Here is a 72,089-nt window from a genome sequence, read left to right on the forward strand (position 1 = left end):
TTGTCAGCACCTCATAAGGAACATTCATGTCATGTTTGGTATCATTTCATTCAGTGGTTCTCTAGAAGAAGTCATTTGTATGCATTTCCCGTAGGGTCCTATGTTAAACTAAGTCCCCCCTGGTGGTCATCTTGGATGATGGATCGGCTACAAAGTAACAAAACTTGGTCAGCACCTCATAAGGAACATACATGCCATGTTTGGTTTCATTCCATTCAGTGATTCTCTAGTAGATGTCATTTGTATGCATTTCCTATAGGGTCCTATGTTAAACTAAGTCCCCCGCTGGCGGCCATCTTGGATGATGGATCGGCTACAAAGTAACAACACTTGGTCAGCACCTCATAAGGAACATTCATGCCATGTTTGGTTTCATTCCATTCAGTGGTTCTCTAGAAAAAGTCATTTGTATGCCTTTTCCATAGGGTCTTATGTTAAACTAAGTCCCCCGCTGGCGGCCATCTTTGATGATGGATCGGCTACAAAGTAACAACATTTGATCAGCACTTCATAAGGAACATTCATGCCATGTTTGGTTTCATTCCATTCAGTGGTTCTCTAGAAGAAGTCATTTGTATGCATTTCCCATAGGGTCCTATGTTAAACTAAGTCCCCCGTTGGCGGCCATCTTGGATGATGGATCGGCTACAAAGTAACAACATTTGGTCAGCACCTCATAAGGAACATTCATGCCATGTATGGTTTCATTCCATTAAGTGATTCTCTAGAAGATGTCATTTGTATGCATTTCCGATAGGGTCCTATGTTAAACTAAGTCCCCAGCTGGCGGCCATCTTGGATGATGGATCGGCTACAAAGTAACAACACTTGGTCAGCACCTCATAAGGAACATTCATGCCATGTTTGGTTTCATTCCATTTAGTGGTTCTCTAGAAGAAGTTCAAAATGTAAAAAGTTAACGACGACGACGGACGACGGACGCCAAGTGATGAGAAAAGCTCAACTGGCCCTTCGGGCCACGTGAGCTAAATAAAGGAAAAATAACAATGGGAAATGAAAAATCGTCTCTTTTGTCGTAAATTTTATAAGTATGAAGTTTGCCGTTTGAAATTGAAATGTCTAAATCTAAAAAAGGACAACTGCTGCTATTTATGTTAGATTTAGTTAAAGTAAGTTCTTTTGGGTAAATTTCTGAAGTATATTTAGAGAACTCTGTATTATTCAACAAAAAAATATCATCCAGATAACGGTAGGTATTTTTGAATGTATCAACCAAATATAACAATGATGGGTCTTTACTGAGTTTGGTCATAATGTTCTTTTGTGCATTCAATGGAAAATGGAAAAATAATCTGAAAATACGTATCTTTCTTTCATGAAATGAATATCAGATTCAATGTATATTTGGTTTAGGTTAAATAATATTAATTCAATTTCAGTACCAATATCCAATTTATTTAGAACAAGAAGTACCGTAACTTGTCTAAAGCATAGTTTTATAATAGTACTGCACATACATTTTACTGTAATCACAAGAGTGCTTTCTAAAAACAGCAGTTTTTACCCAGGAGAATTACTATCACATAAAACAAATTGAATACCAATATTATGTTCCATTTAGACAAAACAGAGTCTGTTTATGGACATTTGACATTTAATGAATTGTATGCCGTTTTTACCTAACATCAATTAACTCTAAGGAGAACAGACTAGTGATTATATATCCGTTGACATATTGTTCATTGGTTCAACGTGTGTTTTTAGTTAGCAAATCTAAGGCATGTACCTTAATCTCGGGTATAGTCTTCACAGATTTTGTTTGATTTATAAAACTGCGTCTGATTTAGACTGCAAATACGCTTTATATAATAAAACGTCACATAAGCGGTTGATAGATACATTATCATGATTCTTGGGATGATGATAGAAACTACTCATCAATACCAAAGGGCCTCAAAATTTGTAATGAAATCATCAGACAAGAGGAAAATGCTACCTTTATTTTTTTAAGTGTAAATTAAACTGTTTTAAAGGATGAATGTGAATTGTATGGGTTTTTAAATTCCTTTTCTGATTCACAAATACTACGTTTCCGTACAATCACACTAAACTAAATTGTTCATTTTTAATTCAATGCTCATTTGAAACATTTAATTACAAACATGTTTACTGCAATTGTAGTAAATCCGCTTACTGTAGCTGACAAGATGGCTCTGCCAGTTCTACTTTCTGGAACTGTTATCAGATGATTTAGATCATTTGAACTGTTAATTTTCTCCACGACAGCCTTTGTGCACATTTTGCAATATAGTTTATTAACAGGCTATATGTATTGCTATGCTAATAAATTGTCACACATTAATAGCAGGCTGCAATGCACTATTGAAATGTTTCAAATCACAGTGTCACAGCTCAACCAAGTAATTGTGTAATTATTGTACTGCAATTCATTTTGTAAACAGCGATCGTTGTCCTTCTGAATTGTTTTGTTAATCATGTATCGTATTATACTGCAGACATTTTCCAAACAAAATTGACTCAAAAATTTCATAGAAATTGATCCAATATCCACCCATTTAGGTGCGAATCATATCTCTGGCCTTACATTGATACTGTGCTATGTACGCAATGTTTCGGGTTATTTCGGAAATGTTTTTATTCCAGGGAAACCTTCATCAGAGACCACCCCTATTGTTTTTGTTTTGATTTGTTTTGATTTGTTTATTTTTGATTTTTGATTTATTTCTTTTTTATTACTATTTTACTTTAATTTATTTATTTTTTTTAATTCTAAATATTTTAAACCGTTTCTGAATTGTGTTTTTAATAATTCCACTTTTTGATTTGTTTTTTGTTTTTCTTAACTTTTTCAACCAATGTTGAATTAATTAATTAAGCGTTTCAGAGTACGAATTTGTCCTCAGAAGAATATCATTTTACATGTGTTGTTTACATGATGGTCATTAATTAGTTCCGCACAGTTAAATGTTTAGTAGGAACTGTGAGGTTTAGATAAATTATTTTATAGTTCGTTTAACTAATTCACCAATGTTTCTGTTTCTTTTGAAACCTATTGATAGGTTTTTATGGAATTTAGCACCTATTGTAGAATCCATTTTAATAAGATGCCAGTATTTCCTGAATACTTTTTGAAGTTTTTCTGCTTGAGGATGATAATTTGTAATGAATGATACATTGTTTTTATTTTCAACTTTGTTCTTTTTCTTTAATTTACTTTGCCTGTCTTGGAATTTGATTTTTGATAGAATTTGTTCTACCAATTTCCGTTTATATCCTCTTATTAACAGTTTTTCAATAAAGAGATTTTTTCTGGTTTGAAATTCACTTTCATTGTTGGTGTTTCTAAGTATGCGAATGCCTTCGCCTTTAATAAAAGATTTAAAGTTTGAGATGGGATGGTTTGAGTTTTTATGAAGATATTGGAATTTTTCAGTTTTCTTTGTAAAACATTTCAGGTCTAAAACACCAGTATTTTTGAAGCGTTCGCCCTTGAAGATTTCTAGGTCTAGAAATTTTATGGACTGTTTATTGCATTCGTAAGTGAACTTTAGCAGGTCATGTTGTTTATTTGCATTTTCAAACATAAAGTCAATTTCAGACTCTTTTGCTTTCACCATTAGAAGTCCATCATCTCTCATTCTTTTATGAAAAATTATTTTTTCAGAGATTGGAGAGTTTTTAAGGATTGAGTTTATGTGATTGTAAATAGCAATGTCACATATTTCAGGGGAAGCTGTTGCTCCCATTGATGCTCCAATGATTTGGCGATATGACTTTCCATGAAAGGTAAATTCATTATTGGAAAGGATGAGTTTTGTTATTTCAATCAAAAAATTGTTGGTAGGTTTTGTTATAGAATATTCAATTTTGTCATGTTCATCAAGCGCTTTTTGTAATGCTTCTGTGATTTCTTCAAATCTGAGATTGGTATATAGTGATGTTATATCATATGTAACAAGTAGTACATTATTATCAAATGTACAGTTTTCAATATTTCTGATTAAGTCACCTGTATCAGATATGAATGTTTTTTGTGTTTTCACTAAGGGAAGCAAGAAATAATCTAAGTATCTCCCTAACCTTTCAAGTGGTCCATTACACTGTGATATTATTGGTCTACCAGGGACATTTATAGTTTTTATTTGATTGTTCTCGTTTTCAATGTTTTGTAAAACTTCACGGTCTAGTTTGTGAATTTTAGGGAGGAAGTATGCCAATAATATCACAGTGTAATGGACCACTTGAAAGGTTAGGGAGATACTTAGATTATTTCTTGCTTCCCTTAGTGAAAACACAAAAAACATTCATATCTGATACAGGTGACTTAATCAGAAATATTGAAAACTGTACATTTGATAATAATGTACTACTTGTTACATATGATATAACATCACTATATACCAATCTCAGATTTGAAGAAATCACAGAAGCATTACAAAAAGCGCTTGATGAACATGACAAAATTGAATATTCTATAACAAAACCTACCAACAATTTTTTGATTGAAATAACAAAACTCATCCTTTCCAATAATGAATTTACCTTTCATGGAAAGTCATATCGCCAAATCATTGGAGCATCAATGGGAGCAACAGCTTCCCCTGAAATATGTGACATTGCTATTTACAATCACATAAACTCAATCCTTAAAAACTCTCCAATCTCTGAAAAAATAATTTTTCATAAAAGAATGAGAGATGATGGACTTCTAATGGTGAAAGCAAATGAGTCTGAAATTGACTTTATGTTTGAAAATGCAAATTAACAACATGACCTGCTAAAGTTCACTTACGAATGCAATAAACAGTCCATAAAATTTCTAGACCTAGAAATCTTCAAGGGCGAACGCTTCAAAAATACTGGTGTTTTAGACCTGAAATGTTTTACAAAGAAAACTGAAAAATTCCAATATCTTCATAAAAACTCAAACCATCCCATCTCAAACTTTAAATCTTTTATTAAAGGCGAAGGCATTCGCATACTTAGAAACACCAACAATGAAAGTGAATTTCAAACCAGAAAAAATCTCTTTATTGAAAAACTGTTAATAAGAGGATATAAACGGAAATTGGTAGAACAAATTCTATCAAAAATCAAATTCCAAGACAGGCAAAGTAAATTAAAGAAAAAGAACAAAGTTGAAAATAAATACAATGTATCATTCATTACAAATTATCATCCTCAAGCAGAAAAACTTCAAAAAGTATTCAGGAAATACTGGCATCTTATTAAAATGGATTCTACAATAGGTGCTAAATTCCATAAAAACCTATCAATAGGTTTCAAAAGAAACAGAAACATTGGTGAATTAGTTAAACGAACTATAAAATAATTTATCTAAACCTCACAGTTCCTACTAAACATTTAACTGTGCGGAACTAATTAATGACCATCATGTAAACAACACATGTAAAATGATATTCTTCTGAGGACAAATTCGTACTCTGAAACGCTTAATTAATTAATTCAACATTGGTTGAAAAAGTTAAGAAAAACAAAAAACAAATCAAAAAGTGGAATTATTAAAAACACAATTCAGAAACGGTTTAAAATATTTAGAATTAAAAAAAATAAATAAATTAAAGTAAAATAGTAATAAAAAAGAAATAAATCAAAAATCAAAAATAAACAAATCAAAACAAATCAAAACAAAAACAATAGGGGTGGTCTCTGATGAAGGTTTCCCTGGAATAAAAACATTTCCGAAATAACCCGAAACATTGCGTACATAGCACAGTATCAATGTAAGGCCAGAGATATGATTCGCACCTAAATGGGTGGATATTGGATCAATTTCTATGAAATCTATGAAATCATATATATCAAATCAAAAGAAATATTTCAGTTTCCTAAAACATAGTTTATAATCAAATTACAACTTAAGAAAAACATTTCCCAAAGTTCTCGCTATGTCGGTGTCTGTAAAGACTTTTATTTCAGATTTGTATAACATTACTTTATACATGTAACTAGAAATTATTAAGTCAAGTACTTCCCTACCAGAAATTGATAAATCATTTGAAAGATATAATTTGAATACATTATTTATAAGTTTGATCCTTTGAACTAAGTAAACTTACTCTAAACGTTATCAGTTTAACATTGTATTTAGCAGTAGTGACATTCTTTTTATTTTGATACATTTTAATATATAACAAATCATGCACAATTGCTTTGTAGCTACAATCATACAAATTATACTAAATGCCCTTATTTCATCTTTCATCTTTTTTATACCAAGTTAAGAGGTCGTATTTTTTGGACAACCGTATTTGTAAAACGCAAATGTTCCTGACATTTAATACCACATTTCTATTAGCGGACAAAAAAATCAATATGTGAGAGGTATTTGATTCCATGAAATCCAAGAGCGGTTAGTTTAATTTTCAACACATTTTGGTATCTCATAAAACCTCCATTTTAGAAACAATTTCGTCATTAAAAAAGATCTGAATATGAAGACGAGTGCGATGTGAATCAAAATAGATATTCAAGATGTCTGAGTGGTTAAGCTTTAATTACGACTTATATGCTTTAATAGGTCACAGATGTTAAATCAATGATATAAACAACAAGCTAATTTCACAGAACAAAAACAAACTTTGTATAATTTATAACTTGGGAATGTATTCCAGGATATCTTCTTACATGTAGCTTTAACGTACAATGCTTTCTAACGGTCACAAATAAACACGTTTTGAGACTTTGAGGACACCAATTTAAATTTTTGGTTGAATTTATAAGAAATCAGTAAAGCATGACTGTAGTGCCCCCTTTTTTTTAACAAGTTCAAGTTATTGATTCGCATCTGATCGTGTAAAAAGGATATCATGCTCTGTGCGTGCGGAGAGATAGGTCATACGTGTTTAGGTGGACCGTTGTACTTAAATATTTGCCCAAACCAATATACCCGAAATTTCTGGTGAGTCATAACTTCTCCAAACTGTATCCTGAACGGCCTATAACTTTTACATGTATTGTTCATTTCTTTTTGTCCTGATCATTACCACAAGACGATAAACAAGCCACATACAATCAATTTATTCTTATATTATAGCACACCTTGTTATTCTCTTATCTACACACTATAAAGAACCTTTATGATATAATTCTCTTTATTTCATATTGTAGCACACCATATATTAATCCTAGACAACATTTTTATTCATTTATGAAAATTTTCTGTGTGTGAAAAATCCTTTTAAGAGCGCAATAAACGTGCCAAAATTGTATTTTTCTATTTTTAGTTTACCAGTCCAGACTTTGCTAACTGACAGTTTATTTATCTTTTAATAGTGAAATATGAGGAGCCTAAAATTTCTCTACCTGATTTTTTTATTTATATGAATAAAAAAAATGGTGAAGAAAAAATCATACAGCGGTACACTTATTAAATTTTTGCTACGCTCTTTGAAAGTACCATATTTTGATGATTTTTTCCCATTTTTCATCAATTTTTACCCCTTTTGGGGCAGTTATCCTGAGAAAAAAAATCAAAGTTCCACAATTAAACTTTTTTCATACTTACAATAACGATGAAGTGCACCAATCTGAATAAAAAAGAACATAAAATAATTAGGTGATTATATAGAAAGTTTTATCATATTTTTTAATGACATCAATGTTCCCTATGAAGTGCTGACCATGTGCTGCAATTTTAAAGCCGATCTATCATCCAAGCGGGGAACATAGTTTGACGTAGGATCCTATGGGAAATACATACACATGTGTTTTTTGAGAGAACTTTTGAACATAATGAAAGCAAACATGGCATGGATATTCCTAATCTCGTGTTGACCAGTGTTGTTACTTTAAAGCCGAACCATCATCGAAGATGGCTGCCAACGGGGACTTAGATTAAGATAGTACCATATTGGAAATACATACAAATGTCTTCTTTTAGATAACTACTGAAATGAAGGAAACCAACCATGCCATGAATGTTCCTTATGAAATGCTTGCCAAGTGTTGTTACTATGAAGCACTTTTTGAACTTTTTTCTACAGAACTACTGAATAGAACGAAAGATGACATAAACGTTTATGTATTATGAGGTGTTGAGCAAGTGTTTTTACTTTGAAGCCGGTCCATTATCCAAGATGGTTGCGGTGGACTTTGTTTAACATAGGACCATAACGGAAGTAAATGCAAATGTCTTTTTTAAGAAAACCACTAAATGGAATGAAACCAAACATAACATGAATGTTTCTTATGAGGTGCTGATATAGTGTTACTACTTTGTGACTAAATTATTTTCCAGATAACCAATAGGAGTTTTTATTAAATTTCAGTGCCAGTATTAAACCAAATTTGCCCTTATTTTTTGGGTATCGTTTATGATTTTTATCTATTTTTACATGATTTCGAAAAACGATGTTTAATCAGGTGAGCGGAACAGGCTCTTGAGAGCCTCTTGTTTGTAAACTAAATATAATATTACAATAAAAAATTCTAATGTTATTATGGACCAATGACTTATCGACCGGGCTTCATTTTGTACTATCACTTGTATTCGGTATTACTTGTAAAAGTCCACGTTAACTCGAAACAATTGTGATGTCAATGTCCTTTATGCACGTATGAAATCAGACTTTAACGAGTATGGCAAACGTATCTTGTAAAACAAATCTTTGGATTAGTTGATAACTATACAAGATATATCTCTTTCTTTAATTTGTTTTGGTACTTGATTTTTATTTTACCTTGCCATGGAATTTTTACGTCAGTCAATAAGATTTGATTTGCAGAAAATAATTCTAAATATTTTTCAATAAAAAGTTACGTAATAATATTAACAGTAGATTGACAAAGAATTAATAGATTAAACGGCTGTATGGTATAACATGTTTGATCTTTGTCGAAGGTTGTTGGCCTATAGTATTTTGGTATTCTCGTCATTGGGTTACAGATTGATTGTTGATTTATTTTCAAAGCATTACAAACAAAAACCCACACAAGTTTACATTAATCATGTTAATGTTAGTTCAAAATGTTCTAGGGGGCATGCATATAACATTAAGTTTCTTTTCCCGTTCTGGTATTTGAATCTGGTTTAAATGCACTAAAAAATGATAATTTAGAGGAGCTAACCGCGTAATTTCAACAATTCGAACAAAACATTATCTAGAGCATATCTCGATATAACCAGACACGTTGAAACGAAAGACCTATTGTAAATTTTTCAACATATAGTGAATAGGTGGTCAGTTTTGTTTTCAGCATTGTATTAGACAGTTACTTAAATTGCTTAATTTCTATAACAACTTACACTGACATTTACCTATGATCTTAAGAAATGAAGCGTACTAAATTAGACTGATCGTATATAATAAGAGAACATCATAAAGTCAAATGCGTTCTGCTCAAAGCCATGCACTCGACATAAACAATTAAACTATTCCCAACTTACAAGGAAGTCATAAATATTATAATCACTTGTTTCTTTCAAAATTATCACGCGATATTTTTTTTTATAAATATATGCATTTCTAAATAATTACTTGCACTGAATGGTACTGACTTCTAACAAATATTGTGAATAAACAATTCAACATAATCACATTGCATTATCTGGAATTGTTAGTTTTGTTTGTCTTGAAATTCATGTAAATGACCGAATTCAAAATCCTTCCGAATATAAATGACGTCGTCAGCGATAGATAAGAGAATCATACACCTGGTGAGAATTCTTTTTGACGGCTTATCGTGGTCAAGTAGGATCAAATCATAGGCAACAGCTATTGCAAACACCATCAAAGTGCAATGAAGAAACACAAAGAGAGACGTGAGCACTTTTCTTGATAAAAAGTCTCAGACTTCATATTCCTCTGGTCAGTATGATATCATTATAAGACACGATTAACAAACATATAATTGATATTATGGATAAAAAATTAAAGATTTTAGGGATCATACAATAAAATCATCCCTATTATAATTGAAAGTATTAGTATATAAATATTAAAGATTATTTACTAGTAACTGCATACATTCCTTTCCAAATGCACAGTTAGGATTGCATTAATTCATTAATTCCTGCGTTGATTTTGAAAACAATGACAAAACTGTAATTTGAAAAACAAATCTGATAAAAACCGTCAATATTTGAGTGGCATATGGTATCATTTTAACATCATCAGTTCCATCATTCTCTCAGAAGTACATACCTTCTTTGATAGTATGAAAAATTACTTACACATGCCTTTTTGATTTCTAGTAAAAACATTTACACCAAAATAGCCGAATACCACTTAGTGTATTGAATCGAAAAAGATATTCAAGATGTCTGAGTGGTAAAGCTGTAATTGCTACTTATTTGCTTAAATAGGTCACGGATGTTGTGTTTAATTCAATAAAATGAAAAACGAGCTCATTTGACGGATCCAAAAACTAAGTTTGTAATATGTATTACCCATGAACATGATGAAGTAAGTTACGGTATCTTTTAATCTATAGCTAGCACTCACTGACAAAGCTTACTATGCAGCATCAAATAAACACTTTTGATGACATTAAGAACAATATTAACAATGTTCTTTGTTAGAACATATTTGATAACATCTTATATTATTTGACCACAGTAACACATGTTTGTGTCATCTTCGAACACTGATAGTGCTGTTCTATTTTAGATGATACATCTATGGGTTTTTTTTACATTCATATCAAGAAAAAAAGCAAATCACAAAAATACTGAACTTTGTGGACATTTCAAAATAAAAGTCCTTTATCAAAAACAAAAGCTCAATCAAATCAAATGAATGAAATCATGGTACAACTGTCATATTACTGACTTTGAACAGGTATTTTCTTAAGAAGACAAATTGTGATTTAAACCTGGTTTTGTAATTAACCAAACTTTTCTATTGTATGCAGTCGCAATAAAATTCATTATACTGACAACGATGTGTGAATAAAACAAACAGTCGTTAGAGGTAAAAATGTCACAAAATACAATTCCTTGGTTAAGTTCAACCACAGTGTGTGATATTTTATAACTTTGCAGTTTAAGGCAGACTAGTACTGTCGTTTATAAATCAAACAAACCAGATATTAAGATGCATGGTAGGGCACATTCTTTTAATTCAAAGAAAAGATATGCTTTGGGCTTACCTAACATTAAATACTGGATAAAAAACCTGCAGAATAAGAATAACTCATTTGCAAATAACATTAAATGTGTAACATAATTTGTTTTTGAATGTATCATATTGTATTACAATAAAAATATACTTAATCAAACAGATAAAGTATAAATGCCAAAGTACAGTAGTTTGATGTAAAGCATTTGTAAAAAAAGTACAATTAAAAAAACTAAAATATTTGAAACGCAGTGATGTCCTAAAAAAACTGTTCTTTTCATATTTCATATATTTTTAGGAGTTGTTCTGGTTTTTTTTTAATTATAAATGACAGGCTATGTATATCTTAAGTGCAATTTTACAATAGCTGCATAATTACATAAAACTAGTTACTTTTCCGTAGTACGGTTAAATGATTATAGTGCTAAATAACTTTGCTGATATGTTTAAAAGAGCTCTGACAGTTTCTAATATGTACAAAAAAAAAAAACTCTGAACATTTTGTTGTCTACTTAAGGGCATACGATACGATGAACATTTGCACTTAGGCTATTTTTTTACCAGATTATATCAAATATGTAATAAAAATATACCTCCGTGTGCTACTTTGTGAGTAAAATGAGGTCGAAATTTTATATATTTGTTCAAAATTCAGATTTGTGGATGGGTTTTTTTCTTTCGACAGAAATACATAATTTTTTGGTTTAGAAAATAAACACAAGCTGTTTTTAGTTAAATTATTTGTAAATTCTGTTTTATATAAATGTCCTTAAGCTTTGTGCAATTTTTTTTCAAGTAGCACTTATTTATTAAATGTTCACGAATGTAGAAAAAAAAAAAACATAATTTTTGCAGTATATTTATGAAAATTGACACACATCATTTTTTTACGTAATCGCACCAAATGGCATTTTAAAAAAGAGGGGTCCATGAACTGTTTTCAACTTAAACAAGTTTGAATGATAAAAATCAGACGAAAACGGAAATTTTTCTCGATAAATCACAGCTTGACGTCGCGAAAATAACAATTTACGTAAGCAATGTCACTATCTCCCCTGCTATTGTATCGCATGCCCTCAACCATCATTTAAACACGAGTAGATTTCTTTTTTATGTTATTTTTATTTCTACAGTTTCCAATTTTATTGTGATTGATGATTTTAAAATTGTAAAATAAAAATGTGGTAGACTTAGGCAGCACGACACAATGTGTTATAGAAGTACCATTATTAAAAAGATATAAGGAATTTGAAAAATAAATGTCCAATTTCAAGAATTTATGTTTACTTCATCGTTTAAGACATTTTTGTGATGGGTGACCGAACGAGCAGTATAAAATAAATAAGTTGCATGATTCTGAAAATGCTACTGAATTTGTCAAACGTTAAATAGAAGCTGTTTGGTGTATAGTTGTCTACAATATTTCCTTTTCTTTAGACTGGCATCTTGATATCAATATGTATTAGTTTATTTACAGCATGATGTATACCTTAGTTTGCTTTGTTGAAATTTTGTCCTTCCTTTTGTCTAGCTGTTCGTGTGTCCAAGATTTTTTTTTTCGTCTCACTGTTCTCAAACACTACTATGCAGAATCATGACTTGACATTTGGATAGAAGCTTGAAATCGATAAGTAATGTGAGAGTACTCTTCTAATCTTTAAGATTCCTTCTTCTTGTTTGCATATACTATGTTTTTCTAAAGATGTTTTGTTAACTTCCTAGGACGAGTTCTCAACTTAGTTTAGTAAACCACAATGTGTCTATAATTACTACTACAAGGCTTTGCGCATTGCTGAAGGCCGTACGGTGACCTATATCTGTACTTTTCTGTGTCATTTGGTTTCTTGTGGGGAGTTGTCTCATTGGTAAGTATACCACATTTTCTTTTTTATATGCAAATTGTCGTTTATAAATGTAATCAACAAAATATGAATATTAATGATACGGCACATACTTTTAATTAGAAGAAAAGATATGGTTCGGCCTTACCTTACATCACATACTGCATTAATGCCTATAAAATAAGAATTATTCATTTGCAAAAAATGTCTTTTTTCGAATTCTTTTCGAATATTGTTATGAGCTCTTCTGTTTCTTATTTACAATGTAAAGTTATAAACCAGAATGTGACTTTGAAGTTTAGAAATAACAAAAGTGCAGAAAAATCTTGTCCTCCCGTTCGTCTGTTCATTGCTTCAAGAAATTATTTTGTCACACTGTTTTCAAAAACAACAATACATAATCCTGACTCAACATTTAATAAACAGCTCGACACTGAAAACCCACAATGAATGACATTTTGTCGAATCTATTAGATATCCTTTTTCGTATGCCAATATTGAGATTTTCAATACATGAATTTCGATTTAACTTAAAATGTTTCGTACTAAAATTAATCAAATACTACTGAATAACATGATGTCATATTTGGACAGCAGCATTAAAGTGATTTGTTGTAATTTGTCTATTCTATTCGAATCTGTCATTTTTCTTCTAAATCTAAAACTTTGAATTAAGAGTAGGAGTATGTATGTTTTGCACAACTTATGAATTTCTTACACCGCTAGTCCTATATATAGCACAGTAACTTATATATAAAGGTTTTGGCATGGTAAATTCATTTTATTGTTGGCTTCAAGTGCAATTGCCTATATAACCTGATTGTATTTAAACGTTTTTGTTGCAAATGAAAGTAAACAAACTGACATTGACGTTATGTAAATTATATTACATACGAGTCACGTGTACACAAACTGAACGGTATTTACGTCGTATAAAAACTAAAGCGCTAACCTATATAGCTACATCCATCGACTGCTAATGAAGATATCCTATTGTTGTATTCTGATTCTGGTTAAATTATCTGAGATTTTTCACGAAATACAACTCGAAGGACATAATCTTTAATGGATTGAGGACACCAGTAGAAAGACAAATCTATAAACATGATGAAATAATTATCAATTAATTCTTTCTTGTGAATTGTGTAGGCTGATATTTCAATCCAAATAGACGCCTGTACAGCAAAATGAAAATAATAAATTTTTCTGCAGGTGTAATACCACCAAATCATGATACGGCACATCCGGTTGCATACGAAAGTAGGTCTAAAAAAATATTCCCTTGAATTTGACAGTTGTAGAAAATTAACCCTGCATTTCAATGCACTTAATTTTTTCTGAGTCATAAACATGTATGTTGGGTGTCTGAAAGTATCATTCTTTGTTTATTTGATGGTCTTATAAAATATTTTGGAAAGTTAAGGTTACCTAGTTACCAAAGCAGGTAACCAGTAAATAATAGTGTAAAAATTGGGTTGTTTACTTCCGGTGCTGGTTACTTTCTTATATGCAATGAAATGTAGTGTGAAATTTTCACTGTAGCACTGGACAGGATTAAACTTTATTCATGCAAAGTATTTCTTTGGTTGAAATAAAGGTAAATACTGTACATTTTTTTTAAAAGTGCCAATTTAACAAAGACTAATAGGGGAAAATCAATGGTGGTATTACACCTATTTAGGGAAACTACACGTGCACTGGTGACCTTATTGTACTTTCATTTTTAAAAATTATTACTAAACTAGTTCATACGTTGTAAAAATGGACTATTCGGAATGGATTGAGACACAGAAAGCACGTTTGAGGGAAAATTGCCTTGAAATGGGGGTTTACGGGTGTTTGCTAAGTCAAATGGGTGGACAGACAAGGCTGTATTCAGTGTATAGTGTTAGGTTTCCTTGGGACAGAAAAAAAGAACCTTGTATGGTCACAGATTTGCATACATGTTGCACACTGAGAAATTTGACCTATCAGAGGAATTTGATGTGTCTCATCTGTGTCATCAGAAGAGATGCATTAACCCTGAGCACTTGTCTTTCGATCCACCTAATATTAACCAAGACCACCAAGTTTGTCGTGGTACACACCCAACAAGGTGTCGAAAACACAAACCCTACCAAGACTGTTTGATTTAAAATGGTAAAACAATAATGGTTTTAAAGAGAAGTCTTATTTTTCTTCATATGATATAATTTAATTTATGATATACACTTTTGAATCAACATACATATATTACATTGAGACCTTTCTTATAGCTTGCCATGCTAATCCCCATTTTACGTGAGCCTCTGTGTCAAATTTTAAATCACCTTTACAGTTTTGTTTATACAACATGTGATTTTTCATTTCAGTGTTAACCATGAATCTGACAAGCATTCTGTTGAAAAATCTTATATGTGAATTGGTCTGCAGATGACACTTTAGCATTGAGGTATGTATCAACTAATGTCATGTTTTATTTTTGTTTTGGCCGCAAAAGTTTACAATTTGCCATTGTGACATCTGTATTTTGCACCGACAAAACATCATCTAAACACTTGCCTTGGATTTATACACATCAGAATCCAGTCTCACATACTTAAATTTTATAATTCGTACCATTTTTTTTTACCAGCATTCAAAGGGACATAACCCTTTTTAAAACCATTTTGATGTATTTTTTTATTACTCTTTCTCCTCATTTTTTCATGTAAAATACAAGAAAGTGGACTTTTTAGGTGTAAATCTATTAGAAATATACTGCAATAAATAAATAAAATGATTTTGATATCAGTAACAATTATGATTGACTGAAAGGGAACCGTTATTTGTCATACTCGGGGAACAGACCAAAAACTCAAGTTACACATAAGGGCTTATAGAAACTTCGGTGGAGACTGTTGACATTTATAGAAACAGTTCTTTCAGCTAAAACACTTTAATTGTTGATTTGAAATTACATTTCTTTCATTTTTTCTGGGAAAATAATTACATTTGCTTTATTTTTTAGGCAAAAGATATCAAGTTTTGATGAAAAAAGAAGGAAGAAGGAAAATGGACCAAAACAGACCAAAACAGACCTTCAAATGAACTCTAAAAGGTGCAATAAAATTGTATATCATCTTAAAGTTGTCTTTTGTATCCTATTTAATTGTTTGAATGCTTAGATCATGAGTATATGATCAGATATTAGTCAACACTGCATTTTATAATGATACACTGAAAACAGGATTTTTCGAAGAAATAAGACTGAAATCGCCGTAGGATATGGCCTAACATTATAGTGATTTTCTCTGAAACTATAGATCTGACTGAAACAAAACTTGGCAGTTATGCTTGAAATAACTTGCAATTGGAGGGAAAAAAATTACATTAAGTTTATTTGACATTTATAATTAGGTGTTCTTTAGGTATAATACCACCAAATCATGATACGGCACATCCGGTTGCATACGAAAGTAGATCTAAAAAAATATTCCCTTGAATTTGACAGTTGTAGAAAATTAACCCTGCATTTCAATGCACTTAATTTTTTCTGAGTCATAAACATGTATGTTGGGTGTCTGAAAGCATCATTCTTTGTTTATTTGATGGTCTTATAAAATATTTTGGAAAGTTAAGGTTACCTAGTTACCAAAGCAGGTAACCAGTAAATAATAGTGTAAAAATTGGGTTGTTTACTTCCGGTGCTGGTTACTTTCTTATATGCAATGAAATGTAGTGTGAAATTTTCACTGTAGCACTGGACAGGATTAAACTTTATTCATGCAAAGTATTTCTTTGGTTGAAATAAAGGTAAATACTGTACATTTTTTTTATAAGTGCCAATTTAACAAAGACTAATAGGGGAAAATCAATGGTGGTATTACACCTGCAGTGATTATAGTATAATTCGGAAACATTGTCTTGCACCAACGAAGTTGCGCTGATGAATCGTATATGTGTGCTATGTCGGGCCTCGGTGTCCTAATATTTAGTATTAGTGATGAGATCATTATAGATTGATCTACTTAAAAAACCTTCCATTATGGTCCTTTGGTTTTGAAACTTCTATGTATTTTGTTGAAATGTTTTTCTTTTCTGGCATAACTATTTAGAAATTAAACACGGCGATAAAAACATTAATTCTGTAAAGTAATTTCAAAGATAATTGACTATGCACTTTACACATATTCCAAAACGACGGTTGACATTTAGATTGATATTTTTCAGTCGACGAAATGTCCTCATTTAAATATAAACCATATCATTTTCTATTAAAGAGTTCATCTCATAGATAGTACACTACGCTTGGGATGTTTGTCTCTAATTTTACAGTTTTAGTGTTTACGTTATCCAACATACCTACAATATAAGTATTTTTCCGTGTATGCTTTTGATTTTTTTATTAAAAAGTTTTATTCTATTTTCTGGCAAAACATTGAAACAATGTTTCTTATCGATTCATAATGATTACTTCAAATTAAAAAAGTTAAATATGGTTAAGAACAGTGATAATTGTTGAGTTAAAACTTTTGACTTTCTACTCAAAATTGACATTTAAAACTTGGTCTTTATCTGAAACAGTTAGTTGACTTTTTGTTATTTTTCAAAAACCGAGCAGTCAGTGTCTGTTGCAATATACTGTACTATTTGCGTATTGTTTTCGTATAACAGATAGCTTGATCATGTTGATTGTCAAACTGAAGGATGTCAATGAGGGACAAAACATTATTATCATGAATAATTCATCCATAATTTATATCAATAATATGGTAAACGTGGTACGGTCGCCATGAATACATATGTCATGGTTAACATATTTGATAAAAGGCGTTAGCTTTTCATATTCTTTTTAACTTTTATGACAACGAATCGACTAATTGTTTACTTTAATAAATTGAAATCATAGTTAGTATCACGTGAAATTAAGGTGTGTTAAGAACACTATGATTATATAACTCTGTTGATAGAAAAAACATAATGTAGTAAGATTCAATTGTTGCATTGTATGCCGTTTTATATCTCATTTCATATTTTTTGCATTGCTGTGATTTATTTCTTTTAAGGGAGAAATTTCTTGTTTCTCGTTTCTTTTAAGTAAAAAGAATGAACTCGTATCATGGGCAATAATACCACATCTTCTTACTCTATTATTATATTCTGTACAAAAAAAAACAAGTGAAACTGCGAGCTACTGCTCACTGATGATACCCCCGCCGCAAGTGGATAATATTAATAGTGTAAAAATATGCAAGTGTTCGGTAAACAGGAAGTTGTCGAGTGATGAATCTGAAAATGCATCACACGGTATAGCTGACTTATATAAATCCTGAAACCAAATTTCAGAAATCCTTGTATTGTAGTTCCTGAGAAAAATGTGACGAAAATTTTTTACTTGGTTATCATGTGTAAAATCATACAAGTGTTCGGTAAACAGGAAGTTGTCGAGTGATGAATCTGAAAACGCATCGCACGGTATAGCTGACTTATATAAATCCTGAAACCAAATTTCAGAAATCCTTGTATTGTAGTTCCTGAGAAAAAAGTGACGAAAATTTTCAACTTGGCTATCATGTGTAAAATCATACAAGTGTTCGGTAAACAGGAAGTTGTCGAGTGATGAATCTGAAAACGCATCACACGGTATAGCTGACTTATATAAATCCTGAAACCAAATTTCAGAAATCCTTGTATTGTAGTTCCTGAGAAAAATGTGACGAAAATTTTCAACTTGGCTATCATGTGTAAAATCAGACAGGAAGTTGTCAAGTGATGAATCTGAAAACGCATCACACGGTATGGCTGACATATATAAATGTTGATACCAAATTACAGAAAGGGTGGATGTGTAGTTCCTGAGAAAAATGTGACGAAAGTTTCATGGGACGGACTGACTGACGGACTGACGGACTGATGGACGGACGGACGGACGGACTGACAGACAGAGGTAAAACAGTATACCCCCCCCCTTTTTTAAAGCGGGGGTATAAACATCAGATATTTTATTTGTCAATCAGAATCAATCGAATATGAGCAGTTGTTTTCATATTTTTTTTCTCTTTAAAAAAAATATATAATAATGCAACAAGAACTTCCAAGCTATTATGTACCAAAAGTTTTATTGGACAGGCTTCATTTTGTACTATGAAGTTTATTGGGTGAAACTTCTCAAAGTCCTCGTTATTTATAAACCATGATTATATGTCAAAGTTCTTTATACATGTATGACATATGACTTTTACGAGTATTCCAGTGATTATAGCAAAAGTATCTTGCAAAACGAATCTTTGATTTATTTGATAATAGTACAAGATATTTCATTTTGTTCCTTTAATGTGTCTCTGCATTTGTCATTTACCTTCCTACGGGATTTCTACATCAGTCGATAAGTTTGTGTTCTAATTGCAGAGATAACTCTAAGACATTTCATATAGATTGGAAATAGTAATAGTAATAGATTAAACAGGTTGATGGTATAACTAGGTTCGATCGGTATCGAATGTTGAAAGTGATCCATAGTGATTTAGATTCCCGTCATTTGGTCTCTCATGTGGATAGTTGATTCATGTTCAATAATTCCACAGCTTGTCATTTCAGAGGAAAATCAATTCGGAAAGTCCATAATCACATGGCAAAATCAAATAACAAAACGCAACAAAAACGAATGGACAAGAACTGTCATATTCCTGACTTGGTACAGGCATTTTCAAATGTAGAAAATGGTGGATTGAACCTGTTTTTTTAGCTAGCTAAACCTCTCACTTGTATGACAGTCGTATCACATTCCATTATATTGTCACCGATGCTTGAACAAAACAAACAGACACAATAGTTAAAAATGTCAAAAATAGGGGTACAGCAGTCAACATTGTGTTATCATATTAATCACTATAAAAACAACACAATATATGCATTGGCAAGTGCCTTAATGTTAAGGCACTTAGAATATAATAATTTTATTATATACGTATTTGGCACACCGTTTTGGAATTTTATGTCCAAAATGCTCTTCAACTTTGTACTTGTTTGGCTTTATAAGTATTTTAATCTGAGCGCAATTGATGAGTCTTATGTAGACGAAACGCGCGTCTGGCGTATTAAATTATGATCTTGATACCTTTCATAACTATTTACACAACTGGGTTGATGCCACTGGTGGTGGACGTTCCGTTTCCGAGGGTATCACCAGCCCAGTAGTCAGCACTTCGTAAATGTTTTGTTGACAAAACTTTACATTTTACGAAAAACTAAGGATTTTCTTATCCCAGGAATAGATTACCTTAGCCGTATTTGGCACAATTTTTTAGAAATCAGGATCCTAAATGCTCTTCAAATTTTTACGTCTTTGGGTTTATAACCATTTTGATTTGAGCGTCACTGATGAGTCTGATGTATACGAAACGCGCGTTTGGTGTATTAAATTATGATCCCGGTACCTTTGATAACTAATCATAAGGATAGGACACAATCAGGTCAAATGCACTGTATTTGAAGCCTATTATATAACAATCATAATGTTTTAACGTTTTACAGCAATCGATATCAACAATAAAACTATTTACAGCCAACAAGGAAGTCGTATGTATCACAATAACTTGTATCTTTCCAAATTATCACATGTTAAATTTGTTTCTTTTTATATATGCATTGGTAAATAATTGCTTGCACTGGTTGCTTCTGACTTGTAACAACTCATGTGGATAAAAAAATTAGAATAACCAATATCTGAAACTGCCAGTTTTGTTTATCTTGAAGTTTAAGTAATAACCAAATTCAAAATCGTACAGTATATATACTAGGTCATCAGCGGCAAGTGATAGCAATCATACACATGATGAGAATTGCTTTTGACGGCTTATTGTGGTCAATAAGGACCAAAGCATAAGCAACAACTATTGCAAACACCTTTGGAATGCTACACAAAAACTCTAAAGAGTAATCATAATTTAATAAAAAACTATCAGACTATATATGCCTTTGGTTGGAATAGGATAACATCAAAGAGCATTGTTTAAAAAAACATTATTAATATTAAGGACCAAGAATTGAGGACTAATCGGAGATCATACGATGAACGGATCATCATTGTAAATGAAAATATTAATCTATACAAAACTGTCAATATGAGAATTCGGTATAACTTTAACAGAACCAGTTTTACCACTCTCTCAGTAGTACAGACCTTCTTTGATAATATAACACATGTACTTTACTTAATCATGCCTTTTATTGTCGAATTAATTGTGCTTCAAAAAAGTTTTTTTTAATAAGTTCAAATAAAAGGATGTAGATTGGCGAAGACATTTAGTCCGAAATAACTTAGTCCCTCTACTATACGTGATTTGGTTCGTTAGCAAAATCCATAGGGGGGAGGCCGGAGGCCGAATACCCTGTGGATTTTGTTCACCCCCTCTATGGTCCTTAGGGGGTCAGTAGTCAACCGTATAAGGAATTTATCGCACACTGGACTTTTTCTGCTGCGTTTTGTTGAAAATTAAACAATAAAACACAACAACATTATTAGATGACGTCACCATTTACAGCAGACGTGACGTCATGAATTATTTATGGAATTTACTAACCCTATAAGGATCCATAGGTGGACACCACGTGACGGCGTTCAACCAACCACAACTTTCTACTTTACCCGAGGTGCGATAAGTGTGCATATGTAACAACGTCAGATTTGGTCTCCAAATATTTAGCATTTGTCAAAGAGGATAGTTGAAACATTAAATTTACGGAAAAAATTAACGATTTTAACTATCCCATAATTGGAAATTAAGCAAAGTTCCAGAAGTATCGGTATATGGAATTTTTGCCTCCCAGCTCATACTATTTCAAAGGATGCGTCAGCTGAAGACATCCAATCGAACGTTTTACGGGCGGCATCAAATGATGTTTTGAAATATTTCGATAGCAGTGTTATGAGTGACCACGGTTTTGTTTTATTAGTCTTGTCGTTACCCAAATTGTGGCTATCTCGTTCTGACAATAAATCCGTTAAAGGTGTAATAATTAACAGTTTACACAACTATCCCTTGAAATAAGACGACTGAGCGCTCACAAAAATGGTCAAACCCGTTGCAACTTTAAGTTACAGGACTAACTAGTCCAATGGTGATCATATGTCATAATTTTTTTGGTTTTATGTTGTTATTAGCTGAAAATTATTAATTACTTGTTTATCCCTATGTTATCTGATGGCTTTTCATTGATTATATTACGGTTTAAGGATTTGTTCAAAATTAAAATGGCGTGTTTGGTGTCTGATTTGGTCACTCTGGTATCTTTCATCCCTATTTTGCAATCATACAAATCACATCAAATCTCCTAATTTTGTATTACATCCTTGATATACAAATTTTAAAGTTCTTGTTTTAAACAATAATTGTAAAACGTAAATGTTTCGGACGTTCCCTTCCATATTTTAGTCAGTGGACAAAAAAGATGATATGGGATAGTTTTGATTTGATTTGATCCAAGAGGAGTTAGTTTAATTATTAGCCTATTATTTCAACTAACGTACAATTTCGTCATTTCAGCAGATCCCAATATGAAGAAGAGTGCGATTTGAATCAAAATAGATGTTCAAGATGTCTGAGTGGTAAAGCTGTAATTACAATGTATTTGCTTAAATAGGTCAGATGTTGTATTTCATTTAATGAAATGAGCAAAGAGCTAATTTTGCAGAAGAACACAAACCAATTTTGTAACATGTATAACCCAAGAAGTATTTCATTGTATCTTCTAATATACAGATATCATTTAAAACGGACAAAGCGTACTCACCAGTCACAAATGCAACGAAAACTATAACAATGCTCTTTGTTAAGACATAATTGATAATGTCTTATATTATTTGACCAGAGTAACATAGATCAGTGTAATCTTCGAACACTGATGATTCTGTTATATTTAAGATGATATATTTTTGAACATATTCTTGTTTGCTGTTTTATTACCTTCTTATGAATAATTTCTTTGCTTTGTTACATTCATCACAATGTGTCTTTGGCTACTTTGTAATTCAAGGCAGACTAAAATTGTCGTTGATAAATCAAATAAGCCAGATATGTAGATACATGATAGGGCACATCCTTTTATCCTGGGGAATAAATATGTGTCAGACTTGCCTTTCGCCAAATACTGGATAAATTCCCTGTCGAAAAAAAAAATCATTGTTTTGAAAATAACATCAAATGTGTAAGATGTTTTTTTTGTAATTTTAATAAATTGCAATATAAAACAAAAAATACCCAATAAAACAAGTAAAATATCTTTACCATGTCTAACAAATACAGCAATGTGATTATAGCATTTGCAAACACATTACAATGAAAAAAGCCTTAAATATTTGAAAAGTAACGATGTCTTTAAAAAGAACCCTTCTTTTCAAATATCGCCGGTTGGAGTTTGTCTGTTTCCTATTTATAATGAAATAACAAATCATAAGATGACTTTGAAGTTCAGAAGAAATAAGTGCAGAGATATGAAATGAATTATAAAAGACAAAAAATAGCTTGCATGCTTTTAAGTATAATTTACAATAACTACATATTCATTTTTGATATGTTTTGTTATTTGATTTTGCCATTTGATTATGGACTTTCCGAATTGATTTTCCGCTAAGTTCAGTATTTTTTAGATTTTACTTTTCACATGCTTCTTTAGTTAATTTTTCGTAGTACTGTTTACACTGGTAACGATATTGAATCGATCTTTATTTAAATCGATCTAAAAAAGACCGTTTCACGTTTACATTGCACAAGCAAGATCGACAGAGATCGATCTTATTCAATCCAGTGCATTTACACTACAACATAAAAAGAACCGGGCTGACGCCGTACGGTGACCTATAGTTGTTAATGTCTGTGTCATTTTGGTCTTTTGTGGATAGTTGTCTCATTGGCAATCATACCACATCTTCTTTTTTATATGACCTTTATTTTTCTATTTCAATATAACAAACACCTGAAATAAGATCGATCGCGATTGATCTAAGCGTTTACCCCCCCCCCCCCCCCAACCCAAAACAAAAGATCGATTCAAATAAGATCGATATCGATCTTTTTAAATACAATCTCTAGAGGACTTTTTAAGTCCGAGTGGAGATCGATCTTACCTGTTTACACTGGACCAAAGATCTTAGTAAAGATCGATTTTTTTTTGTCAGTGTAAACGGGGTCTTACATGATAGTTGTGATAAATTAAATCGATAATGTGTTAAGGAGAATTATGACAGCTTCGTAAATACGATCTGCCTATTACGATGTACACAGAAAATAAACCTCTGAACATTTCGTTGTCTATCTAAATATTTCTTTAACACCGAAATATGTCTGTTTTATGTGATTTTCATGTGTGTTGTTTTTATTTCTTAATATGACAGATGATTTAGAAATTGTAAAATATGTAGTAGACTTAGGCAACACGACACGAGTAGGCTATAAAAATTACAATAAGTGATATTAAAAAAGATTTTAAAAAAATCAGGCTAATTGCAAAATCCTATTTACTACATACATTTGTAATTGTGGACAAGGGTTAAGGGGAAGTTGGGGATCCCGCTAACATATTTAACCCAACACCATTATGTATGTGTGTGTTTATTCTAAGTCAGGGGCCTGTAATTCAGTGGTTGTCTTTTGTTGATGAGTTAAATATTTGTTTTCCCTTCTTTTTTGTACACAAGTTAGGTCGTTAGTTTTCTCGATTGAATTGTTCTACATTTGACATTTCGGGGCCTTTAATAGCTGAATATGCTGTATGGGATTTGCTCGTTGTTGAAGGTCGTACGATGACCTATAGTTGTTGATTTTTTAGTCATTTTGGTATTTTGTTGAGAGTTGTCTGATTGGAAATCATACCACATCTTCTTTTTTTATATCAATTTTTTAAATGGATGGAAAGCGAGTTGATAACTAAATTATACTCTTCCAGCTATTAAAATCGTTTGATGTGCTTGTGCTGTACTAATTTTGAGAATGATATCTTAGAAGTAAAATTTCTGTTATTAATATTACACATATCCTAACATTTCCTAAAAGTAGCGCTGAATTTGATGAGTCTTTTGTAGACGAAACGCACGTCTGGCGTATATACTAAATTTAGTCCTGGTAGCTATGATGAGTTTATTTTGATATTCAAGAAATTTCGAGATTCTTGAGAATTAAGATTGAAAGGGTTTTAAAAATATCTATACGTGAGCAAACCTATAATTAATTTCATAGATACACCGGTACTAAGTGAATAAAATGTTTTACATAATTATAAGCAATATCACCGTTGTGTAAGCTATATATTTTGAGAAAATTGAATTAACTTGTTATAAATACATGCTCTTTCTAAAAGGCTTTTATTTGAACATATCACATATTGTAAATTATCATACATCCTTGTGACGTTAGCAGCAAATCCATTATTGAAAGATGTTTTGAGAGCCTGGTAAGAAATTGTTGCTTTAAATATTGAAAATACATGGGAACAGTTTTTGAATATGCCTTTATGGTTTAATGAGAAAATTAGAATAGAAAATGATGTTGTTTTTTTTTTTACAGAAACTGGTATCACAAAGGTGTTCACATTGTAAATAGTTTAGATGAACCTGGGGAATGTTTTCTCTGACCAAATTCTGAAGTAATGACTTTCTGAAATATTATGGCTTAATAAATTGTGTACAACATTTTGTTAAAAATGCTGCATCTCCAATTAAAAATGGTTAACCAAGCATTCCTAATAATATAAAGATTTTTTTCAAACATGAAAAGGGTTCTAAAGATATGTACTTCATATTGAGAGAAAAATATTACATAACCAACAAAAAAAAAAAAAATTATGGAAAAGTTTAGTGTCACTTATAATGAAATGAAACTCATTTATACACTTCTATTCAAAACTACTACAAAAAGTACTGGTTACAACACAGGATAAACCACTTAGTTTTGACTACTAATTATTTTCTGGAAAAGATAATACTTGTACAAAGCCCTCTTTGTACTTTTTGTAAGATACAACCAGAAACTATTATACACTTATTGTGGGAATGTAAAGAAGTACAATTGTTTTTAGAAAATTTTGATACATGGACTTTCTCTACAGCACACATAACACTTAACTATAATTGTGAGACTTTTGTAATTTGTATTTTTGATGTAAGAAACTGTATTGTACAAAATAAGATATTTCTCTGTATAAAATATTATATTTATTCAAGTCGACATTTAAAAAAAGTTCAGGCACTCAAACATAAGTTAAATGATCTGTATTGTACTGAAATAAAACAGTAGCAATTTATAAAAAAAACAAGAACAGTTTGAGAGAGAATGGAAAAGCTGGCACTTTCTGTGTGAACAATCACACAATTACATGAGACTTTTTTTTTTTTTAATTTGTTAATGAAACCTATAAATCTGGCTCTTTACTTTTCATCTTTCTTGAATCAGATACTATATAATTACAATGATATATAGAGAAAACCGCGGATGACCAATTCTTCTTATATTTACCTCAAAATTTCAAACTTGTATTTTTTATTGTTTTTTCTTTTTTTTTCTTTTAATTTTCTGTATCATTTTTTTTTTTTTTTTTTATGGAAATAAAACAAAACATAGACAAATATCATGACTATGCATTATGTGTTTTAATCAAATAAAATAAACATAAAAAAAAAATGTCTCAAGCATTAATCAGTAATTTGTGATCTTATAATATGAGATTCTCCCTATATCTGTCGTGTCTGTTATGATTTGTTACCATTTGAAGCCATTTTCGTGGATTATCGCTTCGCAAGTCAACATGTAGATTGAACCTTTGGCTATCATACCACATTGAGGGCACTAACTTCAATATAGTTCGGCAGTTTGTTTTAGCCTTTTTTTAATGTTCCTAAACTACTTGATCATTGCAACGACTTCACTTAATCTCACCATATTCTCTTTTACAACGAAGTGTAAATAAAAGCGACCGGATAGAATCAGATGACACCATACATTCAAATGTACTCTTTTTTAAATAGATACAACACTCATAATGTGTTACGTGTTTTTCCGCACTTGACGTAGACTATAAAACTTTTCACAGCAAACAAGGAAGTCATATATATTATTATTATTTGTAATATCCAAATAATCACGCGGCGACAAAGGGTTTTCTTTTTAAATATGCATTGCTGAATAATAACTTGCACTAAGTGCTACTGGCTTGTAACACGTCGTGTGAATAAACAATTTAAAATTATCACATTTCAGTATCTTGAATTGCTTGTTTTGTTTATCTTGAATTTCAAGTAATGACAACATTTAAAATCGTTTAACGCATAAATGACGTCATCAGCGGCATGTGATAGCAATCATGTTAAAGGTGAGAACTCCTTTTGACGGCTTATCTTTGTCAATTAGGATAAAAACCTGACCAACAGTTATTTCAAACGCTAAGAAGAATCTTGAAGTGCAAAACAACAAACAAACAATTTAAATATTTCGAATGTTTTGTTAACTTTCCTGGACAAGCGTCAGACTTAATATTCCCTCGGTCGAAATGATAACGGTATAGGATATGAATAAAATTTAAACGTTTTATAATAAGCATTCTGCACCAATAACTTTGAAGTTATCGGAGATCATACGATGAACGCATCATCATTATAAACGAAAACATCATTATATAAATATTTAAGATATTTTAACTAAATTCCTTTCAAAGTGCACAGTTATAATTGCATAATACAACCACTTCCTGTATATATAGTACAATTACTTCCTATGTTGATATTGAGATCAAAACAAGGTTTTTTGAACTGGAAAAAAAATATGAGTAAACGCAATATCAGATTTGGATATGGTATAACTTTAACAGCACCTGTGTAATCCCTTTCTCAGTAGTGCAGACCTTCTTGTAATACTTTATTTATATTTTACTTTTCAATGTATACTTTACTGATGTTTTTAATAAAGGTGTAATTTAAGGGATAACACATGTACATGTACATGTTAAAAAAGGAAAAGTGTTTATATCTCAAAAATTGGGTTAATTGTCTTGAAATATGAGTTCAGGCGTTTTTGAGCCTGACACATTACATAGACACATATGGACGTCTAGCGATATGTCTTTTTAAATCTTTATTTTGGGTGAGTCTTAATAAATCTTATTAAATCAATCAGTCAGTTTACTTTACACCATTACATACATTCAAACATCGACAAAGAAGTCGCTAGTATAACATGTATAAGTGCAATATTCGACAAATACAGTAGTATAATTATAGCATTAGCCAACACAATACAATAAAAAGAAATCTGAAATATTGGAAACGCAGTTTTGTCTTTCAAATATCGCTGGTTGGAGTTCTTCTGTTTCCTATTTATAATGAAATAATAAATCAGAAGATGACTTTGAAGTTCAGAAAAAAATAAGTGCAGGGATATGAAATGAATTATAAGAGCCAAACAAATATCTTGTAGCTTTAAGTATAATTCACAATAACTACATCTTCACATGTTACTAGTTTACTTTTCGTAGCACTGTTGCATGATCGTTGTGTTAAATAACATCAGTAATGTGTTAAAAAAAGAATTCTGACAGCTTCTTAGATATGATCTGCTCATTTACGATGTACACAGAAAACATTTTGTTATCTATCTAAATGTCTCTTAAACACGGAAATATGTTCAATGTTATTTTCATTTTGGTTGATTTCATTTTTTTAATGTGACAGATGATTTAGAAATCATAAAAGATGCAGTGGACTTAGCCAGCATGACACGGGTTGGCTATAAAAAATATATTTAGTGATATTAAAAAGATTTTAAAAAATCAGGCCAATTGCAAGGTATTATTTTACTATATAACTGTGGAAAAGGATTAGGGTTAGGATTGGTATCTTTATTGTTAATTATTACGGGTGTTATTTCAATTCGTGTAGACGCTTACAGAAACATCAAGATATTACGTTTATCCGTGTCAATTATAGTAAATTTTGAAACTTTGTCTCGCATCAACAATAATACCGAACTCCTCAAGAAGTTTCAAACGGAAAGTCCTTAATAGAATGAAAAAAAATCAGAAGCTCAAACACATCTAACGTATGAAAAGAAGCTGTCGTATTCCTGACTTAGTATAAAGATTTTCTAATGTCTTAAGCATTATTTTGTAAAGTGTGACATTTTCCCTATTTCTGTCGTGTCTCTTTTATTATTTGCTACCATCTGAAACTGTTTTTTTTTTGGGGGGGTTTTCTCATTCTCCAGTAAACACGTAGATTAAACCATTTGGGAATCATACCACATCTTCTTATTCTAATATTATTTTGTTCAATTACAAACAACATTTATTTATAAAATGTTGGCTGCCAGAATCAGTGGAAAATAAGACTACATTTTGTTCAATCCCGTTATTCGGTATAACTTGTAATAAAAATCCTCAATTATGATCCTTTAATTTTGAAACTTCTGTGTAGTTTGTTGAAATTGTTTTTCCTGCTTGCCGTACTATTTATAAATTTAACGTAGGCTATAAATGCATATGTGTTTAGAATTTCTTTTTTTTTCAAATATTTTGACGTCGGCCAAATATGAAAAAACAACAGTAAATGTCAAAATTTGCATTTAGTTTTCTATGTTGGGTCGTGTGTACTATTATTTGTCTGTTTGTATTTTACTTTTTTTGCCATGGCGTTGTCAGTTGATTTTCGATCTATGAGTTTGAATGTCCTTCTAGTATCGTTCGCCCCCTCTTGCATCAGGTGCAGTAAGATTCTGGTGTAATAAGGTTAAAACGTTGACTTTATACTTAGTTTTATTTACCATAGGCAACATGACGGGTGCTACTAGCTTAACAAATAGTTCGGTTGTTGAATAAGCGTATATTACTTTATACTTATTTTATCTTACCACAGGCACAATGGTAAGTGTCACTATTTTTAATTACCATAGGCATAAAACGAAAGTCACTAGCGTAACACGATGCTTACCTTTCCATGGCATTCAATTAAGGGTAAAACATTCCTACTATCTCATCTTTGAAATAACTTAGTATTCTATTTAAATTCATGTGTAACTTGGGGATATGGAGTTATCCTAGTCCTAATTGTACAAAAGTGAATTTAAGTCGCCTGTGCTATGTTTAAGCTCTTTACTAGAATGATATTTTTATTTACATAATAAAAAGTGAGGAGGGTCAGACTTTGAAGAATCTACTTTTTGTAATGTTCAGTGTAAATAGTTGTAAATATCTCTAGTTATTGTTGAAATTTGTAATATATAACAAATAAATAATTACTGCTAATGGCTCTGTCGATTGGAGATATACCTTTAAAAACAATTCAAGAGGAGCGCTCATGCTATATAACATATATGCTAGTATATATGTCGTTCTTTGAAATGACCATGGCTGACTACACGTATGTGTAATATGATAAAGAAACTGTCAGAAATAATATTATACTAGTATATAGACAGTACGAAAGCCAGTCGAGCCTAGTGGAAGTTTCTCCCATATTTCTCTATACAGCTATATGCAGTAGCCATTATAATATAAATGTATAGTAAGAAGTATAACTCAAATAGTCTCTCCTTTATCTAATTGTTAACATGTATTATTGAAGCATCAATTAAATATGAAAACGTCCTTTAGTCTTGCCCATCTTCTTTGGTTAACTATTTTAAGAGTGTTTACTTTATTTCCAAGTCAAACGAACGTTACTGTAAATACAGACTAAAAATGTAGTTAACAATAACCACTTAGCCAGACCGTCACAATATATGCAATAGAATCTATGAATTTCTGTGAGTGCATATCAAACAAACGAATCGGTTGGATGAGTGTAGAATTCCAGTTTTGTTTTATGTTTTAATTAGCTTTCCAAGTTTAATACTAAACGGCAAAAATACACCATGGTTTTCCGACGAGACCATGTTTTCAATGTTAATTGTTGCTTGAATACATCAAAGAAAAAATGCCTTTTATATGAGAGATATTTTAAGCAGCCTAAAGAAACGCTCTTTGAACTTTTAAAAATCAAAGTTACAACTACATTCAGTATTAACCTGAATTTCTAAACCCATGTCTTAATGTTTACTTAATTGCAATTCGGTCAACAATTTGCCGTTTCTAACCTTGATGAGAATAAGGCTAACCATCTGATAAACGTCATTTTGACTTATTATCTCGGAAATGGGTATTTACAGGTCTTTTATCTTAATGGAAGTAAAACGCATTTATGATTTAGTGTTTCCTTAAGGAAATAAGACATGCATTCAGACCGATTCATAGGACAAGGACAGTAGTATTTACGTATTGATTTTATGTTTGTTTTTTACTCGAATTTGAAAAAGACTGAGGTCATGCATGTCATTCAGTAATTGTTAACTATCAAATGAATGTTGTTGTTCATTTGCATCATTTGTGAATGATTGAAAGGCTAGAAAAGTTTTATATATTTTGCATTTGTTTTGTAAATGGAAAAAAGGACACGAATAAGCGTTACTAATAAAATATTTTATGCATTTTATCTTTCTCTCTGCAAAATCAAATACGTAATTTTTTAACCAAATTTGAAGTTTTACTTATTTTATTAATTAGGCTTCCTACAAATCAATAAAATCTGTATGAGCTCCTACGATTCGCTTACTCAACAAAAACTTAATATTGTGCGAAAAGAACATAATGAACAATATTATTTTTGTATTTGAAAGAATTTGAGTTTTCTAATAGCCAAACATGAGAGCTAATATAGAAATAATCACAATGATAAGGACAATGATGTAGGGGTGAGGTTTTCAACCATGCGCACGTGTTTTCTTCGGCTATTTATTACTAGTATTAGATAAGGGACTAACGTCTTCCTATTTACTCATGAGTATAACACAGACTAACATAGTCAAGAAATCATATTAAGTTTGCAAAATCGAATTTGGTTGAAATGTAATACACATTATCGTTAATCCCGGATGACACGGCCGCTTGAACTTTTGACGCATACAACAATCACTTTTCCATTGTGGCATCAGATATTTTGTTTGATGACGTCAAAATTTTACCGCAACCTGTGTGATATCCAGTAATGGTGGACAAATAGCGATAAGGTGTATTGACATCAAGAATTCAGGGAAGCTAACCGCGTAATTTGCTTCAAATTTAACCAAACGTTTACTTATCTAGGGCGTATCTCGAATTACCAGACAAGCAGAAATACGAGACCAACCATTGAGGGTAATAACTTCGAGATAGGTCGGCATTTTGTTTTTGGCTTTTTTCATTTTCCTAAACTGCCTGATCTTACAAATACTTGTACTAAAGCTTACCATATTATCTTCTACAACGAAGTGAAAATAAGAACGACCGGATAGAATTAGATGACACCATAAATTCAAATGTACTCTTCTATAAACAGATACAACAAGCATAATGTGTTACGTGTTTTTTCTGCACTTGACATAAACAATAAAACTATGTACAGCCAACACGGAAGTCATATATATAATTATTTGTAATATCCCAATAATCACGCGATCAAGTTTTTTCTTTTTATATATGCATTGCTAAATTATTACTTGCACTTGATGCTACTGTCTTGTAACAATTCATGTTAATAAACAATTTTAAATAATCACATTTTAATAGCTGGAATTGCTGGTATTGTTTGTCTTGAAGTTCAAGTAATGACAAAATTTAAAAATCGTTCAGCATGTAAATGACGTCATCAGCGGCATGTGATAGCAATCATGTAAAAGGTGATAACTCCTTTTTGACGGCTTATCTGTTTTTTAATTATTATAAAGCCTGTGCAACAGATATTGCAAACACTTACAAAGTTCAAAACAAAAACAAACAATTTAAAGATTAAGAATTTTCACGGACAAGCGTCAGACTTAATATTCCCTCGGTCAAAATAATAGTATAGAGCATGGATAAAATTTAAACGTTTTATTATTAGCATTCTGCAACAATAACTTTGAGGTAATCGGATATCATACGATGAACGCGTTATCATTATAAACGAAAACATCATTCTATAAATATTTAAGATAATTCAACAAAATTCCTTTCAAAGTGCACAATTATAATTGCATAGTACAATCACTTTATGTTTGTATAGTACAATAACTTCCTATGTTGATAATGAAAACAAAACAAGGTTTATTGAACCTGAATAAAAATATGAATAAACGCCAATATCAGATTTGTATCCGGTATAACTTAAACAGCACATGTGTAATCCCTTTCTGAGTAGTGCAGACCTTCTTGTGATACTTTATTTATATCTGCCTTTTCGATGTCTAGTTTACTGATGCTGTAAATATAGGTGTATTTTAAGTAATTACACATGTACATATAAATTCATCTGATAGGAAGTGATCCAAAACTATCTTAATCCAACTTAGTGTTTATATCTCAAAAGTCGGGTGAATTGTCTTGAAATATGATTCCAGGCGATTTTGAGCCTGACATATTACATAGACACATATGGACGTCTAACGATATGTCTTTTTTAAATCTTTATTTTGGTGTGTTTCTCATTATAGCAATCAGTCATTTTTCTTGACACCATTACATACATTAAAACATTAACATAAAAGTCGCTTGAAAACTAAACTTTACGAAAAGATTTAGGATTTCAACTATCCCGTAATTGTGCATTTTCCATTTCCAAGTATCGAAATTCCAGTAGTATCTGCAGATAGAGTGTTTCCCTCCCGGTTCATACCATTTCTCAGGATGCGTCAGCTGGTGAAATCCCATCGAACGTTTTACCGCTGACATCATATGACATGTATGATGCAGTTGAATTTATGCAATATATGTTTATTTGTTTACCACGGATATGTTGTACCCACAATTGCGTCAACTGTTCTTCGATTATAACATTCGTTTATGTGAATTTACACTTATTTTTATTAACCATAGGCAACATGATGGGTGCTGCTAGCTTAACAAATAGTTTCTCGGTTTTTCATTAAGTGTATACTACATGGACGTCAAGTTGGTTACCTATTCCCTATTCTCTATTCGTTACCTATTCCCTATTCCCTATTCGTTACCTATTCGTTACCTATTCCCTATTCCCTATTCGTTACCTATTCGTTACCTATTCCCTATTCCCTATTCGTTACCTATTCGTTACCTATTCCCTATTCCCTATTCGTTACCTATTCGTTCCTTATTCCCTATTCCCTATCGTTACCTATTCGTTACTTATTCCCTATTACTTATTCGTTACTTATTCCCTATTACTTATTCGTTACTTATTCGATATTTAATATCCTTCCCCCTTTTTAATTAAGTCTCCCAAACAAAGTTTGGAGACTTATTGTTTTTGCTTAGTTCTTATTATTTTTATTATGTCACCCGATCGACAAGAAAAATGGTGAAAAAATATAATTTTGGAGTTCCTTGAATTATTTGAGAATGCTTAAGCTTAAAATCTTTAGATTTTAATACAATGTAGGTGCCCACTATATACTGGTTTTGGATGATTTTGGCACATTTTGGAACTGCTATGTTGCCATGGAAACTACACCAAAAATTTCAAAAATATGGAAATGCTCCAATTTTTTTGAAACTTTAGCATAACGATGAGCAACTTTGGTAGATGTGGAATTTGGCGTTGGAACTTCCAAAATGTCTGCCGTTTCCATGCAAACAATGCAAAAAGGTCAAAATGCTCCAAAAACTTCCGGGTTTGGTGAATAACTTTGGTATGCTTGAACTTAAAATCATCAAATTTTTATGCAATATAGTTGTCCACAATATACAGGTTTTGAATGATTTTGATAATCATTGGAACTACTATGTTACCATGGATACAGGAGAAAAAAAAAAGCAGAATGCTTCAAAATTGATGAAACTTGATATGATTGTTAACTGTCAAGTCTAGATATGACTTTTGAAGTTGGAATTTCCAAAATGGCCACGGTTGCCATGGAAACTGCAAAAATGTCAAAAATTCTCAAAATGGTTTAAACTTAATGAAATTTGATATTATTGGTAACTGACAAGTTTAGATGAGACTTTTGACTTTAAAATTTTCAAAAAGGGTGCCATTGCCATGGAAACGGTATAAATGTGAAATACTTTAAAATGCTCTGAATATAAATATACTGAAAATTTACCAAAAGATGAATAGCCATGCATATTTGTGCATTTACTGTTAAACAAGTTTGAAATGGCTGCCGCTTAGTGGCAATAGGGGGAAGGGTGACATCCGCTATTGCTTGCAATGGCAATTCTAGTTATTCTTCTTCTTCCTCTTCTTCCTCTAGATCTTCTTCTTCCGCCACTTTAAAAATGAACTTGTCCGCAGCATTTCTCCAAAACTACTTGTCAGATTTACTTAGGGTTTCATAAAATGTTAGACTAATATGTCTAGGTGAGCCATCAATCGTTCATTTGTGCATTGGGGTCTATTAAGGGGTATTTTTGGGGGCAGAAAGAAGGGAGGGGTTTACTAAAGAACCCTATGGGATTTTATTTTCTAAAATTTTCAAATGAATATAACTTGAAAACTGTAAGTGATAGATACATGCAGTCTTCAGAAATGATTAAAGGACAATAAAAACAAATCACATGAAATATAGGGGAGTCCCTGGGGGGGGGTAATCCCTACCCCCTTCAATTCGAAAATATGCTTTTAACTTGTAAACGGTCCAGATCCCCACCCCTAAACCATATATATTCTTGTATAGGACAATAAAACTAATCAAATTAAATTAAATAAAAGTTCCTGGGGGTCACCCCCACCCCGTTTAATTTGAGAATGTACTATTATCTTGTAAACCGTCCAGATCCCCACCCCTAAACCATATATATTCTTGAATAAGACGACAAAACAAATCAAATGAAATTAAATGGAAGTCCCCGGGGGTCATCCCCACCCCGTTCAATTTTAGAATGTGCTATTATCTTGTAAACGGTCCAGATCCTCACCCCTAAACCATATATATTCTTGTAGGGGACAATAAAACCAATCAAATGAAATTAAATGGAAGTTCCTGGGGGTCACCCCCACCCCGTTCAATTTGAAAATGTACTATTATCTTGTAAATGGTACAGATCCCCACCTCTAAACCATATATTTTCTTGTAGGGGACAATAAAACAAATGAAATGAAACAAAAGGAAAGTCCCTAGGGGGTCACCCCACCCCCTCTTGTTTGAAAACTTATAAACGGTCAACATCTCCACCCCTAAACTATATATATTCTTGTAAGGGACAATAAAACTAATCAAATGAAATTAAATGGAAGTTCCTTGGGTTCACCCTCAATCCCGTTCAATTTGAGAATGTACTATTATCTTGTAAATGGTCCAGATCCCCACCCTAAACCATATATGTTCTTGTAGGGGACAATAAAACAAATAAAATGAGATAAAAGGGAAGTCCTGAGGGGGTCATCCCACCCCCTCTTGTTTGAAAACTTGTAAACGGTCAACACCCCCACCCCTAAACCATATATATTCTTGTAGGGGACAATAAAACAGATAAAATGAAATGTAGGTAAAGTCCCTGGGGGTCACCACCACCCCCTCCTGTTTGAATACTTGTAAATGGTGGAGATCTCCACCAGTAAGCCATATATATTCTTGTATGGGACAACAAATCAAATCAAATGAACATGGGACCATATGAATTGCGAGTTATGGGAGCTTTGTTTGGGAGACTTCGTAACAGCATCCTGTTACAATTACTTGTTTATACACTTATATCTGGTAATAGTTCTAAATTTGTTGAGGTAAAATGATCTTTTTATGACCTATTTATATTTGTCTGTGCTCAACCAATCCTTTTACTCTATGTTCGATACTCATTTGTTCCTTATTTGATTTTTATACGTTCTACCTTTTAACTGCTTTATGTCCGTATGTTTGAAGATGGATCTTGGTTCGAAGGGATGAAATCACCGTGTTAGCGCTTGCATAAAAAAAAGATGTAGTATGATTGCCAATGAGACAACAACCCACAATAGACCAAAATGACACAGAAACTATCAACTATAGGTCAATGTACGGCCTTCAACAATGAGCATAGCCCAAACCGTGTAGTCACCTATAAAAGGCCCAGATATGACAATTTCAAACAATTCAAACAACAAAACTAACGGCCGTATTTCATATACAAAAAAATTAACGGAAAACAAATATGTAACACAAAAACAAACGATAACTACTTAATTTCAGGCTCTTGTCTAGGGACAGGCACATACTAACATAATGTGGTCGGGTTAAACATGTTAGCAGGATGTACATCGTTTCGGAGCATGCTATTACCTTGTTTAATTCGTTCCATCACTCGCTTATAATTCGCTTATAATACGTGTATGATACGTTGCACCTTTTAAAGCATGATTTTCAATTGTTTTGTTGTCTCTTGTGGTAGATTTGGGTTCTTACAGGTGATATAACTCTATAAGCGCATATGTACCCGTTCCAGCGCTCGGATAATACCCTGTTAAATATTCGTTACTTATTCGCTTTTTATACGTTTGTTGTACGTTGCACCTTTTAGAAAAGGATTTTCAACTGTTTTCATATCTCTCGTGGTAATAATGTGTTCTTATAGATGAAATATCCTTATTAGCGCGTATGTACCCGTTCCAGCGCTCGGATAATACCCTGTTACTTATTCGTTCCTTATTCGCTTTTAATGCGCGGGGTAAGTATACGTTGCACCTTGAAATAAATCGTTTTTTAATTGTGTTCATGTCTCTGGTGGTAACAATGTGTAATTAGAGATGAAATGACCCTATTAGCGTGCTTGTACCCGTTCCAGCGCTCGGTTAATACCCTGTTACCTATTCGTTACCTATTCGTTACTTATTCACTTTTAATACGTTTGTTGTACGTTGCACCTTTAAGAAACCGATTTTCATTTGTGTTCATATCTCTTGTGGTAATAATGTGTTCTTATAGATGAAATACCCCTATTAGCGCATATTACCCGTTCCAGCGCTCGGATAATACCCGGTTACTTATTCGTTCCTTATTCGCTTTTAATGCGCAGGGTATACGTTGCACCTTGAAATAAATCGTTTTTTAATTGTGTTCGTGTCTCTGGTGGTAACAATGTCTTCTTAGAGATGAAATGACCCTATTAGCGCGCGTGCACCCGTTCCAGCGCTCGGTTAATACCCTGTTACCTATTCGTTACCTATTCGTTACCTATTCACTTATAATACGTTTGTTGTACGTTGCACCTTTTAGAAAAGGATTTTCACTTGTGTTCATGTCTCTGGAGGTAACAATGTGTAATTAGAGATGAAATGACCCTATTAGCGTGCATGTACCCGTTCCAGCGCTCGGTTAATACCCTGTTACCTATTCGTTACCTATTCGTTACTTATTCGCTTTTAATATGTTTGTTGTACGTTGCACCTTTAAGAAACGGATTTTCAATTGTGTTCATATTTCTTGTGGTAATAATGTGTTCTTATAGATGAAATGACCCTATTAGCGCGCATGTACCCGTTCCAGCGCTCGGTTAATACCCTGTTACCTATTCGTTACCTATTCGTGACTTATTCGCTTTAAATACGTTTGTTGTACGTTGCACCTTTTAGAAAAGGATTTTCACTTGTGTTCATGTCTCTGTTGGTAACAATGTGTAATTAGAGATGAAATGACCCTATCAGCGTGCATGTACCCGTTCCAGCGCTCGGTTAATACCCTGTTACCTATTCGTTACCTATTCGTTACTTATTCGCTTTAAATACGTTTGTTGTACGTTGCACCTTTTAGAAAAGGATTTTCACTTGTGTTCATGTCTCTGGTGGTAACAATGTGTAATAAGAGATGAAATGACCCTATTAGCGTGCATGTACCCGTTCCAGCGCTCGGTTAATATCCTGTTACCTATTCGTTACCTATTCGTTACCTATTCACTTCTAATACGTTTGTTGTACGTTGCACCTTTTAGAAAAGGATTTTCAATTGTGTCCATGTCTCTGGTGGTAACAATGTGTTCTTAGAGATGAAATGACCCTATTAGCGCGCATATACCCGTTCCAGCGCTCGGTTAATACCCTGTTACCTATTCGTTACCTATTCGTTACTTATTTGTTACCTATTAACTTCTAATACGTTTGTTGTACGTTGCACCTTTTAGAAAAGGATTTTCAATTGTGTTCATGTCTCTGGTGGTAACAATGTATTCTTAGAGATGAAATGACCCTATTAGCGCATATGTACCCGTTCCAGCGCTCGGTTAATACCCTGTTACCTATTCATTACCTATTCGTTACTTATTCGCTTTAAATACGTTTGTTGTACGTTGCACCTTTTGGAAAAGGATTTTCACTTGTTTTCATGTCGACGTCTCTGGTGGTAACAATGTGTAATTAGAGATGAAATGACCCTATTAGCGTGCATGTACCCGTTCCAGCGCTCGAATAATACCCTGTTACTTATTCGTTCCTTATTCGCTATTAATGCGCGGGGTTAATATACGTTGCACCTTGAAATAAATCGTTTTTTAATTGTGTTCATGTCTCTGGTGGTAACAATATGTTCTTAGAGACGAAATGACCCTATTAGAGCGCATGTACCCGTTCCAGCGCTCGGTTAATACCCTGTTACCTATTCGTTACCTATTCGTTACCTATTCACTTATAATACGTTTGTTGTACGTTGCACCTTTAAGAAAAGGATTTTCAATTGTGTCCATGTCTCTGGTGGTAACAATGTGTTCTTAGAGATGAAATGACCCTATTAGCGTGCATGTACCCGTTCCAGCGCTCGGTTAATACCCTGTTACCTATTCGTTACCTATTCGTTACCTATTCGCTGATAATACGTTTGTTGTACGTTGCACCTTTTAGAAAAGGATTTTCAATTGTGTTCATGTCTCTGGTGGTAACAATGTGTTCTTAGAGATGCAATTACCCTATTAATGCATATGTACCCGTTCCAGCGCTCGGTTAATACCCTGTTACCTATTCGTTACCTATTCGTTACTTATTCGCTTTATATACGTTTGTTGTACGTTGCACTTTTTAGAAAAGGATTTTTACTTGTGTTCATGTCTCTGGTGGTAACAATGTGTAATTAGAGATCAAATGACCCTATTAGAGCGCATGTACCCGTTCCAGCGCTCGGTTAATACCATGTTACCTATTCGTTACCTATTCGTTACCTATTCACTTATAATACGTTTGTTGTACGTTGCACCTTTTAAAAAAGGATTTTCAATTGTGTCCATGTCTCTGGTCGTAACAATGTGTTCTTAGAGATGAAATGACCCTATTAGCGCGCATGTACCCGTTCCAGCGCTCGGTTAATACTCTGTTACCTATTCGTTACCTATTCGTTACTTATTTGTTACCTATTCACTTATAATACGTTTGTTGTACGTTGCACCTTTTAGAAAAGGATTTTCAATTGTGTTCATGTCTCTGGTGGTAACAATGTGTTCTTAGAGATGAAATGACCCTATTAGCGCGTATGTACCCGTTCCAGCGCTCGGTTAATATCCTGTTAATTATTCATTACCTATTCGTTACTTATTCGCTTTAAATACGTTTGTTGTACGTTGCACCTTTTAGAAAAGGATTTTCACTTGTGTTCATGTCTCTGGTGGTAACAATGTGTAATTAGAGGTGAAATGACCCTATTAGCGTGCATGTACCCGTTCTAGCGCTCGGTTCATACCCTGTTACCTATTCGTTACCTATTCGTTACCTATTCACTTATAATACGTTTGTTGTACGTTAAACCTTTTAGAAAAGGATTTTCAATTGTGTCCATGTCTCTGGTGGTAACAATGTGTTCTTAGAAATTAAATGACCCTATTAGCGCGCATATACCCGTTCCAGCGCTCGGTTAATACCCTGTTACCTATTCGTTACCTATTCATTACCTATTCGTTACCTATTCACTTATAATACGTTTGTTGTACGTTGCACCTTTTAGAAAAGGATTTTCAATTGTGTTCATGTCTCTGGTGGTAACAATGTGTAATAAGAGATGAAATGACCCTATTAGCGTGCATGTACCCGTTCCAGCGCTCGGTTAATACCCTGTTACCTATTCGTTACCTATTCGTTACCTATTCACTTATAATACATTTGTTGTACGTTGCACCTTTTAGAAAAGGATTTTCACTTGTGTTCATGTCTCAGGTGGTAACAATGTGTAATTAGGGATGAAATGACCCTACTAGCATGCATGTACCCGTTCCAGCGCTCGGATAATACCCTGTTTCTTATTCGTTCCTTATTCGCTCTTAATGCGCGGGGTAAATATACGTTGCACCTTGAAATAAATCGTTTTTTAATTGTGTTCATGTCTCTGGTGGTAACAATATGTTCTTAGAGACGAAATGACCCTATTAGAGCGCATGTTCCCGTTCCAGCGCTCGGTTAATACCCTGTTACCTATTCGTTACCTATTCGTTACCTATTCACTTATAATACGTTTGTTGTACGTTGCACCTTTAAGAAAAGGATTTTCAATTGTGTCCATGTCTCTGGTGGTAACAGTATGTTCTTAGAGATGAAATGACCCTATTAGCGCGCATGTTCCCGTTCGAGCGCTCGGTTAATACCCTGTTACCTATTCGTTACCTATTCGTTACCTATTCGCTGATAATACGTTTGTTGTATGTTGAACCTTTTAGAAAAGGATTTTCAATTGTGTTCATGTCTCTGGTGGTAACAATGTGTTCTTAGAGATGAAATTACCCTATTAACGCATATGTACCTGTTCCAGCGCTCGGTTAATACCCTGTTACCTATTCGTTACCTATTCGTTACCTATTCACTTATAATACATTTGTTGTACGTTGCACCTTTTAGAAAAGGATTTTCACTTGTGTTCATGTCTCTGGTGGTAACAATGTGTAATTAGAGATGAAATGACCCTATTAGCGTGCATGTACCCGTTCCAGCGTTCGGATAATACCCTGTTACTTATTCGTTCCTTATTCGCTTTTAATGCGCGGGGTAAATATACGTTGCACCTTGAAATAAATCGTTTTTTAATTGTGTTCATGTCTCTGGTGGTAACAATATGTTCTTAGAGACGAAATGACCCTATTAGAGCGCATGTACCCGTTCCAGCGCTCGGTTAATACCCTGTTACCTATTCGTTACCTACTCACTTATAATACGTTTGTTGTACGGTGCACCTTTAAGAAAAGGATTTTCAATTGTGTCCATGTCTCTGGTGGTAACAATATGTTCTTAGAGATGAAATGACCCTATTAGCGCGCATGTACCCGTTCCAGCGCTTGATTAATACCCTGTTACCTATTCGTTACCTATTCGTTACCTATTCGCTGATAATACGTTTGTTGTACGTTGCACCTTTAAGAAAAGGATTTTCTTATTGTGTTCATGTCTCTGGTGGTAACAATGTGTTCTTAGAGATAAAATGACCCTATTAGCGCATATGTACCCGTTCCATCGCTCGGTTAATACCCTGTTACCTATTCGTTACCTATTCACTTATAATACATTTGTTGTATGTTGCACCTTTTAGAAAAGGATTTTCACTTGTGTTCATGTCTCTGGTGGTAACAATGTGTAATTAGAGATGAAATGACCCTATTAGCGTGCATGTACCCGTTCCAGCGCTCGGATAATACCCTGTTACGTATTCGTTCCTTATTCGCTTTTAATGCGCGGGGTAAATATACGTTGCACCTTGAAATAAATCGTTTTTTAATTGTGTTCATGTCTCTGGTGGTAACAATATGTTCTTAGAGACGAAATGACCCTATTAGAGCACATGTACCCGTTCCAGCGCTCGGTTAATACCCTGTTACCTATTCGTTACCTATTCGTTACCTATTCACTTATAATACATTTGTTGTACGTTGCACCTTTTAGAAAAGGATTTTCACTTGTGTTCATGTCTCTGGTGGTAACAGTATGTTCTTAGAGATGAAATGACCCTATTAGCGCGCATGTTCCCGTTCGAGCGCTCGGTTAATACCCTGTTACCTATTCGCTGATAATACGTTTGTTGTACGTTGAACCTTTTAGAAAAGGATTTTCAATTGTGTTCATGTCTCTGGTGGTAACAATGTGTTCTTAGAGATGAAATTACCCTATTAACGCATATGTACCCGTTCCAGCGCTCGGATAATACCCTGTTACCTATTCGTTACCTATTCGTTACCTATTCACTTATAATACATTTGTTGTACGTTGCACCTTTTAGAAAAGGATTTTCACTTGTGTTCATGTCTCTGGTGGTAACAATGTGTAATTAGAGATGAAATGACCCTATTAGCGTGCATGTGACCGTTCCAGCGCTCGGATAATACCCTGTTACGTATTCGTTCCTTATTCGCTTTTAATGCACGGGGTAAATATACGTTGCACCTTGAAATAAATCGTTTTTTAATTGTGTTCATGTTTCTGGTGGTAACAATATGTTCTTAGAGACGAAATGACCCTATTAGAGCACATGTACCCGTTCCAGCGCTCGGTTAATACCCTGTTACCTATTCGTTACCTATTCGTTACCTATTCACTTATAATACATTTGTTGTACGTTGCACCTTTTAGAAAAGGATTTTCACTTGTGTTCATGTCTCTGGTGGTAACAGTATGTTCTTAGAGATGAAATGACCCTATTAGCGCGCATGTTCCCGTTCGAGCGCTCGGTTAATACCCTGTTACCTATTCGTTACCTATTCGTTACCTATTCGCTGATAATACGTTTGTTGTACGTTGAACCTTTTAGAAAAGGATTTTCAATTGTGTTCATGTCTCTGGTGGTAACAATGAGTTCTTAGAGATGAAATTACCCTATTAACGCATATGTACCCGTTCCAGCGCTCGGATAATACCCTGTTACCTATTCGTTACCTATTCGTTACCTATTCACTTATAATACATTTGTTGTACGTTGCACATTTTAGAAAAGGATTTTCACTTGTGTTCATGTCTCTGGTGGTAACAATGTGTAATTAGAGATGAAATGACCCTATTAGCGTGCATGTACCCGTTCCAGCGCTCGGATAATACCCTGTTACTTATTTGTTCCTTATTCGCTTTTAATGCGCGGGGTAAATATACGTTGCACCTTGAAATAAATCGTTTTTTAATTGTGTTCATGTCTCTGGTGGTAACAATATGTTCTTAGAGACGAAATGACCCTATTAAAGTGCAATGACCCGTTCCAGCGCTCGGTTAATACCCTGATACCTATTCGTTACCTATTCGTTACCTATTCACTTATAATACGTTTGTTGTACGTTGCACCTTTAAGAAAAGGATTTTCAATTGTGTCCATGTCTCTGGTGGTAACAATATGTTCTTAGAGATGAAATGACCCTATTAGCGCGCATGTACCCGTTCCAGCGCTCGATTAATACCCTGTTAACTATTCGTTACCTATTCGTTACCTATTGGTTACCTATTCGCTGATAATACGTTTGTTGTACGTTGCACCTTTTAGAAAAGGATTTTCAATTGTGTTCATGTCTCTGGTGGTAACAATGTGTTCTTAGAGATGAAATGACCCTATTAGCGCATATGTACCCGTTCCAGCGCTCGGTTAATACCCTGTTACCTATTCGTTACCTATTGACTTATAATACATTTGTTGTATGTTGCACCTTTTAGAAAAGGATTTTCACTTGTGTTCATGTCTCTGGTGGTAACAATGTGTAATTAGAGATGAAATGACCCTATTAGCGTGCATGTACCCGTTCCAGCGCTCGGATAATACCCTGTTACGTATTCGTTCCTTATTCGCTTTTAATGCGCGGGGTAAATATACGTTGCACCTTGAAATAAATCGTTTTGTAATTGTGTTCATGTCTCTGGTGGTAACAGTATGTTCTTAGAGACGAAATGACCCTATTAGAGCGCATGTACCCGTTCCAGCGCTCGGTTAATACCCTGTTACCTATTCGTTACCTATTCGTTACCTATTCGTTACCTATTCGTTACCTATTCACTTATAATTCATTTGTTGTACGTTGCACCTTTTAGAAAAGGATTTTCACTTGTGTTCATGTCACTGGTGGTAACAATGTGTAATTAGAGATGAACTGACCCTATTAGCGTGCATGTACCCGTTCCAGCGCTCGGATAATACCCTGTTACTTATTCGTTCCTTATTCGCTTTTAATGCGCGGGGTAAATATACGTTGCACCTTGAAATAAATCGTTTTTTAATTGTGTTCATGTCTCTGGTGGTAACAATATGTTCTTAGAGACGAAATGACCCTATTAGAGCGCATATGTACCCGTTCCAGCGCTCGGTTAATACCCTGTTACCTATTCGATACCTATTCACTGATAATACATTTGTTGTACGTTGCACCTTTTAGAAAAGGATTTTCAATTGTGTTCATGTCACTGATGGCAACAATGTGTTCTTAGAGATGAAATGACCCTATTAGCGCGTATGTACCCGTTCCAGCGCTCAGTTAATACCCTGTTACTTATTCGTTACTTATTCGGCTATAATACGTTTGTAATAAGTTGCAACTTTTAGAAAAGGATTTTCAATTGTGTCCATGTCTCTGGTGGTAACAATGTGTTCTTAGAGATGAAATGACCCTATTAGCGCGCATGTACCCGTTCCAGCGCTCGGTTATTACCCTGTTACTTATTCGTTATTTATTCGCTGATAATATGTTAGTTGTACGTTGCACCTTTTAGAAAAGGATTTTCAATTGTGTTTATGTCTCTGGTGGTAACAATGTGTTTGAGATAAAATGACCCTATTAGCGTGCATCTACCCGTTCCAGCGCTCGGTTAATACCCTGTTACTTATTTGTTACCCTTTCGTTACTTATTCCCTATTCCCTATGCGTTACCTATTCGTAACTTATTCCCTATTCCCTATTTGTTACCTATTCGTTACTTATTGCCTATTCCCTATAGGTTACCTATTTGTTATTTATTCTCTATTCCCTATTCGTTACCTATTCGTTACTTATTCCTTATTCGTTACTTATTCAATTTTTGATATCCTCACCCTTTTTAATTTTTGTCGAGCCTACAACTTTTGTTGCAGAAAGCTCGACATAGGGATAGTGATCCGGCGGCGGCGGCGGTGTTAGCTAACTTTTTAAAACTTAATATTTTAGAAGTTGGAAGAACTGGACGCTTCATACTTTGTATATGGATGCCTCATGTTACGAAGTTTCTGTCAGTCACATGTCAAATATCCTTGACCTCATTTTCATGGTTCAGTGACCACTTGAAAATAAAGTTAAGATTTTTTTTAATGTTGAATTATGTCTTATTTTTAGTAATAGGATAATTATATTTGGTATGTGCGTACCTTTTAAGGTCCTCATGCCCGTCAGACAGTTTTCACTTAACCTCGACCTCATTTCATGGATCAGTGAACAAGGTTAGGTTTTGGTGGTCAAGTCCATATCTCAGATACTATATATAAGCAATAGGGCAAGTATATTCGGTGTATGGAAGGACTGTAAGGTGTCCATGTCCAACTGGCAGATGTCATCTGACCTTGACCTTATTTTCATGGTTCAGTGGTTATAGTTTAGTTTTTGTGTTTTGGTCTCTTTTTCTCATACTTTATATAATAGATCTACTATATTTGTTGTATGGAATGATTGTAAGGTGTACATGTCTAGCGTGCAGATGTCATCTGACCTTGACCTCATTTTCATGGTTGAGTGGTCAAAGTTAAGTTTTTGAGTTTTGGTCTTTTTATCTAATACTATATGCTATAAGTCAATGGTGTATGGAAATATTATATGATCTGTATGTCAGTCGCGCAGGTTTTATTTGACCTCGACCTCATTTTCACGGTTCATTGCTCAGTGTTAAGTTTTTGTGTTTGGTCTATTTTTCTTAAACTATAAGTAAGAGGTCAACTATATTTGTTGTATGAAAGCATTGTTAGCTGTACATGTCTGTCTGGCATGTTTCATCTGACCTTGACCTCACTTTCCTGGTTCATTCAATTTGGTTTTTGTTATCTTGGTTAATGTTAAGTTATGTGACAGTTGTTATAAAGCTTTATACTTAAGACTATCAACATAATATCAATGATTAGTAAAGAAGGCGAGACATTTCAGCGTGTGCACTCTTGTTTATATTCTTATCTCTTGTTATAGATCTAAATTTGTTGAGGTAAAATGACCTTCTTATGACCTATTTATATGTGTTTGTGCTCAACCGATCCTGTTGCTTTATGTTAGATACTTATTTGTTTATTATTTGATTTTTATACGTTCTACCTTTTAAATGTTTTATATTCGTATGTTTGAAGATCTGGTTCTTGGTTCGAAGAGGTGAAATCACCTTTTAGCGCTTGTATAAAAATGAACATTTTTGAAAATGATTTTCAATTGTGTTCTTGTCTCTGGCGGTAACTATGTGTTCTTGGAGATGAAATAACCCTATTAGCGTGTATGTACCCGTTCCAGCGCTCGGTTTATACCCTGTAACTTATTCGTTCCTTAATCGCTTTCAATACGCGTGGTATACGTTGCACATTGAAATAAAACGATTATCGATTGCTTTCATGTCTCTGGTGGTAATTATGTGTTCTCTGAGTTGAAAAAACCTATTAGCACATATGTACCCATTTCACCGCTACACTGATACCCTGTTACTTATTCGTTCCTTATTCGCTTTTAAAACGTGTGTTATGCGTTGCACTTTAAAAAAGAAATATTTTTGTGTCTCTGGTGGTAAATTTCGGTTCTTAGAGGTGAAATAACCCTAATAGAACATATGTACCTGTTTCAGCGCTCGACTCATACCCTGTTACTTATTCGTTCCTTATTCGCTTTTAATACGCGTGGTATACGTTGCACCTTGGAATAAATCGATTATCTATTGCTTTCATGTCTCTGGCGGTAATTGTGTGTTCTCTGAAGTGAAAAAAACCCTATTAGCGCATATGTACCCGTTTCAGCGCAACACTGATACCCTGTTACTTATTCGTTTCTTATTCGCTTATAAAACGTGTTGTAGCGGTTAGTGCATCGGACTACTAACACAATGGTTCTGGTTCGATTCCCGTTCGGGATGAAAATTTCAGGAACTCAATTTTCGGCTCTCCCTTGACACCATTTGCGACTATGGTCTTCAGGAAACGATGATTGTCCGTCGGAAGGGGACGATAAATGGCTGACCCGTGTTAAGAGAGAGCCATATCTCTTGCACGTTGAAGACACCCTTGTAGATTTCGAAAAAGAGTAGGCTGATGCCGCTACAAGGCAGCACTCGCACCCGAAAAGTGGAAAGGGGTAAATATAAGTTGCAAAACTTGTTTCCCAATCCACTATACATAAATATGTTTAAATTAAAAAAATAAAACGTGTGTTATGCGTTGCACTTTAAAAAAAGAAATATGTTTGTGTCTTCGGTGGTAACTGTCGGTTTTTAGAGGTGAAATAACCCTAATAGAACATATGTACCCGTTTAAGCGCTCGATTGATACCCTGTTACTTATTCGTTCCTTATTCGCTTTAAATACGCGTGGTATACGTTGCACCTTGAAATAAATCGATTATCGATTGCTTTCACGTCTCTGCTGGTAATTATGTGTTCTCTGATCTGAGTTGAAAAAACCCTATTAGCGCATATGTACCCATTTCACCGCTCAGTGATACCCTATTACTTATTCGTTCCTTATTCGCTTTTAAAACGTGTGTAATGCGTTGCACTTTAAAAAGAAATATTTTTGTGTCTCTGTTGGTAACTGTCGGTTCTTAGAGGTGAAATAACCTTAATCGAACATATGTACCCGTGTCAGCGCTCGACTGATACCTTGTTACTTATTCGTTCCTTATTCGCTTTAAATACGCGTGCTATGCGTTGCACCTTGAAATAAGAAGTAAGGAATAGGTAACAAGGTATTAGCCGAGCGCTGGAACGGGTACATACACGCTAAAAGGGTTATTTCATCTCTAAGAACACATTGTTACCACCAGAGACATGAACACAAATGAAAATCTTTTTCTAAAAGGTGCAACGTACAACAAACGTATTATAAGCGAATAAGTAACGAATAGGTAACGAATAGGTAACAGGGTATTAACCGAGCGCTGGAACGGGTACATGCGCGCTTATAGGGTCATTTCATCTCTAAGAACACATTGTTACCACCAGAGACACGAACACAATTAAAAAACGATTTATTTCAAGGTGCAACGTATACCCTGCGCTTTAAAAGCGAATAAGGAACGAATAAGTAACCGGGTATTAACCGAGCGCTGGAACGAGTAATATGCGCTAATAGAAGTATTTCATCTATAAGAACACATTGTTACCACCAGAGACATGAACACAAATGAAAATATTTTTTAAAAGGTGCAACGTACAACAAACGTATTATAAGCGAATAAGTAACGAATAGGTAACGAATAGGTAACAGGGTATTAACTGAGCGCTGGAACGGGTACATGCGCGCTAATAGGGTCATTTCATCTCTAAGAACACATTGTTACCACCAGAGACATGAACACAATTAAAAAACAATTTATTTCAAGGTGCAACGTATACCCTGCGCATTAAAAGCGAATAAGTAACGAATAGGTAACCGGGTATTACCCGAGCACTGGAACGGGTACATACGCGCTAATAGGGGTATTTTATCTATAAGAACACATTATTTCCACAAGAGATATGAACACAATTGAAAATCCGTTTCTTAAAGGTGCAACGTACAACAAACGTATTATAAGTGAATAGGTAACGAATAGGTAACGAATAGGTAACAGGGTATTATCCGAGCGCTGGAACGGGTACATGCACGCTAATATAGTCATTTCATCTCTAAGAAGACATTGTTACCACCAGAGACACGATCACAATCAAAAAACGATGTATTTCAAGGTGCAACGTATACCCTGCGCTTTAAAAGCGAATAAGGAACGAATAAGTAACCGGGTATTATCCGAGCGCTGGAACGGGTAATATGCGCTAATAGGGGTATTTCATCTATAAGAACACATTATTACCACAAGAGATATGAACACAATTGAAAATCCGTTTCTTAAAGGTGCAACGTACAACAAACGTATTAAAAACGAATAAGTAACGAATAGGTAACGAATAGGTAACAGGGTATTAACTGAGCGCTGGAACGGGTACATGCACGCTAATAGGGTCATTTCATCTCTTATTACACATTGTTACCACCAGAGACATGAACAAAAGTGAAAATCCTTTTCTAAAAGGTGCAACGTACAACAAACGTATTTTAAGGGAATAGGTAAGGAATAGGTAACAGGGTATTAACCGAGCGATGGAACGGGTACACGCGCGCTAATAGGGTCATTTTATCTCTAAGAAGACATTGTTATCACCAAAGACACGAACACAATTAAAAAACGATTTATTTCAAGGTGCAACGTATACCCTGCGCATTAAAAGCGAATAAGGAACGAATAAGTAACCGGGTATTATCCGAGCGCTGGAACGGGTAATATGCACTAATAGGGATATTTCATCTATAAGAACACATTATAACTACAAGAGATATGAACACAATTGAAAATCAGTTTCTTAAAGGTGCAACGTACAACAAACGTATTAAAAGCGAATAAGTAACGAATAGGTAACGAATAGGTAACAGGGTATTAACCGAACGCTGGAACGGGTACATGCACGCTAATAGGGTCATTTCATCTCTTATGACACATTGTTACCACCAGAGACATGAACACAAGTGAAAATCCTTTTCTAAAAGGTGCAACGTACAACAAACGTATTATAAGTGAATAGGTAACGAATAGGTAAGGAATAGGTAACAGGGTATTAACCGAGCGCTGGAACGGATACATGCACGCTAATAGGGTCATTTCATCTCTAATTACACATTGTTACCACCAGAGACATGAACACAAGTGAAAATCCTTTTCTAAAAGGTGCAACGTACAACAAACGTATTATAAGTGAATAGGTAACGAATAGGTAACACTGTATTAACCGAACGCTGGAACGGGTACATGCGCTCTAATAGGGTCATTTCGTCTCTAAGAACACATTGTTACCACCAGAAACATGAACACAATTAAAAAACGATTTATTTCAAGGTGCAACGTATACTTACCTTGCGCATTAAAAGCGATTAAGGAACGAATAAGTAACAGGGTATTATCCGAGCGCTGGAACGGGTACTTACGCGCTAATAGGGATATTTCATCTATAAGAACACATTATTACCACCAGAGATATGAACACAATTGAAAATCCTTTTCTAAAAGGTGCCACGTACAACAAACGTATTAAAAGCGAATAAGTAACGAATATTTAACAGGGTATTATCCGAGCGCTGGAACGGGTACATATGCGCTTATAGAGTTATATCACCTCTAAGAACTCAAATCTACCACAAGAGACAACAAAACAATTGAAAATCATGTTTTAAAAGGTGCAACGTATGATACACGTATTATAAGCGAATTATAAGCGAGTGATGGAACGAATTAAACAAGGTAATAGCATGCTCCGAAACGATGTACACCCTGCTAAGATGTTTAACCCCACCGCATTATGTTAGTATGTGCCTGTCCCTAGACAAGAGCCTGCAATTAAGTAGTTATCGTTTGTTTTTGTGTTACATATTTGTTTTCCGTTTATTTTTTTGTATATGAAATACGGCCGTTAGTTTTGTTGTTTGAATTGTTTGAAATTGTCATATCTGGGCCTTTTATAGGTGACTACACGGTTTGGGCTATGCTCATTGTTGAAGGCCGTACATTAACCTATAGTTGATAGTTTCTGTGTCATTTTGGTCTATTGTGGGTTGTTGTCTCATTGGCAATCATATCACATCTTTTTTTTTATGCAAGCGCTAACACGGTGATTTCATCCCTTCGAACCAAGATCCATCTTCAAACATACGGACATAAAGCAGTTAAAAGGTAGAACGTATAAAAATCAAATAAGGAACAAATGAGTATCGAACATAAAGTAAAAGGATCTGTTGAGCACAAACACATAATAAATAGGTCATAAAAAGATCATTTTACCTCAACAAATTTAGAACTATTACCAGATATAAGAGTATAAACAACAAGAAGTAATTGTAACAGGATGTTGTTTCGAAGTCTCCTCAACAAAGCTACCATAACTCGCAATTCATATGGTTCCATGTTCATTTGATTTGATTTTTTGTCCCATACAAGAATATATATGGCTTACTGGTGGGGATCTCCACCATTTACAAGTATTTAAACAGGAGGGGGTGGTGGTGACCCCCAGTTACCTACATTTCATTTTATTTGTTTTATTGTCCCCTACAAGAATATATATGGTTTAGGGGTGGGGATGTTGACCGTTTACAAGTTTTCAAACAAGAGGGGGTGGGATGACCCCCTCAGGACTTCCTTTTTATCTCATTTTATTTGTTTTATTGTCCCCTACAAGAAAATATATGGTTTAGGGGTGGGGATCTGGACCATTTACAAGATAATAGTACATTCTCAAATTGAACGGGGTGGGGTGATCCCAAGGAACTTCCATTTAATTTCATTTGATTAGTGTTATTGTCTCTTACAAGAATATATATAGTTTAGGGGTGGGGATGTTGACCGTTTACAAGTTTTCAAACAAGAGGGTGTGGGGTGACTCCCTAGGGACTTCCCTTTTATTTTATTTCATTTGTTTTATTGTCCCATACAAGAATATATATGGTTTAGGGGTGGGGATCTGGACCATTTACAAGATAATAGTACATTCTCAAATTGAACGGGGTGGGGGTGACCCCCAGGAACTTCCATTTAATTTCATTTGATTAGTTTTATTGTCCCCTTCAAGAATATATATGGTTTAGGGGTGGGGATCTGGACCATTTACAAGATAATAGCACATTCTAAAATTGAACAGGGTGGGGATGACCCTCGGGGACTTCCATTTAATTTAATTTGATTTGTTTTATCGTCCTATTCAAAAATATATATGGTTTAGGGGTGGGGATCTGGACCGTTTACAAGATAATAGTACATTCTCAAATTGAACGGGGTGGGGGTGACCCCCAGGAACTTTTATTTAATTTCATTTGATTAGTTTTATTGTCCCATACAAGAATATATATGGTTTAGGGGTGGGGATCTGGACCGTTTACAAGTTAAAAGCATATACTCGAATTGAAGGGGGTAGGGATGACCCCTCAGGGACTCCCCTCTATTTCATGTGATTTGTTTTATTGTCTTTTAATCATTTCTGAAGACTGCATGTATCTATCACTTACAGTTTTCAAGTTATATTCATTTGAAAATTTTAGAAAATAAAATCCTCCCTTCTTTCTGCCCCCCCGCCCCCCCCCCCCAAAAAAAATACCCATTAATAGACCCCAATGCACAAATGAACGATTGATGGCTCACCTAGACATATTAGTCTAACATTTTATGAAACCCTAAGTAAATCTGACAAGTAGTTTTGGAGAAATGCTGCGGACAAGTTCATTTTTAAAGTGGCGGAAGAAGAAGAGGAAGAAGAAGAATAATAACCAGAATTGCCATTTCAAGCAATAGCGGATGTCACCCTTCCCCCTATTGCCACTAAGCGGCAGCCATTTAAAAAAATGTTTAAAATTGAATGCACAAATATACATGACTATACATCTTTCTGTAATTTTTTTAGTTCATTTAGATCATTTTAAAACAAATTTCATTTCTGTCGTTTCCATGGCAACGGCAGCCATTTTGAAATTTTCAAAGTCATAAGTCTCATCTATACATGCCAGTTAATCAAAATATCAAGTTTCATTAAGTTCAAAGCATTTTGAAATTTTTTTACATTTTTGCAGTTTCCATGGCAACGGTGGCCTTTTTGGAAATTCCATCATCAAAAGTCTCATCCAGACTTGCCAGTCTACAATTATATAAAGTTTCATAAAATTTTGAGTATTTTGAAATTTTTGAAATTTTTGACACTTTTGATGGTTCCTATGGCAACAGAGACCATTCCCAAAAGTTAATGACATATACCACATTGGAACATGGAAGGGACCATACCATCAAAGTTTCGATCAATTTAACCACCATTTTAAGAAAGTAAATGCCACTTTCAGGTTTTTGGACCATTTTGAGCTGTTTTGCATTGTTTCCATGGTAACGGCAGACATTTTTGAAATTCTAACGCCAAATTCCACATCTACCAATGTTGCTCGTCGTTACTGTAAAGTTTCGTTAATTTTGGAGCATTTTGATATTTTTGAAAATTTTGGTGTAGTTTCCATGGCAACATAGTAGTTCCAATGATTGCCAAAATCCTCTAAAACCAGTATAGAGTGGGCACCTGCATTGTATCAAAATATAATGATTCTGAGTTTAAGCATATCCAAATAATTCATTAAAACCAAAAACTGATTTTTTCACATTTGTTCTGTTTCCATGGTAACGGCAGCAATTTGTTAGTTCCAAAGTTGCACTGCAACTCGAAAGTCAGGGTTCCTTGTTATAGTGAACTATCATTTAGATTGGTTCCTTTGGTTCCGCGAAAGCGGGCGGACAAAATTAGGTGGAAGAAAAATAATAATAGGGAAAAAGAAACAGAGGAAAAGCAATGTGTCACCCGACATTGTCGATCGGGTGACATAAAAATAATAAGAACTGAGCAAAAACAATAAGTCTCCAAACTTTGTTTGGGAGACTTAATTAAAAAGGGGGAAAGATATTAAAAATCGAATAAGTAATGAATAAGAAATAGGGAATAAGTAACGAATAGGTAACGATAGGGAATAGGGAATAAGTAACGAATAAGTAACGAATAGGGAATAGGGAATAGGTAACGAATAGGTAACGAATAGGGAATAGGGAATAGGTAACGAATAGGTAACGAATAGGGAATAGGGAATAGGTAACGAATAGGTAACGAATAGGGAATAGGGAATAGGTAACGAATAGGTAACGAATAGGGAATAGGGAATAGGTAACGAATAGGTAACGAATAGGGAATAGGGAATAGGTAACGAATAGGTAACGAATAGGGAATAGGGAATAGGTAACGAATAGGGAATAGGGAATAGGTAACCAACTTGACGTCCATACCTCAAAGCCGGTTTCGTTAGATCTCCCACGCGACATATCAGAAACAGGAGCGATGAGAGATCGGTTTTTAATTAGATTGGGTTATTATATAAGGGACTAACACCTTCCTATTTACCCATGATTATAACACATACTGACATACTGAGAAATCATATAAAGTTTGCAAAAGCGAACATGACAGCAACTCATACCTTTTCACAAGGAAACACATGTTATCTTTTTTTGACGTAAAGTGCTTTCTTTGCAACAAATACGGTATTTAACGATGCGCTATAAAAACCTAACACAGAACCCTAATGGGACTTATCCGTATATAAGGTCAGCATAATAAATTGATAAAAAGTTTTATGCTATAGCAGCTTAAATATTGTACTTTATTGATATCCTACACGTTGCTTTTTATATAATTACACTCGCATATCACTAATTACACATATAACATATAGATTATATAGGACATAAATACCCTAAACACGTCTTTTTTCAAATTGTAAAGGCAAACGCGATTAATAGCATGTTACTGAAGAGATATGCTGAAGAAAGAGATATTTATTTCTGACAAATAAATGGATAAAACCATACATTCTTTACTTCTTTGTTGTTTAACTACACGAAGTCTTGGTCTTATAACAGAATGCTCATTTTGTATTCCTCATATTATCGGAGAATAGCTTAAATTAAAATTTATGGACTAATGTAGGTACAATTAAGGTCGTGCAGTAACTTACTATCATTCTCATCTTTCAAATTGTCTTTATTTCTTTATAGACAGTTGTCGTATTGGGAATTTATTATTTTTTTAATCAGTGTATACTAGTGAATAACTCATAGAAAGAGAAATAACTCTATTTTCTATTTTGTGTAGACTGAGTTCGTAGTGTTTGTATTCCTCCAAGATTTACATTGCAAAACACAGGGAATGTATCATTGCGTTTCTTCATTTAAAGTTGCAGTTGAAGCTCCTTACCAAACCCGTTTGTTTGAATATTAAGCCTCGTGAATTCTTTTAAACAGATGTTATCAATTAAGAGGTGGGGTTAAATAAAAAGGATTTACAACTAATAAAAATTAAGTACTCATTATTATTTAGGGGTCAGCTGAAATCCACCTCCGGTGCGGAATGTTTTTGTTGTGTGTTGACGAACCACACTGAATAAATCTACCAGAAAAAATACTGAAAATCATATTATAAAAATGCTGGACTTTTTGATCGACGGTATATTTGTTGAGGGGGGATTTATATTTCAACAGACAGTCGGTATTCCAATGGGAACTAATTATGCACCCCTACTGGCCGATTTGTTTTTGTTCCCGTTTGACACAGAATTCATTCAGAACCTTCGAATATACAAAAAAACGAGCACCTTGCAAAATTATTTAATTTAACTTTCGAATATATTTATGATTGCCTATCAATGAATTAGCCATACTTCAGCCAATACTTACATCTCATATATCCCAGTGAACTTGAAATTAAGGGTACTTCTGATTCATACATAGATCTTTTCCTCAATATTGACATAGATGGACGACTTCACACGAAAATCCATGATAAACGGGACAATTTCAACTGCCCAATTATCAATTTCCCATTTCTCAGCAGTAACATATACACCCTCTGCCCCTTCGTATGGTGTTTAAAGTGGGAGGTTTGGAGTGACACACAACCAGATTCAACCCACCATTTGTTTTCTTAAAATGTTCTGTAACAAGTCAGGAAAATTGTCATTGTTATATTATAGTTCGTTTCTGTGTGTGTTACATTTTAATGTTGTGTTTCTGTTGTGTCGTCGTTCTCCTCTTATATTTGATGATTTGTTTCACTCAGTTCTAGTTTGTATGCCGGGTTTATTTATTTTCTCAATCATCGATTTATGAATTTCGAACAGTGGAATACCAATGTTGCCTTTATTGCAGACATATTCGTGATCTTTGGCTATTTTCATTCTTTAGTCGGGTTGGTATCTCTTTGATACGTTCCCCATTTTCATTCTCTTTCTTATATACCAGAAGCATGCTAAACAAGCTAATGTGTACACGGGTCAGAGTCTGAGTTTTATTAGCTGTATGATTTGAAAACTTAATTCATGAAGAAATGAAATTGAGAATGGCAGAAGGTCATTTATTTAAAATCATAAAATGCAAAAAACACATTTTGCAAACAACACATTTGGCATAAAAGTTAACAATTAAAATGAAGTAACATCAACTCAAATCATTTCAATTGAATAAATGTCAAATAAAAGATAAGGTAGGGAGAAAAACTTTAACAAATCCACTCTAAGGTTAAATATGGAACTAGGCATATGTTCCAGATAAATCAGTCCATATATAAATGTTCCTAGGGTGTAATGTCCTTGTATTGATAGTCATAGGTAAAATGTCCTCGTTATTAATTTTAATACAAACATTCCTTAAATTGAAAGAAATCATTTACATGTAAACAGTGGATTGTTAACTTGTTAAGTTCCAATATTTGTTTAACAGTTGTACATCAATCTTTCATATTTCTTTTTAAAATATGGATGCATTTTAAAAAAAAGATACTGGACTTTTTTTCTAGGAAAACTTTACTACCGGACCTTATTTACTGCCTCACAAACAACACAATTGTATGACATATGTATATTAGCTTAATGCATAATGCAAACTATCAAGTTTTAGTAACCAAAAACGTTAGAAAGAGTCAATGTAAAGTACATTGATTGAATTATTTAATTCTGACAAGATATTTTACTGTTTTAATCTAAACAACTTTTTCTCAATTTCAAAGAAACACATGTAAATTAAATCAAGAATACATGTATCAAATAAAATTTAAAACGTATCAAAGTGTCTTACTAATTGTCAAAACGATAGTTGAGACTAATAAATAATAGAAAAGTTGTTTGAGAATCTATTTTACATTGTAAACAGGCTTAACGTGGCGTCAGTTTTGCCATACATTAACAAAAGTAGCTTTAACAATTAGATACAAGGTTTTATAATACATACTAAAACCTTCGTTGATGGCGAAAATAGATGTTTATCATATGAAACTCAAAAATAAGATAATGTTATACAAATTGGGATAATTATGAACTTATACAGCTTGTTTACATTTTGAAATATATTCTAGTTTCTTTTTAGACGTGTAGTAATTGGAAAATCATTATACATTTCAAATAATATGACAAACAAAAAAACGTAGAGTTTTAGAAAATTGACACTTGTAAAATGAATATTATGAATAAAATTCCATTATCACAAAAAACAAAAAACAATTACCGGTACTTCAAAATAATCAAGCAAAAACATTCATCATAGAAGAAACACCATGGATACAATGATAGGTACCACGTACATGTATTGCAGCATTGTGACTTTGATTACACCACTTCGGAGTCCTGCAAATAGTTTCAAAGCAATAAGGGTCAATTGTAGTTATATCATACACAGATATAAATTATAGACTCAATATCTTTTTCTTGAATGAAGAAAATACAAAAACGAAACAAAAATTGTTTTAAGTCCTGAAGCAAAACCGAGGGAAAATCAAGAAATTAAGCAGACCTTTACAGGACATCAATAATATATCGTTACAGAATGCAAAATTATAGTATTACAAACAATTCATTAAAATAAGATATGTTTTTTCAATTGATCAATCGAGAGTTATTGAGTTTTAAAATACACGCATATCAAAGCATTTTTAAGAAATTTTATATAATCACGCAGTTTATGTGTCATTAACGTTGACGAATGTTTTAAATAAAGAGAGGCTAATTACAAGAGAGTTTTGAACTCATAATTCGAAAATAAACCGACAACGTCGTGGCTAATCAAGAAAAGACATACAAACAAACAATAGTAAACATAACACAGCACAGAAAACGTAATAAAAACTGAGCAACAGCACCCTAAACTTGATTAAGGTTGTCACATTATGTGATACGAAGGGGTAATCAGATCCTGGTCCGTATGTGTTTCACCCGTCGTGTTGCCCTTCTATTGCCTCCAACGTACTTCTCTGACTATTGCTTCATTAGGAACGCTGATTACAAATATATTGAACTATACTTAAAAATCAAAAACCTTTAACACTTATGGATTGCAGTTACAAATTCATTAAACTTATATCAAATAAATATATGGAGCATCTGTATTGCTTCCGGTCAAAATGTCTCATGTTATCACGAGAGTGCAACGAGAAATTTGTTTAAATTATTTGTCCCTTTATTTTTACGTTTGTGAAATAGTATTCTTAACACGGAAAACAGTATTCTGGGAGAAAACTCGTACAAGGAAAAGTACTTGGTTAAGCGGTGTCAGTTTTAAAATCGTATAGACTGTTCAATATATATATATCATTTTCCATATATCATAATGACTTCTTGTGAGAATAAGAGAAGCGAAAGATACTCATGGATAATAAAATTAATTGTCAACGCCATGACTAAAAATTAAAACAAGACAAACAGAAAAACAATAGTACACACAACACAACACAGAATAAAAAAAGACTAACCAGAACCAAACCTACCAAAAACTGATGATATCAAGTGCTTCAGAAGTGTAAGCGGATCCTGCCCCCCCCCCCATGTGGCATCGTGTTGCGCTTTTTATTACAAACCGGTAAATAGTATAATTCGGTTTGTCACATTCATAAAAATGGAACTTGATCGCAGTTACGACATTAGGAACATTTCTGATATCATCTATGAAACAGATGTTATGTTGAACGAATCTATCCCATTATACGCCTCCATACGGAGTATATATCTCCCAATTGATACGATATATCCGGGCTTGTACTTCCTATCATGATTTCCTTGATGGAGGATTGTTGTCACAAGGAAGCTATTAAACCAGGAAATCCAGATGGTGAAGTTGAAATCATCCCTTCGTAAATTTTACAGACGCCATCACGAGTTGGTTGACCGTTATTGAATAAACGTTTCACAGATTAAATCGGATATGTTCATTATGTCGTTACTACAATAGCCTTCCCTTTTCACGAATGTGACCTACCGAATTAGATAATTTACCGGATTTGTAACATAAGCAACACGACGGGTACCACATGTAGAGCTGTATTTGCTTACCCTTCCAGAGCACCTGAAATTTCCCCCAGTTTTTGGTGGGGTTCGTGTTGCATCTTTAGTTTTCTATGTTGTGTATTCTGTACTATTATTTGTCTGTTTGTTTTTACATTTTTAGCCATGACGTTGGCAGTTTATTTTCAATCTATGAGTTTGACTGCCCTTTGGTATCGTTCGTCCCTCTCTTATATTATATAACCATCTCGTGATGGCGTCTGTAAAATGTACAAAGGGATGATTTCAAATTCAGTAGTGGGAACTCGTGTGAAACAATTAAACAGGGAAGAAAAAAATAGGCGGAAGAAAAAAAAATTGAATCAGGACAAATTCGAAATAAATTGTTCATTATAAATGTGATATTTTCAAGGTAAAATGCTAACAAATGAGGTTGAAATATGAATCAAACAAGCGACAGGCTAACTGTAGTTTAATCGTTTACTCATAACAATGGGCAATTACTGAATGTACTTAAAACTTAATCCTATGATTAATGCGGCTTTTTCTTTTTAAGAAATTAGGTTCAGACGAGCATTTTTAACTAGTCCATGTTCAAGCATTGTTTCATTAAAAGCATATAATTATATACGTATATATGCAACTCTTCGTACAGCCAAACCAAAAAGAATTGACAAGTCTACTTAAATTGACACATAAGTAATTAGTTACAAACAAGATATATTTCTAGTCTTACTGGGTACGCAGGAGTTTCCATCTGGATTGTGTGTGTCTTTACAATAACATTGATCTCCTGCACCATCATTTCTGCATTCTGCATTGGCTATACAATGAGCTGAGACCGTGCAAGTCGTATTTAGGGCAATTCCTGGAATTTGTAAATATTATTTGAAAGTATGAATCTATACAGCTGTATGGAATTTGAAAAAAATAATACACTTATACTTTTGAGAAATATATCAAGAGAACACAAACAGTGACAATTTATGTCATACAACATCATATTCTCAATCTGTGATGTACAGTTGTGTATCATAAATCACGTTTTACGAAATCGAATGGTCATATTCAAATAAATCATGATTTATATGCTTTATTAAATCTGATGTCTGTCAGGTAGTACAGTATCCTTTAAAAGGTTAACTTTTTTTTTTTTGAAAGAAAGATTGTTTGTTGATTTCTAAAACAAGGCAATACGTGACCAGACAAGACTGTATCGGATATGCTTACCATTGAAAACCGTAACGAATTCGTTAAATACTAACATTGTACGTCTTCGTAACTTGGTCTTTTGTTGGACAGTTGCCTTATTAGGATCTTAACACATCTTTTAATTTTTTCATAAAATTATCATTAAAAAAATCAATTTCATTTACCATTCATTTTCTTAAATTGATTGACGTGAGTGATAATTATCTTAAAAAGAACGTATTTTTTTTTATGTAATTGATCATAACCACCACATAATTTCCTACAACAATGAATTATTGAATGAATAATGTTGTGTTCTTTAACCAGATACGTATGCCTAGGCTTTGTCATGATGGTGATGCATGCTCAACAGAAAAGAAAATCTTATCTCAGTATTAAGTTGAAAGATCAAATGTAAACATAAACTTTTTTTTCTCTCTTGATATATATATTCTTTTGAATACTTTCTTGTAAAACAGTTTAATATCCGTTAACAAAAAATACACGGTACTGCATGAAATAAATGTCAAATTTGAAAAATCATATAAACGCGGCTTCTACACTGATTATTCAAGAAGTACCAACAAAAATTAAAATGTATGGAATAAAAATCCTATCTGCATTTTTAACATGTCAGCATTTCAAAAAATAGTTTCAATTAAACATATATGTCTACATACATGTACCTTAAGCATGTTTTGCATAATTGTGAAAAATAAAGGTTGGTACTATTTTATTTTAGATATATAACACATATTAAGTAATTAGTTAAAATGTGTATTACTGGTTACGCATGCGCCTCCATCTGGATAGAAGGTGGTTTCACACAGACATTTATCAGTTCCTGCACCATCATTTCTACATTCCGTGTCGGCAACACTACATTGATCTGTAGCAGAATCTGTGCTGTCACAAGTTCCATCCAAGCCAACTTCTGTATTATGGTCATAATATGAAAATATAATGAGAGTATACAGATTTGTATATATAATGTAACAAAGTAATTGATTCAATAATAGACTCATTTTTTAGAAAATAAATCATGGGAACACAAAAAGTGACAAATAACTCATGGAACATCCGATTCTCTGTATATCGTACAAGGTAAAGTTGTATTAACTTTAATCATTCTGACTACTGTGAATTCATATCTATGATATGAATTGTTTTTATCCGTACTCCGGGCCCTCATATATAAATAACGTTCACTATGATTCACTTTTCACCAGCCGGACGTCAATATGTCAGTGGTAAATATACTGTTATGGTCCATAGAAAACGTTAATATCAAAATTGTCAACACGAATATCTTATTTCACCCAAGGTGCTTCTAAGGGTCCACAATTGTTGTATTCTTTCAAATTATAACTTAACTATAGTAACACACACAAGAATTAAAATATGGCCCTGGAAATGTAGTGTTTTTGCATATTTCATAACACGTTAAACAGACCTAATTAAGAAACAAATAGACATAATTAAGTATGACTCCGCCTAACAATCATGCAATATGAAGAACAAGTGATTTACCCTATCTAACCAATATGCTTGATATTTGGTTATGTGACACACTTTGAGTAAAAATAGCATATTTTCAACCATAATTATTAATGCTTACTATTAATGTCATTTATACTCTAATAAAAATTCAGATTGGCATGTTTTTCTCACTATATTAGTATTGGAAATATGATGGATGCTATAACATATATCTGCCGTAAGCAGGCGAGTTGTAGTAAACCATTTAGCATTTCAGAAAATATGGAATCTCCCAAACAACATATCAAAAAATTATATTTGTAGCCTGTTATCATTAAAAAGTTATTTTCATTTTAAATTAACCGCTTTTTCTTACTATTTCAAGAAAGACAACTCTTGTTGAACTTCGAAACAAGTCAAAAAAATATCTATAATGTATTCTGACAAGTAGACTTATGTATTTGACAAGTCGAATTATGTATCTCACAAGTCTAATAGTCACTTAATTAAATCTACTTGTCACTTAGTTAAGTCTGCTTGTCACTTAATGAAGTCAACTTGTCACTTAATTAAGTCTTCTTGACACTTAGTTCAGTGCACTTGTCAGATACATGTATATAAGTCCGTTTTGAAATGTCATGAAATGGGCAAAAACGCTAAAAGACGGTTATTATTTTCTACAAAACAGTTTCATTTTATTATCTGACAAGTATACTTAACTAAGTGACAAAAAGATTCAATTAACAAACAAGACAACTTAATTAGCTTATCATGACTACTTAACTAAGTGACAAGTAGGGGAAGATATATGCCACCATAATTATTAGTTACACATTCGGGTCTAAATACTACTAATTAGATGTTTCATAATTATATTATATCAGAAGGAAAAGGCGTGCAGGGCTCTGTTCATTTCTACATTCTAATACAAATTATAACATAATATGGTTATTGGTTTGGCATAAAGTATGGCATTCATTGGAGATAATTTGGTTATTGATTGCCTGTAATGAACAGCCTCACCAGAATAAGTATTCGTTTTCTTACATAGAGCCCAATTTTATATTAATTTTTTTGTCTCTTTCTCCTATGTCCGACAGCTATATTATACAATATATCGAAGGTCTTAAAAAGTCATTACTGGTAAAACCATGTAAAATAAACTAAAATAGAAAAAAAAATAATAGAATGACACTTACAAGCCCACACTGTCTGTTATCTCCTTAAAAAAAAGAATTTTGCAAAATGAATTGATGAAACGTGGATGAATAGCTTGGAGAAGAACAAGCAGGTTTTCGAAGAGACAGAGGAAGCATTTACCAAGTTTTCACACTGAGGAACATCATTGAGCAATCCATCAAATGAACACACCACTTTTCACTAATTTCATCGATTTCAAAAAAGGCTTTTGACAGTATACACAGAGAAACTCTTTGGAAAATGATTAAATCATATGGATTTCCACCTCAAATTTTGATGTTCATAATAGCTTTCTATAACAGCTTTGAATGTAGTGTCATCATTGATAGCTCTATCTCAAGTCCATTTAAAGTTAAATCTGGTGTAAGTCATGAATGTTCTATGTCAGCGGTTCTCTTTTTATTGGGTATTGACTGGATACAATGACATACACAATCACACAAGAAAAGAGGTATCCAGTGGACCGTGTTTAACCAGGTAGAAGACCTTGCTTTCTGTTGACATTGCCGTATTATCAACAAAAGAATACCTCCAATAGAATACTTAACAACTTTGCAACGATTGCGCATGTGTGAATGAAATATGTCGGATTTTGAGTTCAGGAGAGAAAATATAAATTTAGTGAAATTTTCTATGATTTAAATGACAATTTTGAGAATCAAAGTGGTTTAAAGTGGTTTACACATTTGTGTTGATGAATGAATTCAAAAAAAGAAGGAGAGAAAGGAAAGAAAAGGAAGAATGATACCAAGGACCAAAATGTTAGTGGTTAAAAACCGACGAAAAAACAAACGAATGAACGAAGAACAGTACTCACACTACAAGTAAGAAGGTAAACAAACATATCGATAAACAATCTGAACTGACCAAAACAAACAATATGACTTCGTTTTGTAATTCAACAAATACTGTGCAGGAAAAACAACCTTATCCAACTTATCAACAATATGAACGTCCTATGCAACATATGCAGCACATACAAAGCCCTGGTTTTAACCAAATGTCGACTATGCATGGATATTATAATATGGCATCCCAAAGTCCGGGTTATAATATGATCCCACAAGGCCTTCCACTTTCTCAATCAACAATGAACATCGGACAAGACACAAATGATTAAATAGACAGTTTAGGGCAAAAAGTTGATCAAATGTTCCAAAAACTATCAACACTTGACAAAATTGGCGAAAAGCTGAAAAAAAAATATGTCGTCTGTAAACAATTTGGCTAAAAATGTTGGCACTGTGAATAAACGGATTAACGAAATTGAAAAGGGAATGGAATTTGTAAATACCAGCTTAAATAAGTAAAACAGAACGGGAAAATCTAAGTACTGTCGTTGAAATACAAATTAATAATGGAGAAATTGTTACGCATTTAGATGATATTCGCCGTAATCTCAACCTCTTAACTGAAAGGCATCTGAATTGCAAACCAGGTCGATGCGCCAAAACTTAGGGTTTTCGGGCATACCACATACAGACAACGAAACCATAGAAGAAACGGAAAACATTATTAAAAACTTTATGTTTACAGAACTTAAAATGGCGACACTTGTGGACTTTCACCGAGCGCATCGTTTTGGCAAGAAAACAGAATTTCGAGATAAAAAAGATGGGAGGCCGATAACAACAAGACCTATCGTATGCCGCTTTAGAAACTTCAAAGATAGAGAAAGTGTTCGGACGTCGGCAAAAGGAACTACAACGGATTCATTATGGTATACAGGAGCAATTCCTGAAAGAGATAAATGACAAACGTAAAATGTTATGGCCATATTTTAAACAGGCTAGAGAAGATATAAAGAAAGCTTATTTGAAACGGGATAAGCTGTTTATAGATGGGAATGTATTGACGAAAAAATATTTGACTTAAAAAGTAGTGTTATTTTCGGAGTAACTTACATACCACCTGAAAACTCTATCTATACATCAGAAAATGCACTTTCAGATACAGAATTAGAATTCTTTGAGTTACAAAGAACAAACAAGTGTATTTGTCTTCTAGGCAATTTTAATAGTAGAACAGCGAGTTTACAAGACTTTATTGATTTAGTAGACACAGATGATTTTTTAGCACAGAATTTAATTGATATTAATAAATTTAGTAATGCTGATATCTTAGATAAATTGGGTATTCAAAGAAAACGACACAATACTGATTTAAATGTAAACACATATGGTAGAAAACTAATATTATTTTGTAAGAATAACACCATGTATATAATGAATGGTCGGATAGGAAATGATGAAGTAGGTAAACCTACGAGCAAGAATACCAGTGTCGTAGATTATGCAATAAGTACTTCAGATGTATTGTATTTAGTAGAAAATTTTGATGTTCTACCATTTAGCAGTATATATTCTGATATCCATTGCCCATTCGAATTAGTACTCAATTGTAGTAATATTAAGCAATCAAATGTAAATATAAATGTAGAATCTGGTGAAAATAAAACATATATTGGAAAATGGAATCATGATCAAGTTAATGAATATAAAGAAATCTTGACAAAGAAAGTATATCTCAATTGTTATCTTTTATTATGACAAAAACTGAAAATGTTCAAAATGTTGATAAAAATACTATTGATGAAATTGTAAATGAAATAAGAGATGTTTTACTCAATTCTGCTAGAAATACATTTGGGGAGTTCGTACAGAAAATTTATGGATTTGATTCCACGGGAGGGAAACAAAATTGTCGTGATTGGTCTAACACAGAATGCCGCCAGGAAAGGAGGGCAGTTAGAAAATCAAAAAGGTTATATAAACGATATGGTTCAATTATATTAAAGGAACGTTTGAGACGTAGTGAGACTCTATATAAAAAGACTATGGATAAAAATATTAGATAGTTTAACGTTGATTTACGTTCAAAAATGAAAAGATGCGATAAAAAAAACCGAAAGAATTTTGGAAAATTATAAATCGAGGAAGACGAAAGAAAACAAATGATATTAATCATTTTTGTTAATATAGAAGATTTTTTTTATTTTTTTAAGGATCTGAATAAAAATAACGAAACAGAAGATCGGTACATTTTAGAAAATTATGTTAACGAAAATTCATCAAAAGTATTTCTTAATGCTTGTATCACTAAAGATGAAATATTGAAGGCCATAAAAAGCCTCAAAAATAATAAGACACCTGGTGATGATCTTATTTTAAATGAGTATATATCCTCGTCTATTGAATTTTTTATTGATGTTTATGTGTGTTTATTTAATCTTATTTTTGACACAGGATTGTTGCCTGAGGCATGGTTAAAAGGAAATGTAATTCCATTGTTTACAAACAAAGGCTCTGAAAATGATCCACAAAACGATAGGCCTATAACGTTATTGTCTACTCTGGGTAAACTTTTTACCTCAATATTGAACACAAGATTATGTAATTATCTTGATGAATTATATATAGTAAATGAAAACCAAGCAGGTTTCAGAAGGGATTATTCTACGACTGAACATATTTTTACTATACATATTTTATTTGAATTATTAAAATTGGGAAAGAAAAGTTACATTGTTCTTTTATCGACTTTGAAAAAGCGTTTGACTCTCTACAGAGAAATTTACTTCTGTTCAAATTATTGCAGAATGAAGTAAATGGGAAATTTTATCGTGTTATTCAGAGTATGCATGATTAAGCCAAATCTCGTATTATTCATCAGGGTAAACTATCTGATTTCTTCCCTTGTGAGATGGGGGTTCGGCAAGTGGAAAACATTTGACCTGCTTTGTTTTCCATATTTGTAAATGATCTTCAAACTTTTTTTGAAAAGAAAAATATAACAGGCTTAAAATCTATATGACAAGAAATCGAAAATGAGCTGACAGTTTTTTTGAAATTATTTTTACTTTTATATATGCAGATGATACTGTTTTATTAGCAGAAAATAGCACTGATCTACAATACATGTTAAATACATTTTACGAATATTGTGAAGAATGGAAAATGAAAATAAATACAAATAAAACTAAAGTTTTGATCTTTTCGAGTGGCAGAATGCCAGCAAATCTCAAGTTCACAGTTAATTGTAACGACATTGAATTTGTTAAAGAATACAAATATTTAGGTATTTTATTTTCTAGAAGTGGATCCTTTTTATCAAATAAAAAATATTTAAAAGAACAAGCCACAAACGCTAGGTATAGTGTTTTAAAAAAAATGTAGACAAAACAATTTGTCAATAGAATGTCAACTTGATTTATTTGACAAAATGGTTTTACCAATATTGTTATATGGATCAGAAATATGGGGTTTTGAAAATATAGATATTCCTGAACGTGCAAATTTACAATTTTGTAAAATGATTTTACATTTAAAACAGTCTACTCCAAATTTCATAGTGTATGCAGAACTTGGCAGATACCCTATTACTGTGTCTGTAAAACTGCGAATGATTAATTTCTGAAGTAGACTTCTTAATGGGAAAGAAAGTAAAATTTGTGCTGTATTATATACACTTGTATTTTTATATTATAATGATTACGGAATAAACACTAATATCAGTGGATATCATATATTAAAAATATTTTTGATAATTGTGGTATGTCCAATATATGGAATCAGAATGCACAGTTTGCTGATTAATGGGTGTCAAAATGTATTGAGCAAAGACACAAAGAAAAGTTTCAACCAGAATGATATGCATTTGTTGCATAATCACCTGAAACTTCATGCTATCGAATTTTTAAAAATAATTTGTAATTCGAAAAATATTTTTTCTTTTTTACCTTACAAATTCATTTATACATTATGCAAATATAGATTTGGTAGTCACCACTTGCCAAATGAGTCTGGAAGGTGGCAGGGTTTACCGAGAGAAGACAGAATCTGCCGTCTCTGTGACTCAAACGACATTGGTGACGAGTACCATTACATTATTCATATTCAAAGCAAACTGGTCTCACAGTTAATGCCAAAATGACCAAGGTAATAAATGTCAATTAACATCACATATACAACACCAATTACAATTAATGATGAGTGGATAGTAATGAAGATTTCACTTACCTTACTGACTTGGAAGCATCATAAGTAAACATAATTGGGCAGGAAAGGATATCAAGGCAAGACTATCTAAGGCACGTGCAACATTTGCAAGATTTCTTATAATAAAAAATTCATGCAGCTAAAAATAACCTTATCCATACACATCCAACATCCAATTGATTTAGTGTAAAGACGTCAAAAACAGTGAGAGAAAAATATGACCTTGTGCAATGACAAGTTACAGGTATCGACAGATTGTAGATCCATGAATGTGTATATGTATATTACATACTAGTAATATTTAGTTTGCTTTTAATTTACTGATAACAAAATCAATATTTATACCATGGCAATAAAAACAATATTCAATGTTTTAATTACAGTGTTGAATTTGTAATCTTTTAGAATAAGTTTATTTAAAGGAGCGATAAGTTTACAAGGATCATTTCTAAATTTTCGGCCACGATTAACAACATTTCCGTAAAAATGAGGATGTGCTATCCCGTTTGAAATAAGTTTTCTACAGGTACAACCAAACTTCAAAACCATATCGTTTATGGTAACGATACCCCTGGTTTAATAATTTACCAGTTATACATAGATTGCGTTCGTTATTTGATTTTGCCATGTGATTATGGACTTTCCGAATTGATTTCCTCTAAGTTCAGTATTTTTGTGATTTTATTTTTTTCGTTAAAATCAAAAACGTCACAACAGACACGAACATAGTGAACGAGTTGTGAATTATAAACACCGTAAGATGGTGCCAAAGGAACATCACCATCTAAAAATGGACATAAACAATAGGGAACGAAAAATCGTCCCTTTTATCGTAAATTTAAGTGTGGAGTTTCCCGTTTAAAACCGAAATATCTAAACCAGGAAAGTACAGTTATTACCGTATAAATTTGATTAATTTAAAGAAAGTTCCTTGGGGTAAATTTCAGAAGTATATTGAGAAAATTCTTGATTATTTAACGAAAAAATATCATCAAGATAACGGTTAGTGTTGTTGAATTTATCAATTAAATGCACTTTCGTCGGGTCTTTAGTGATTTTAGTCATTAACTGTGATTCGTAACAGAACAAATACAAGTCTGATATTAAAGGGGCACAATTTATACATACTGCTTGTGAGCTCATTTATCTATCAATACAGTGACAATAAGGCTTAGGGGTACTGAAAAAAGTTCATTTATATATACTTATTTCATAAAATCAGGTTGGCCAATTTCATTTCGTTTTTTTTGCGTAAACAATGAAATGTTTAACATAAACACTTGTATTTAATAATGATCGAGAATAGAAGGACACTTGAGGATTGATTCATCGAAAAAAAATATTCGCAAACTTATAAATTTTATTTTTATTTCATAACCTTAATAGAAGTAAATGTGGTAATTACTCCAATAAGAGAGCAATCAATCAAATTAACGATTTTTGTCATGGCGTTAATGATTGTTCAGGGGTGGGTGTAGATCCTTGATAAAATCAACAATGAGTTTTATCATAATTTATGTTTAGTTTTTGGATCTTGCTTTTGGAAAAAGATAAAGTGAGGGATCATTATCTACCAATATGTGTTGTAATATCAGATGAATAAGAAAAAAAAATATGTTTAAAAACACGTACACACAAAAGTTAGAAATAATGGAGGTCCCTTACACAGTGGTATAACAGTACAACATAAGAACGAACTATAAAAATCAGCTGAAAAAGGCTTAAAAAAATATTTGCAAACTTATAAATTTTATTATTATTTCATAACCATGAATAGAAGCAAATATGGTAGTTACTCCAATAAGAGAGCAATTAATGAAAACAACGATTTTTGTCATGACTTTAGTGATTGCTTGGGGGTGGGAAGTAGATCCTTGATAAAATCAACAATGAGTTTTTTCATCGTGTATGTTTAGTCTTTGGATCTTGCTTTTGGAAAATAAAAAAAGAAAAGGATCATTAACTACCAATAGGTGTTGTAATATCAGATGAATAAGAAAAAATATGTTGAAAAACACGTACATATGTATTAAAGTCTATAAGTACACACAAAATTTAGAAATAATGGAGGTCCATCAAGCAAGCGCCTTGCTAACTAAGGCGCTTACATAAAAAGAAAACTGTAAAAAATGTAATTATGTATTGGTTGACTATGTTTTTCAATCAATTAGATCTAATTTTTGCGCATTATTTTTACTTTTTCCAAGAATCATTTTATTGTCATCTTCAAATAAGGTAAACGTATTTATTAAATGAGTTATGGTAAAACACTCTAATGACCATGCTTTCATAACTAAAGCATGTTAATCATAATTATCCAGTGTTAAGTTTTCCTTTCATAAAAAATACAAAATTGATATTTCCTCTTTTTTGAGATATACTTTCTGTACCATAAATTGTTCGCAAGATGGTACAGATTGTCATTACATATCCATATTCTACTTTAAGGTAAATCTGGTATTTCAGATTTGAAAAAAAGGGAACACCAATAACTTATCCTTAACAGGGAAGGATCATTTTGTATAGTTAGATACTCGTTGAAACAAATCCAAATAAAGACGTAAATTTTTATCAAATTCATTTTTACATTTTATGAAGTATCTTACAAATTAAATGAGAATTCTTTTATGATTATCATCATTTGCCATTCATGTAGTATGAAGATTAACATCAATTTGCTCCTAACCTTGATTGTACCTCGTACCAAATGTCACCATAACACTAAAGTTGAATTGAACAGTTTTAGTGTTTAAACTTGATCATTGTTGATGTCAACGCAAGATAATTGGGTAGAAATACAAAGGTAGTGTCCGTTTTTTTAAAACATCGTTTTAATTTCTAGCTCACCTGGCCCAAAAGGGCCAAGTGAGCTTTTCTCATCAATTGGCATCCGTCGTCCGTCGTCCGTCGTCGTTGTCCGTCGTCCGTCGTCGTTGTCCGTCGTCCGTCGTCGTTGTCCGTCGTCCGTCGTCGTTTTCCGTCGTCGTCGTCCGTCGTTCATCGTCGTCGCCGGCCTTAACTTTTTACATTTTGAAATTCTTCTAGAGAACCTCTGAATGGAATGAAACCAAACATGGCATGCATGTTCCTTATGAGGTGCTGACCAAATGTTGTTACTTTGTAGCCGATCCATCATCTAAGATGACCGCCAGTGGGAGACTTAGTTTAACATAGGACCCTATGGGAAATGCATACAAATGACTTCTTAGAAAACCACTGAATAGAATGAAACCAAACATGGCATGAATGTTCCTTATGAGATGCTGACCAAGTGTTGTTACTTTAAAGCCAATCCATTATCCAAGATTGCCGCCATCGGGGGACTTAGTTTTACATAGGACCCAAGGGAAATACATATATATGTCTTATTTTAGAGAACCACTG

General features: G+C 33.1%; 1 long non-coding RNA gene across 1 annotated transcript; it reads left to right on the forward strand.

The window, feature by feature from the left end:
- The first annotated feature begins 14,347 nt into the window (after positions 1 to 14,347).
- LOC143046936 (uncharacterized) lies at positions 14,348 to 16,011 on the forward strand. Its single transcript, XR_012969318.1, has 3 exons — positions 14,348 to 14,501; positions 15,256 to 15,335; positions 15,894 to 16,011. It is a non-coding gene; the product is annotated as an uncharacterized LOC143046936 (long non-coding RNA).
- Positions 16,012 to 72,089: the final 56,078 nt, after the last annotated feature.

The sequence above is a fragment of the Mytilus galloprovincialis genome, chromosome 9, assembly GCF_965363235.1.
Source record: "Mytilus galloprovincialis chromosome 9, xbMytGall1.hap1.1, whole genome shotgun sequence".
NCBI classification, from domain to species: domain Eukaryota; kingdom Metazoa; phylum Mollusca; class Bivalvia; order Mytilida; family Mytilidae; genus Mytilus; species Mytilus galloprovincialis.